The sequence below is a fragment of the Zingiber officinale genome, chromosome 2B, assembly GCF_018446385.1.
Source record: "Zingiber officinale cultivar Zhangliang chromosome 2B, Zo_v1.1, whole genome shotgun sequence".
Taxonomy (NCBI): Eukaryota; Viridiplantae; Streptophyta; class Magnoliopsida; order Zingiberales; family Zingiberaceae; genus Zingiber; species Zingiber officinale.
Genome location: NC_055989.1, coordinates 15581015 through 15653103, shown reverse-complemented (window position 1 = coordinate 15653103; position 72089 = coordinate 15581015). Strand labels below are relative to the sequence as shown.

General features: G+C 41.2%; 2 protein-coding genes and 1 non-coding gene across 4 annotated transcripts; 2 read left to right on the top strand and 1 right to left on the bottom strand.

Moving 5' to 3' along the window:
* Window positions 1-31994: 31994 nt before the first annotated feature.
* LOC122045386 lies at window positions 31995-34625 on the top strand. Of its 2 annotated transcripts, XM_042605591.1 has the most exons (5): window positions 32041-32133; window positions 32207-32359; window positions 33309-33421; window positions 33677-33891; window positions 34126-34625. In XM_042605591.1, the coding sequence occupies exons 3-5, from the start codon at window positions 33329-33331 to the stop codon at window positions 34415-34417; spliced, it is 600 nt and encodes a 199-aa protein (XP_042461525.1). In that variant the 5' UTR covers window positions 32041-32133; window positions 32207-32359; window positions 33309-33328; the 3' UTR covers window positions 34418-34625. The 2 variants fall into 2 exon arrangements, with proteins under 2 accessions (XP_042461524.1, XP_042461525.1); XM_042605590.1 differs by lacking the exon at window positions 32207-32359 and having other exon boundaries at window positions 31995-32133.
* A 5084-nt stretch (window positions 34626-39709) lies between these two features.
* Window positions 39710-40742, top strand: LOC122049005. Its single transcript, XM_042610507.1, has 2 exons — window positions 39710-40269; window positions 40514-40742. Exons 1-2 carry the CDS (start codon window positions 39818-39820, stop codon window positions 40578-40580), a joined length of 519 nt encoding a protein of 172 aa, XP_042466441.1. The 5' UTR covers window positions 39710-39817; the 3' UTR covers window positions 40581-40742.
* Window positions 40743-62971: 22229 nt separating this feature from the next.
* Window positions 62972-63045, bottom strand: TRNAR-UCG. The gene has a single exon. It is a non-coding gene; the product is annotated as a tRNA-Arg (tRNA).
* Between the last annotated feature and the right edge of the window lie 9044 nt (window positions 63046-72089).

Genomic DNA, 72089 nt, shown 5'->3' with positions numbered 1-72089 from the left:
TTATTGAAAAATTAATGTAAGTTAAAAAAAAGGAATTTATTTAAGTTAAAAATTAATTAAGTTAATTAAATAAGTTATTTAAGAATTTAAGTTAAACAATTTAGTTTAAGTTAAAAGTTAAAAATTAATTAAGTTGTTTAAAAATTAATTAAGTTGTTGAAAAATTAATTTAAGTTTAAGAAAGAATTTAATTTAAGTTAAAAATTAAAAATTAATTTCAAGTTAAGAAATTAATTTTAATTAAGAGGTTAACTTAAGTGAAAAATTAAATTAATTTTAATTGATTAAATTAAGAAATTAATTTAAGTTAAGTAAAAAATTGATTGTTGAAAAAACAATTTAAGTTAAAAATTAATTTAAGTTAAGTAAGAAATTAATTAAGTTATTTAAAATTAATTTAAGTTAAGAATTAATTTATGATAAAGATTAAGTAAGTTGTTTAACAAGTAATTTAATTTAAAATTTGTTAAGTTGTGTAATAATTAAGTTAATTTTAAAGAATATTGATTTGATTTTAAGATTTTGTTTAATAATTAATTTAAGTTAAAAAAATTGAGTTGTTTTAAGAATTAATTAAAGTTAAAAGATTAATTCAAGTTAAAAATTAACTAAGTTTTTAAAGAATTAATTAAGAAATTAATTGAGTTGTTTTAAGAATTAATTTAAGTTAAGAGATTAATTCAAGTTAAAAACTAAGTTAAAAATTGATTAAGTTGTTTTTTAAACTTGATTTAAGTTAAGCAATTAAGTTAAGTTAATCGTTAATTAAGTTAAAAAGTAATTAAGTTATTTAATAAAAAAATAATTAAATTGTTTAATAATTAAGTTAATTAAAAATTAATTTAAGTTAAGAACTTAATTTGAGTTAAAAATTAATTAGATTGAAAGTTAATTTAGTTGTTGAAAAGATTAATTTGTAATTTTAACTACGTAAAATTTAATTAAGAACCATTTTAGTTTAAAAGTACTCTAAAATTGGTCCTTAAATGTCTAACCTTTAGTAACTAACTGACTACCAGAAGATAGGAGTGTTCACCTGGTTAATCAAGTTAAGTATTAATGTCCAGTTAAAATTTTCTAAAAAAGGAGTGCTTAACTTGATTCCTGTATTGTTGTATTTTTCGTCCAAATTTATTTTGATGCATTGATATAAGTATCTGAAATCTAGGTAACAAGCCTACGTATCTTACATCATTCTATATTTTTGAATACACAATCAAGGTAAATCTAGTGTGTTTGTGAGATATTTGATTCCTAGATCTATAGGATCATGCTTTCTATGAGTACGATCTAGACTAAGGCCAAAACAATTTTTGCAACACTAGAGAAATGGAAATTTTTTCGTAACAGTAGATTGTTTTTCTAGAATTTGAAAATTAATTGTATAAATATCCTCCCCTTAATCTAAGGTCTTAGTTTTCATGCAAAAATTGTATAATAAGTTTAAAGGATTGAATTTCAAATTGATTAATTAGAATTAATCATAATTTAATTTCATCTAATTTAATTTAACCTTATTCATCTCGTTAGTCTAGATTTTTAGACAAAAAGGGATCATATGATTTTGTGAGATGAGTTAAGTTAAATTTCAGGGTTTGATTTAACTTATGTTAGATTCAAGTTTAGTTTTGGGTTCAACAAATAGGTAGTTTTTGGATAAACTTCTAAGCTGTGGCGAGTCACCTGGACATCATTAGAGTAACCATGCGTTCAAAATTTTTCAAATAGTCCTATCCACTGAACTTAATAGTAAAACTTTAGCCTAACCAGTTAGGATTGGTAAGGGGTAGCTTTAGTTAGTTCCACTAAGTCAAATGCACCAGGTCAAAGCGATATCTTCCTAGACATGCATAGACATAGTTTCCCTAACCTACTATCATCCAAAACTTCTCCAATATTATTTTTCAAGTTAAATTTTTGTCCCTTTTTAATCTAATCCTAACTACCTAGCCGGGTAAACTATTATTTTGGAGGTGTCAACTAATTTGGAGTCTCCCTTGAATTATTGAGATTTTAGGTTTAGGTTTTAAATTTATGTTGATTATTTTTGTAGCTATAATAAACTTGATGGTAATTTGAATTTAAAGTAGCTTTGTAGTTGTTTGATTTAAATTTATTTTTTTGATTTGAATTAGGTTTGTTTTTAGGTAATGAATTTTATTTTGGGTATATAACTTGCATAGTTAGACACGCTTTTGGAACTCAGGCTTTGGTTAGTTTTTTGTTTTGACTTATTAGAGAGATAAAAGTTTTATTTGTAAAGTTGGATTTATATCCAAGCTCAAACTTATTATATACGACTTTTTGTGTTTTAAGAATTATGTCTAAATTTTTTGATCTTGTGGTAAAAGTTTCTAATAGTCTCACCTTCTGATTCCGGTCTGGATGCTACTAGCGCGAGGTAGTTGTGATGCTTTTGATCTTCGACATTCGATTCTTTTGAGGATGATTCATCCCACATCGCCTTGAGTGCCTTCTTTCTTCTAGTTATTTTAGATTTGTCATCTTTAATTTTTGGACACTCATTCTTGTAATGCCCTTTCTTGTTGCGCCCGTAACATGTGACCTTCGCCCTTGTGTCATTTGATTTGATCACTTTTTGTAGGTCATTTTTTGTGAAGTTGTTCTTTCTTCTAGTGAATATTTTTCTGATCATATTCACTAGTTGTTCTTCATCAGCTTCTGAGTCAGATTCAGATTCAGATTCTAGATTTGGTTTGTTCTTGTTCTTGGCTTCATTTGGAGAACCTACAAAAAGTGCAATACCTTTCTTGACCGACTTTGAGTTAGTCTATTCCTGGAGTTCAAGTTCATAAAATAACTTATCTAGTTTTAATTTATTTAAGTTCCTCAAAACTTTATAGGCATCTACTATAGATTCCCACAGTGCATTTCGAGAAAAAGAGTTCAAGGCATACCTGATTATATCCTTGTTCTCGAGTTAGTGACTGATTAGGTGGAGCCCGTTCATAATATCTTTGATTCTAGCGTGTAGCTGAGTAGCCATTTCTCCATCTTGTATTTTCTATATTTTAATGTTAAACAAATTATTTAATAACAAATCACGCTTCATTTCCTTTGCATCATTTGTACTTTCGTATAGTTCGATTAGTTTGTCCCAGACCTACTTGGCGTTCTCGAATGGGCCGACGTGGTTCAGTTCTTCCTTAGTAAGACTGCACTGGATTGTATTTGTTGCCTTCGAGTCGATCTGGGCCTTTTTCTTATCATCCGGATTCCATCTTTCTGGGTCGACTAGTACTTTTGTTGTTTCGTCAATAGGCACCTTGTACCCTCGTCGGATGGTGAGCTATTGATCGATGTCGATCTTTAAGTATACCTCTATCCGCTTCTTACAATATGGAAAGTCGTCGCCATTGAAGAGCGGAGGACGAACTGTTCTATATCCTTCGGATTGGGCAATTTAGAGAAATGGAACCTTGCACACAAGGAGGAGGAGAGAAATCCCAAGACTGGGTGTTAGATTAGCAGTATGGGAGAAAATAATAAAAATAAAGCTCGATTGGTGTTATACCAATTTAAGAGTATTTTTCAACGAAAAAATTATTCCAAAGAGATAATTATACTAATTTGGATTGTGTCGAAAAATCTCAAAAACAAAAAAGAAATATTAAAAGCAAAAAATCACCCCTTGGTTGATTGGTGGTTGCACCGATTCAGAGTGAAACCTCGCTCTGATAGCACTTGTAGGATCGTAAATAAGCTAAAGGGGAGGGGACGAGGTGAATAGTATTTTTCAAAAATTGCGAATTAAAATGAGTTACACAACAGAATAAAGAAAACATAAAACAACGCTAACACAGATGGTTTTACTTGGTTCGGAGCCTGTGATGACTCCTACTCCAAGACTCGCAATCGTCGATCACTTTCGTTAGGTAATCACTATCAGTTCGAATAATTAGTTGCAAATGCTGAGTACAAGAACTGAAATTAGTTGTTTACCGACAAATAGAAAGGAAATTAGAATCACTCATTCTTCGAACTTCAGAGCAATCTTTCGGTGTCATCGAAGCCTTTTCGGAGCAGCACGCAAGAATAAAACTTGTAATAGTTGATGTACTGAAGCTGCTGGTCGAAGGCCCTTTTATAGACCCATTCCGAGCACCTGGACCATGCTGACGTGGCTCTACCAGTCGACGCGCTCCAACTTAGCTTCGAGATAATTTTTCTGGTCCGGGCACCTGGACCAGCTCCGAGTGCCCGGATGCCCAGGTGCCTATGGCACCCGCTAGGGTGAGCTGGTCTGAGCGCTCAGAGTCAAGGTGCCCGGATCCCTTCCGGGCACCCGGACTCTCTTTTTCAGCAACTTCTTCCCTACAAAAAGGGTTAGCTCAAGTAACAAAAAATATGTTTATCCTGCAAAACAAAGTTAGCATAACATTAATAAAATAGGAGTAGTAATTAAATCATATCTCCCCAAGACCAGGATCTAGTCAAGGTCTCAACTTAGATTTTTCAATTGACCTAAGCTGGATCGACACATATAGTTTCCTCAACCGGGAACACGTCCTCACTGGATCTCTCCTCCAGTTGCTTACCTCCATTTACTAACTACAGTCGCTTGACTTGCCTTTGGCCCACTAGGTCTTCCTGTCAGTAGTCAGCTCCATAGACTCAACTGGACTTTGGCCGGTTATCAGGTTCCGTGGACCCAACTAAATTTCCTGCAAGATATCGGGTCCCACAAATCAATCTGGACTTCACACCAACTATCGGATCCAACGGACCTAGCTGGATTTTAGCATAGTATCAGGTCCATGTTGGGACCTTGACGCCACTAGAGGAGGGGGGGGGGGTAAATAGCGTCTCACCCAAAATGTCATTTCCTACAATGGTTAGTGTGCACAGCAGAAATATAAGATAAATACTAACAAAAAAAAAGCAAACCTAACACATTGTTTAACGTTGTTCGGAGATGAAGCTCCTACTCCACGGCTGCCCGTAAGGTGGACGATCCTGATCCGTCGATGGATGACTCTCCGAAAAACCTTTGACTAGCTCGAGTAGCTCCTTGTGGGTAGAGAAATCTCGCCACAAACTCACACAAGCTCTTGATCACTCAAGAAGACCTTGGAGACTCTAATAGAGGTTAACCACCTCTATTTTCGTCAACCTTAACCAAGCTTCCAATGCTTAGTTATATAGGCCACGAGTTGGAAAACCCCGTCTGCGAGTCGACTGCAAAAATCAATAGTCAACTGCCCTCTGTGGAGATTCGACCGTTACAATCCAATGACTCGATACCAGTCGACTGATACTTCCATTAGCTGACTTCTCCATACTAACCGAACGAACAGAAGCATTCTGTTCGCTCCCAGTCGATTGCCCGGTCGACCGCACCAATCGACTGATGAAAATACAAGTCGACTGCTACAGTACTGCTACAGTGGACCCCTAATCCTAGGATTTAACCCCCGAGTACATTCACTCAGCACTCATCCTCGCCCGACCAACCTAAACCTAGCCTTCTAGCCTCCTCCATCAGCCTTGCGTCTCTCAGATGTCTTCCCATCCTTCACATCTTGCCTGCTGGAACTTCCATCGGCCTTGTCATTATTGTCAGGTCTTCCTTTACCAAGAGGTCGCGCCTCCGAGATTTCATCCATTGCCAAGTCACACTTGGACTTAAGTTGCCAAGATTACATGCTTGGACTTATACCGCCAAGACTCATCCTTGAACTTTCCTCATTTGCCAAGATCACCCTTGGACTTTCCTTGTTATACCTGTATCCTGCACACTCACAATGCATATTAAATACAACAATAAACCTAACTTAAACCTTTGTCCAAACATTAAAACCTAGGGTACCCAGATTGCTCTAACACTTCAGATCAATCAATTCCTACACACTTGGTAAAGAAATTAACCCACAAAATACTCTAACTTTAATCCACTTATCATTCATCAAAATCTGAGTTAGATCATTAGTACAAATTGCACCAATAGGGGGAACATAGGTGGAGAGCTTCAGCTTTTCCATATGTATATTGCTCAAGACCATGGTTTCTCTTTATACAAGAACATCATCCTATTGGAGCAATCTAGGTACCCTAGATTTTGATGTTTGGACAAAGGTTTAAGTTAGATTTATTATTGTATTTGATATACATTATGAGTATACATGATACAGGTACAACAACAAAAAATCCAAGTGTGATCTTGGCAAAGGAGGAAAGTCCAAGGGTGAGTCTTGACAGTGTAAGTCCAAGCATGTAGTCTTGGCAACGTAAGTCCAAGTGTGATTTGGTAATGGATTAAGTCCCAAAGGTGCGACCTCTTAGCAAAGGAAAACCCGACAATAATGACAAGGTCGATGGAAGCTCCAGAAGACAAGGCGTGAAGGATGGGGAGACATCCGAGGGATGCGAGGCTGATAGAGGAGGCTAGAAGGCTAGATCTAGGTTGTGCAGGCAAGGACGAGTGCATGAGAGATTGTACTCAGTGTAAAATCATAGGTTTAGGGTTCACTATAGCAATTTTGTAGCAATCACTGTAGCAGTAATGTAGTAGTTACTGTAACAGTCGACTAGTGTTTTCATCAGTCGACTAGTAGCGAATAGAATGTCTATGTTCACTCAACTCATGTGGATCGGTCAACTGATATTTTTATCAGTCGACTGGTATCGAGTCGTTGACCTGTAACGGCCGAATTCCACTTAGGACCAATCGACTAGTGGCAGGAAAACAACTTGGTGTTTTCCTCCCGAGCTCTATTTAATAGAACTTGGGGTGCTTGGGTATGGTTGACGAAATTAGTGGTGGTTAACCTTGATTAGAGTCTCTAAGTTCTCAAGTGATCTAGTGTGGTCTTGTACGAGTTGTGGTGAGATTTCTTCACCCACAAGAAACTATGCAAGCTAACCGAAAGTTCTCTGAAGAATCATCCACCGACAGATTGAGATAGTTCACCTTACGGACAACCATGGAGTAAGAGTTTTATCTCTGAACCATGTAAATGAGCATGCCTTTGTGGTTTACTTACCTTTATTCTTCTTATTTCAGTTTAACTTTCTATTTATTAGTTTATTTTGTGTTCCGATATGCACTAATATTATAGGAAGCAAATGATTTGGGTGAGATGCTATTCACCCCCCTCTAGCGGATGTCAAGGTCCCAACAAGTGGTATCAAAGCTTGGTCACTCTTTGTTGGACTAATCGCCAAAGGAGCAATCGCTAGAGAAGAAGATGGAATCAGAGGAACCTCTCGGATGGGACATCCGGATCTCACCTCCATATGAGCGCGAAGACTTCGGCTATTGGAAGTCACGCTTAGAGATGTAGTTCCAAATAGATTGGAACCATTAGATGACATTGGAGGAGTCATTCAAGACTCCAACCAACAAGAAGGGAAAACGCCTCCGACCTCGATATTGGATTGAGGAACAAAGAGAGCAATCGGAGGCAAACAAGGAGGTAACTAGAATTTTAATTAATTTATTACCTCCTAATGTGGTATTGAATGTAGGTGAGTACAAGAGTGCTTATGAGCTTTGGACCAAGGTGATTGCGCTTTGTGAAGATACTACACAATTTTAAGGAGTGGAGGAACCCAAGGAGAAGGGTTCATTGGTCCAAGGGAATGATCAATCAGATGTTGACACCTGCACAACATCCAAGGAGGAGGAAGATGAGGAGGAATCATCCACCTCTTTAAGGGAGGAAGAAGTGAAACCGCCCACATCTTCAAGTGAAGAGGAAGAAGAGCAATCCAAGGAAGAAGAGATCTTGGAAGCTCAACCCTCCACCTTAACTACCAAGAAGAGCACAAAGGATCACATCAAATGCTTTGAGTATGGTAAGATGGGGGACTACAAGAGTAAGTGTCCTTCACTCAAAAAGGTAAATGAGGTATTCCTAAACTCGGTAAAGTTACTTTAAGAACTAACGTGGGTTGTAGGGATGGAGTAAAGGAGAATAAACACATTAAGTGTTTCACATGTGGTGAGTGGGGACACTACCGCACGAAGTGCCCAAGGAGAGGAGAGCTCAAGAAATTGGTGCACTTAAAGAAATGGGAAAAGAAGAGGAACTCAAGTCAAGTAGGAGCTTCAAAGGTAAAAGAAAAGGTAATCCCTATTTTGAAGTTTAATCCAAGTTCAAATTTCTACATGTTTGTTAGGAAAATAAAAATCATGTACTCGTGCATAATTATGGATTTAGGTATAATGATAGGAATAGGGTTAACACGGTAGATAATTCTAGGAAATCATGTACTAAGGTTAAACCTAATAAGACCTAAACCACTTTGCGTAAGGGAAAGAAAGTGGGTGAAAACCTAGGCATTAATCCCAAAAAGGGGAAACATATGCCTAGGAAAGTGGGTAGGTCTATGAATGTCCAAGGTGGACAAGTTGACTCTAGGGTTAGAACCCTAGAATTAGAAAATCAAGCATTGAAGTCAAAGCTTGAGGAAATGAAGAAAGTCCTAGATATGTTCATTATTGGACCTAAATGACTTGACATGTGTTTGGGTGGTCAAAGATCTAAAAATATCAAATTGGGTTCCTCCAAAGCCAAGAGGGGGTCAAGTGCTAGGGTCTCACATGATAATGGCAAGGGAGGAGTGACCAAGATCCATAATAAGAAATATGTAAAGGTCACATATGATTATGGAAAGGATGAGGTATCCAAGGTTAAGAAGAAGAAGTCTACTAAGGTACACCATATGAGTGTAAGTCTACTAAGGTACACCATATGAGTGTAGCTATGGTAGATGAATCATCTAAGGAGGTGATTAAGGTTAAAATTTCTAAACTTAGGAAGAAACTCTGGAACCCATGATACATGGGTTATTAATATGCCAAGTGGTTAAGAGACGGACTTAAGTCTCTAACCTAGTGGGTTGGCACAATTGGGATGATATCATACATAAAAATATGGCATTAGGGTCATATTGCATGAAAATTAGTTTTTGATGTATAGATGTCAAATAAACTAATGCTAGGGATGTATTATGGTTTGGTATAGGCAAATACATCAAGAGGAAGCCAAATCTAGGATTTTAGGTTAAGGTTCAATTGAACCATTTAGATAATTTTGAGTTTTATCTCAATCTTGAGATCTATGATAAATATATTTTATATATATATATATTTTTTCCAAGTAGACATTGGTAAAACAACTCTTTCCTCAAAATTTGAGAATTTTTGGAGGTCTATGGAATTTCTGGTGTATTTTTAAAGTTGGGTCAGAAATACTATTTTTGGTTGAAATAGTATGCCAATCGACTGATACAGTTATCAGTCAACTGGTAACACTGTTCATAATCATAGAATGTCTCTGTAAACTCATTTTGAAGAGGTCAGTCGACTGAGATTAATGGCAGTCGACTGATATAGTCTAAAAATATGTGTTAGCACTAGAAAATGACCAAAAAGATGATGAACATATATGTAATATTATGGGGGATTCATATATAATATTTATGGTTATTAGAGATTAAAGAGTCTAATAATTGGAATATTATTGGACCTCTTTTTGATGTATGGTAAAGGGGCAGAAGTGTTGGGTTTAAGTGGAAAATCTACACACCTTTGCATGAAATCATAGCTCAAGGGGGAGTTTAGGTGAAGGGGGAGTGATTGCTCATTTATTGGCAAAGGGGGAGAAGTTTACCTTTGCGGGAAATCATAGTTCAAGGGAGAGCTTAGATAAAGGGGGAGCCTAGGAATTTAAGTTCTATTATTTATGCATGAGTTGATTTGTACATTTATTTGCATATGTATTGCTATATTATTTCCCTAACTTAAACGGGTTGTCAAACATCAAAAAGGGAGAGATTGTTGGAGCAATCTAGGTATCCTAGGTGTTGATGTTTGGGCAAATGTTTAAGTTAGATTTATTATTGTATTTAATATACATTGTGAGTATGCAGAATACAGGTACAACAAGGAAAATTCAAATGTGATCTTGGCAAAGGAGGAAAGTCCAAGGGTGAGTCTTGGCAGTGTAAGTCCAAGCATGTAGTGTTGGCAACATAAGTCCAAGTGTGACTTGACAATGAATGAAGTCCCAAAGGAACGACCTCTTGACAAAGGAAGACCCAACAAAAATAACAAGGCCGATGGAAGTTCCAGAAGGTAAGGCATGAGGGATGGGAAGACATCCGAGGGGCGCGAGGCTGATGGAGGAGGCTAAAAGGCTTTGTCTAAGTTGTGCGGGCAAGGACAAGTGCATGAGAGTCGAGAGATTGTACTCAGGGTAAAATCATAGGTTTAGGGTTTACTGTAGCAGTTACTGTAACAGTCGACTAGTATTTTTATCAGCTGACTGATAGCGAACAGAATGCCTCTATTCGCTCAACCCATGTGAATCAGTCGACTGGTGTTTTTATCAGTTGTTTGGTATCGAGTCGTTGGTCTGTAACGAACGAATTCCACTTAGGACCAGTCGACTAGTGTTTTTACCAGTCGACTAGTAGCGGAAAAATAACTTGGTGTTTTCCTCCTGAGCTCTATTTAATAGAGCTCGGGATGCTTGGGCATGGTTGACTAAATTAATGGTGGTTAACCCTAATTAGAGTCTCTAAATGCTCAAGTAATCTAGTGTGGTCTTGTGTGAGTTGTGATGAGGTTTCTCCACCCACAAGGAGCTACCGGAGCTAACCGGAAGTTCTCCGGGGAATCATTCATCTATGGATTAGGATTGTCCACCTTACAGACAACCGCGGAGTAGAAACTTTATCTCTGAACCACTTTAAACGAGCGTGTCTTTGTGATTTGCTTGTCTTCATTCTTCTTGTTTTAATTTAGCTTTCTATTTGTTAGTTTGTTTTGTATTCCACTGTGCACTAACATTATAGGAAACAAACGATTTGGGTGAGACGTTGTTCACCCCCTCTAGCGGACGTCAAGGTCCCAACACATCCCTCACCTACATTGAACGCTGAGTAATTATCATTCAATACCTAAGAATTGTTACCTTCTTGAGCAGCAAACAAAAAGAATCCATGTGACAAAATTTTGGATATTCCACTTGTGCTCGCACACGAGTCAACTTAGCACCCCCTGTTTACCCACACATGAGAGAGAGTCTCTCCCCAGATATTTGTTTACATCATCAATGCATATGGATCAATATAAATCAACCAATATGCATTGAAACTCCCAATGAAGGATTAAAGTCTTTCATAATAGAGCTTCTTTCCTCTTCCACCTCTTCTCCCTTCACATATATCCAACAATAATAATCTCTCTGGTAAATTGATTAGTTATGCATCATCAATATAAGAGAATCTTAATATATTAAGACTATTAAATTTTAACGAGGTTTTATTCGGTGTTAATTATATTATATTTTTGAATTTTTTCCCAATTAAGGGTGTAAATGAACCAAGCAGCTCATGAGATATTCGAACTTCGATTCGATAAAAGTTTGTTTGAGCTCATTTAATGAGGCTCGTTAAGATAAACAAACTAAGCTCAAGTTTCACAATATTCTGTTCGTTAGCTCGTGAACATGTTCGTTAAGATCACCAATCAACGTTTAAATAAAAATAATGATTTTGATATTAAATTTATAGATTTTACACTCTACTTATAAAACATATAGATAAATATATTAAATTTATTTATTAGAATAAAATTATGAATTTTAATAAGAATATTATAATTTTCTCTAAATATATAATTTAATTTTTAATGAATATTTAAAATTAAAATTTATATTTATTAAGTTTATTTAGGCTTGATAAAAGTTCGAATAAGCTCGTGAGGTATGAATATATTCGTTAAATAAAGCTCGAGCTCGGCTCGATTATAAATGAGTCAAACTCAAATATTTAAGAGTTCGGTTCAACTCGACTTGATTATACCCCTATTTTCAATTATCAATGGTCGAAATTCACGTATGATTCTGTCCGAATCGCTGAATCAACGGACGCTGGGCACGTGGAGCTCTCCTGGTTACTGACGTAGATCTCCGACCGGTCGTACGACGCTCCGGCGAACCTACAAAGAAGTCGGGCCGGGAGGGGGTTCCCGGCGACGACCCTCCGACGCTCAAGTCAGGCAAGCAGACAACAAAGTGGCTCCAAAAATCGTAGCACGCGTACCTCCGGTGAAGGGTGAGGCCCTTTATATAGGGCTGGAAAGGGACTCACGCACACATATCGAGGCAAATACGTGTCCTCAGCCCATACCTCAATATGGGCTTGTCAGAAAAACTTACCTGACCCCTTACTGTTATAGTCCGAGCACGTCTTTGATGGGACAGCGGACCCCTGTCATAAGATCCTGCGTATGGCCTGCTCCTCGTACATACTCGCTGTCAGAGGATGTTTCCTTGTCCTGTTCTCCTTACTATATGGCGAGTGTCCGGCCGGTCGGCAGTCCCATTGCATCCGGTAGGTCATACGTGCTGGTCCACTTGAGATATTCCAGGTGGTGTGCTCTATGGAGACTGATCGCAGTATTGCTACCTTATGCCTTCGGCCGAGTGGGCCACCCGCTCGGCCGTACAATCTTGTTCAACGAGCGTCGGAACCCTGACTCCTCGCCGGGTGCCTTGGACTCCGATGGGACCCCGTTTGGCCAACCGGTCTCCTCTTCTCCGGTCGATCGTTCGGCCCTTTGACTTCCACGTGGCGTTGACTTCCCTCAGAGGGGGGGTCCCTGTTCTTATCGCCGGATCACTTGCCTCCCCTTCAAATCTAGTCGAAGGAGGCGATTAGTCCGACTGACTGGACCATCAGTTGGGCCGAGCGGCCTGCTGCAACTGCCATCCGCTCGGAAACCAGGGGCAGCCAAAACGCCAGTCAACGCCACCGTTACTCAGCATCTCTTCGAATTTTCCGCCAATCTCCATCATTAAGGTCTAGCACGCGCTCATTAAATGTGTTCCAGTGGTTGAATGCCATGTGGCGATGCTGCCGTCATCGTACGGCGACGGCGTAGGTTCTGATGGGATCGAGACGGTTCGAAATGAACGGTGCGATGCGTGCTCCGATTCTCGCGACCTGGATCCAACGGTGGAGGCCGCTCGGGCTCCACCCTATAAAGGCTTCGTTTTCTTTCCTTCACCTCACGTCTGCTGTCGCGTGCCTCTCAATTCCTCTTGCGCTCCAGACTTCCGGCGATCTTGCGCTTCTGTTTCCGGCAGTCTCCGGTGCTCTTCCCTCGATCCTCTTCTCCGTTGTAAGGTTCTGCTTCTTTCTTCTTCTTTTTCTCTTTGTTTCTGGCATTTCCGTTGCTTTTCTTTCCCAAGTTTCCGTTCCTGGGATACTGTTTCTTTGCCATCTTCTTCCTTCTCTTTTGATTTCACCCGTCCGGATCATGGCCCAATGTTCTCAACCCGAAGACCAAGCCCTCGGCCCATGGTACACTACCATGGAGTCGCGATTCGATCGGCGTGACGCCGACCTTCTAATTAATACTTTTGAGATCCCCTCCAACCTTGAAATCATCTTACCCACAGATTCCGCTCGGCCAAACAAACCGCCGCGAGGAGCGTTTTGTGTTTTCCGTGACCAGTTCACAGCCGGTTTGCGACTCTCCATTCATCCCTTCTTTGTAGAAGTTTGCAACTTTTTTGGCATTCCGCTCGGAAGCCTAGTCCCCAATACTTGCCGTCTTTTATGCGGTGTAGTCGTCCTCTTCAAAATCCATAACATTCCCCTCCGGCCGGAGGTCTTCTATTACTTCTATTACCCCAAGCAATCCGAGCCGGGCACCTACATGTTCCAAGCTCGGCCAGACTTGGTCTTCTTCAATAAACTACCTTCCTCCAATAAGAATTGGAAGGAATTCTACTTCTACATTCGCCTTGCCGAATGGCCTACCTTCCGAACCCAGTGGCAGGTCGGCCTTCCTCCCACCCCAGAGCTCAAAAAGTTCAAGACCCGACCGGATTATCTCCACGCCGCCAACATGTTGGCCGGTCTGCGGTTTGACATCAACAAGTTCCTTCCGGAAGGGGTCATGTACATATTCGGCCTGAGTCCGATCAGAACCCCCCTCCCGAGCAGCTTCGGTAAGAAATTTACTTGGTCATTTGCCTTGATTGCTAACTGATTTTCTTCTTGTTCCTTTGCAACGAATATTATCATGGAGTCGGTAATGGCTGGCATTCTCAAGAAGAAAGCGGCGACGCTCGAGGCCGCGAATGCCCGAGAAATGGAGACGCTCGGCATCCAACCGGTCGGCTCTAATGAAGAAGAGAGCGGGACAAATGCTGGGGAGTCGGCCGCTCAGGCTTCTCTCCCAGAGCAAGCGGCTAGAGCAACTGTTAGCCAAGAGCCTTCCGCTCGGGAGGAAGGCTCCGCTCCGGAAGAAGAGCGGCCTCTCCAACAAAAGAGGCGCCAAGTGGAGACTCCCCTTCGATCAGCCACGTCAGCGGTTCAGCCGTCCGCCCGAGCCACCGCAAGCGCTCGCGGCAAGGCCCCAGAGGTCGAGGCTATTTCGTCCGACCAGACCCCGTCTCAACTGGACGCGCAGGCGGACCCTCTTGAGGTCGTTCCCGTCAGCATCCTTCCGTCTGCTCCCCAACGAGTCCAGCGTTCAACCATCTTATCCCAATTCTCAGCACCGGCCTCTGATCCTCTCCCCTCATCCGCTTAGACGACCCCCAGTCATGGCCGCACTGTCCGAGTTACACTTCATCTTCCGACTGAAGGATTGCTACCCGAGGCCGATCGCCCAACCGCGCCCGAGCACACAATCACCTTGAAGGGGCCCCTAGCCGAGATGTGGGCCGACGCTCGGGCGCGCGTCACGATGATCCCCCTCCGCAATTTGGCTAACATCCATATGCAAGAGGCCACGGGGGTAAGTTCGTTTTCCCCCCAAGGTTTTGTATGCATTCTTTCCGATCGGCCACTAACAACTTATATTCTTTTCGTCAGAGATGGGTAGAGGAGATAGCTGTCTCCAACCGCCTGGCGATGGTGGACGAGGAATTGAGACAACTGAAGGCTGCAAGCGGTCCGTCCGGCTCTCAAGGCCCCTCGTATGCCGAGTTGCAGAAGGAGCTGAAGAGGGCTCAAGCTTTGCTGGCGGCCGAGCAGAAGAAAACAGCCGACTAGGCTCACAATATGGCCGAGCTCGAGCGAGTGAAAAAATCCCTGGATCACAAGATAAGCTTGGCGACCGAGCGGAAGAACACGGCTATCTCCGACCTGGAGAAAAAGAATGTGGAGGCTCGGGGCCTAGAGCAGAGGGTGAAGGAGCTCATGGACCAAGTGTCCAAAGAAAAGGTCTCCCGAACGGACGAGGTGGCAAAGCTCGAGGCGGCTTTACAAGAGCACAAGACAGCCGCCGATGCTTCCCGAGCGGCCTTTAAAGAATACCAGGAGGCCGAACCAAGCCGAGTCGCTGCCCTGCAACAGAAATACAACCGTTCGGCCGAATTTTCGGAGAAGGTCTGCGAGCGGATGTATACGGTGTTTGACCTTGCTATGACCGCCACGATGTCATATTTGAAGTCCAAGGGGCAACTTCCCGAGTCCGCCGTCATCCCGGCCGCAGATCAAGTGGCGCTCCTCGACAACATCCTGAAGGACCTCTATGATTACCTAGAGTAGGAAGTTTTACATGTAATTCGGCCGCTCGGCTAAAGACACTCCATTTTTGTAATTTGGTCAGTCGGTCGTAGTCTTTTTAATATGCTATCCTTTCGCTTGTTTTGTCCTTTTGCTAATTAATATGTGTGTTGTCCGCTCGCCTCTTAACCCACCTCTCGTGATCGAAAGGTATTTTTACGAAGTATTTTGCGTAACATTTTCGCTCGGACGAATATATTCTGCTTCGATAGAAGAGGTTATTCACTGGATGTTGGTGAAGTACCTTTGGGTACTGGGCCGAGCGGAACACGTAGGTGGTCGAACGATATTGACGGCGAGTACGAGTCCCCTTGATCGCCTTTTTCCGCTTGGAGGGTTTATAGACGCCGGCTCGTCTCTCGATTTTTAACGTCGGAACTCGACGGTCTTCCGCTCGGAGGGTTTATAGACGCCGGCTCATCTCTCGATTTTTAACGTCGGAGCTCGACGGTCTTCCGCTCGGAGGATTTATAGACGCCGGCCCGTCTCTCGATTTTTAACGTCGGAGCTTGACGGTCTTCCGCTCGGAGGGTTTATAGACGCCAGCTCGTCTCTCGATTTTTAACGTCGGAGCTCGAAGGTCTTCCGCTCGATTTTTAACGTCGGAGCTCGACGGTCTTCCGCTCGGAGGGTTTATAGACGCCGGCTCGTCTCTCGATTTTTAACGTCGGAGCTCGACGATCTTCCGCTCGGAGGGTTTATAGACGCCGGCTCGTCTCTCGATTTTTAACGTCGGAGCTCGACGGTCTTCCGCTCGAAGGGTTTATAGACGCCGGCTCGTCTCTCGATTTTTAACGTCGGAGCTCGACGGTCTTCCGCTCGGAGGATTTATAGACGCCGGCTCGTCTCTCGATTTTTAACGTCGGAGCTCGACGGTCTTCCGCTTCGGTTTATGGTGCCTTCGTCTCTCGATTTTTAACGTCGGAGCTCGACGATCTTCCGCTCGGAGGGTTTATAGACGCCGGCTCGTCTCTCGATTTTTAACGTCAGAGCTCGACGGTCTTCCGCTCGGAGGATTTATAGACGCCGGCTTGTCTCTTGATTTTTAACGTCGGAGCTCGACGGTCTTCCGCTCGGAGGGTTTATAGACGTCGGCTCGTCTCTCGATTTTTAACGTCGGAGTTCGACGGTCTTCCGCTCGGATGATTTATAGACGCCGGCTCGTCTCTCGATTTTTAACGTCGGAGCTCGACGGTCTTCAAGGCTAATTTTGACACTACCGTTCGGCGAAGCTATTTGCCATCCTTTAATTATTTCTACTTCCTGTATTACAAGGACATAGGCGACCAAAACATATATAAAATTACATCAGCGCACCTCTCACTCAGCTCGATACGGCTGGAGATGATTCGCGCTCCATGGTCGATCTAGCCGCCGACCGTCTTCATCCTCCAAATAGTAAGCACCCGAGCGGAGCTTTTCAATGACTTTGAAGGGGCCCGCCCAAGGAGCCTCCAGCTTACCGACGTCGCCGACTGACTTTACTTTTTTCCAGAGGAGATCGCCGACTTGGAATGCTCTAGGGATCATGCGCCGGTTATAGTTCTGCTTCATTCTTTGCCTATACGCCATCAGTCGGACGGACGCCTTTGCCCGCTCCTCGTCGACCAAATCCAGCTCCATGTTCCTCCGCTCGGCGTTGTCATTATCATAGTTCTGGATCCGGGCGGACTCGACACCCACTTCAACTGGAAACACTGCTTCACCCCCCATAGACTAAGTGGAATGGCGTCACACCCGTTCCCTCCTTCGGGGTCGTTCGGATGGCCCATAGGACGCCCGACACTTCATCCACCCAGCTTCCTCCCAAATGGTCGAGCCGAGCGCGTAGAATGCGAAGAATTTCCCGGTTGGCTACTTCGGCTTGACCATTGCTTTGGGGATATGCCACGAACGTGAAGTGTTGCTCGATGTCATAGCTCTTGCACCAATCTTCGAGCAACTTTCCCACGAATTGCTGCCCGTTGTCGTATACAAGTCGACGAGGGATGCCAAATCGGTAGATGATGTGTTGCCAGATAAACTTCTTCACCATCTGCTCGGTGATCTTGGCTAGCGGCTCGGCCTCCACCCATTTGGAAAAATAATCGACCGCCACTAGTAGAAATTTCCTCTACCCGGTCGCCATAGGAAACGGACCCACAATATCCATTCCCCATTGGTGGAATGGACATTCCCCATTGGTCGAATGGACAGGACACAGTAGCTGCTTTCATTTCCTCCGCCGGTCGGTGGGAGAAGTTGTGATACTTCTGGCAAGAAAGGCAAGTCGCAAAGCTCCGTGCGGCGTCTGCTTGCAAGGTTGGCCAGAAGTATCCGGCCAGTAGGATCTTCTTAGCCAACGATCGTCCGCCCGGATGCCCCTCACACGATCCTTGATGCACTTCTTGTAGGATGTACGCCGCGTCTTCCAGGCTCACACATTTTAAAAGCGGTCGAGAGAAAGCCTTCTTATAAAGTTAGTCTCCGATGAGCGTGAACCGACCGGCTCTCTTCCTTAATTGCTGGGCTGCTTCCCGATCGGATGGTGTTGCCCCCGATCGAATAAACTCCATGATGAATGTTCTCCAGTCGCTCGGAAACTCGAGGCCCTCCATCCGATCGACGTGCGCCACCAAAGATACTTGCTCCATTGGCTGCTGGATGACGACCGGCGTTATTGAACTTGCGAGTTTGGCTAACTCATCTGCAGCCTGGTTTTCCGCTCGGGGTATCTTCTGGATAATGACTTCTCTGAAATTGGCCTTGAGCTTTTCAAAGGCCTCAGCGTAGAATTTGAGCCGAGCGTTGTTAATCTCAAAAGTACCAGAGAGCTGCTGAGCGGCCAACTGAGAGTCCGAATGCAGCGTCACCCGTCCGGCTCCCACATGCCGGGCGGCTTGTAAGCCAGCTATAAGGGCCTCATATTCTGCTTCGTTATTTGTAGCTCTATAATCCAGCCGGACGGATAAGTGCATCTTTTCTTCTTGGGGAGAGAACAATAATACACCAATCCCGCTCCCGAGCCGAGTGGACGATCCGTGCACAAATATTTTCCATACAGCTTCGGGCTCTGGCCTTTGCACTTCGGTGATAAAATCGGCCAAGGCCTGCGCCTTTATCGCCGAGCGGGGTTGATACTGAATATCGAATTCGCTTAACTCTGTGGTCCATTTGATGAGCCGTCCGGACGCTTCTGGATTCAACAGCACTCTTCACAAAGGGCTATTCGTCCGGACGATGATGGTATGGGCTAAAAAATAAGGCCGAAGTCTCCGAGCGGCGAGGACCAAAGCGAAAGCCAGTTTCTCGAGCCCAGTGTAGCGAGATTCAGCATCTTTTAAAATATGGCTTAGAAAATATACAGGTTCTTCTCCGCTCGCCCTTATTAGTGCCGAGCCGACTGCCTGCTCAGTTGAAGATAAATAGATACAAAGTGGCTCACCCATGGCTGGCTTGGCTAGCACAGACAGAGAGTTCAAATATGTTTTCAGATCTTCGAACGCCCGGTCGCATTCTTCGTCCCAGTGAAACTTAGTGGCTTTGCGCAAGATTTTGAAAAAAGGTACGCTCCGGTCGGCAGTCTTGGAGATGAATCTGGACAAAACAGTTATCCGACCGGTCAAGCGCTGCACTTCCCTCAGATTTCTTGGGGGCGGCATATCTTGTAGTGCTTTCACTTTGCTGGGATTTGCCTCGATGCCCCGCTCGGTCACTATGTATCCCAAGAAACGCCCGCCCTTTGCTCCGAACAGACATTTCTGAGGGTTGAGCTTAACTCCATACCTCCTCAGCGTTCGGAAAGTCTCCTCCATGTCTTTAAAGAGATCTGCCGATCGGACGGATTTGATGAGAATATCGTCCACGTATTCTTCCAAATTGCGTCCGATCTGCTCCTTAAACACTTTGTTCATCAAGCACTGGTAAGTTGCTCCAGCGTTCTTCAGTCCGAACGGCATCACATTGTAGCAGTAGGTACCATCGGCTGTGACGAAGCTAACTTTCTCCTGATCTTCTCGGGCGAGCGGCACTTGGTGATAGCCTTGATAAGCGTCGAGCATACATATCAACTCGCAGCCAGCTGTGGAGTCCACCAGTTGATCGATCCGAGGCAGAGGATAAAAATCCTTCGGGCAAGCTTTGTTGAGATCCCGAAAATCTATGCACACCCTCCACTTGTTGCCCGGCTTGGAGACTAATACTACGTTCGCCAGCCAGCTCGGGAACTGAACCTCGCGTATATGGCCGGCCTCCAGGAGCTTCTCAACCTCCGCTCGGATGATGACATTCTGTTCAACGCTGAAATCCCTTTTTCTCTGCTTCACCGGCCGAGCGTCCGGTCGGACATGGAGCTCGTGCTGCGCTATACTCGGTGAAATTCCGGGCAGCTCATGCGTCGACCAGACGAAGACATCACAGTTTCTCTGGAGGCATTTGATCACTTCCTCTTTTTGGCTTGCCTCCAGATCGGCCGCAATGAACATGGTGGCCTCCGATCGGGTTGGGTGAATCTGCACTTCCTCTTTTTCTTCATAAACCAAAGAGGGAGGTTTTTCAGTTATAGCGTTCATCTCGATCCATGGCGTCTTCCGAGCGGAATTGACTTCTGCTCGGACCATCTCGACGTAGCATCGTCGAGCTGCTAATTGATCTCCTCGTACTTCTCCCACTTTGTCTTCAACCGGGAACTTGATTTTCTGGTGGAAGGTGGAGACCGCCGCTCGGAATTCACTGAGAGCCGGTCGTCCCAAGATGACGTTGTATGCCGACGGAGAGTCCACCACGACGAAGTTTGCAGTCCGCGTCCTTCTGAGCGGCTCCTCTCCCAGCGAAATAGCCAGTTCTGTCCGACCGGCAGAACTTCATTACCCGTAAACCCGTAGAGGGGGTTGTCATGGGCAGCAGCTCGGCTCGATCAATTTGTAGTTGATCGAATGCCTTTTTTAATATGATATTGACCGAGCTTCCTGTGTCAATAAAAACGCGGTGAATAGTGTAGTTGGCTATTACCGCTTTGATGAGGAGAGCATCATCATGCGGCACTTCGACTCCCTCCAAGTCCTTGGGCCCGAAGCTAATTTCGGGTCCGCTTGCCTGTTCCTGGCTACAACCGACCGCATGAATCTGGAGCTGCCGCACGCTCGCTTTTCTTGCTCGGTTAGAGTCGCCTCCAGTCGGCCCGCCAGCTATAATGTTGATTTCGCCTCGGGAAGTGTTACTTCTATTTTCTTCTTCCCGAGCGGACGGTATAGGCCGCTCTCTAGACATCCGGGGATTGTCTTCACGCCTAGGAGTATGATGCCACTCGGGAGTCTGTCTTTGCCGCCTGTCAGGTATCGTCCGCTCGGCTACACGAAGTATTTGTCGCCTATCAGATGATGGCGATCGACGGCTACCACCCCGGGGAACGGGGTGGGCGATTAGAGGAAGACTCCGGCAATCTCTGGTGTTATGCGTGTCCGTCCGGTGGAATGAGCGGAACATTGGGGTCCACTTCTTCTTTGCCTTGGGCCGCTCGGCAGCTACCTCTTGCACATGTGACCTAGTATGGGGGGAGCGGATTGCTTCGGCTCTCGGTCCTCTGGACGGGTGATGAGCGGTGTGAGGCTTCCGCTCGGCAGGAGTAGCCCGCTCGGTTGGAATTTCCTTTCTTCGGTCCGCTTGGGCTTCCTCCACATTGATGTATTCGTTGGCCCGGTGTAGCATATGGTCGTAGTCTCGGGGCGGCTTCCGAATGAGCGATCGGAAGAAGTCCCCGTCCACGAGGTCTTGTGTGAAGGCGTTCATCATGGTTTCCGAGGTGGCCGTAGGAATATCCATGGCCACCCTGTTGAACCGCTGGATATAGGCTCGGAGCGATTCGCGGGCTTCTTGTTTGATGGCAAACAGACTGACACTAGTCTTCTGGTAGCGCCGACTGCTTGCAAAATGGTGGAGGAAGGCCGTTTGGAAGTCTTTGAAACTTGTGATGGATCCGTCCGGAAGCCTCCGAAACTACCGTTGAGCCGATCCCGAGAGGGTGGTAAGGAAAACTCGACACTTCACCCCATCTGTGTACTGATGAAGAGTAGCGGTGTTGTCGAACTTACCCAAATGATCATCCGGGTCGGTGGCTCCATTATATTCACCGATCGCCGGAGGCACATAGTGCTTTGGCAGAGTGTCCCGCAGGATGGCCTCTGAGAATTGACGGTTGATCCGTTCGGGTGAGGCATCCGCTCGGGGAGCCTTGCCTTTTCTGTTGTCTCATCTTGGTACTTCATCTGATGAAGATCCTCGATCACGATTAACTGTTGCGGCTTCAGGAGGAGTACGAAATAGGGCCCGATGAAATGGAACCGTGGCCTGCGGTGCTTCCGCTCGGCCTCCTGATGCTGATGTTGCTTGCTGCTCAATCCGCTCGGCCTGCAACTTCTGCCTTTGTTCCACAAGCTTAGCTGCTCGTGTTTCAATCAGAGCGTCTAGTTCTTCTGTCGAGAGCATCACCGAGTGTTGTCGTCCATCTTCGTCCATTGCTTCCGATCGGATGCAGGAGCGTTCCCACAGACGACGCCAAATTGATCCTGTTCGAATCGCTGAATCAACGGACGCTGGGCACGTGGAGCTCTCCTGGTTACTGACGTAGATCTCCGACCGGTCGTACGACGCTCCGGCGAACCTGCAAAGAAGTCGGGCCGGGAGGGGGTTCCCGACGACGACCCTCCGAAGCTCAAGTCAGGCAAGCAGACAACAAAGTGGCTCCAAAAATCGTAGCATGCGTACCTCCGGTGAAGGGTGAGGCCCTTTATATAAGGCTGGAAAGGGACTCACGCACACATATCGAGGCGAATACGTGTCCTCAGCCCATACCTCAATATGAGCTTGTCAGAAAAGCTTACCTGACCCCTTACTGTTACAGTCCGAGCGCGTCTTTGATGGGACAGCGGACCCCTGTCATAAGATCCTGCGTATGGCCTGCTCCTCGGACATACCCGCTGCCAGAGGATGTTTCCTTGTCCTGTTCTCCTTACTATATGGCGAGTGTCCGGCCGGTCGGCAGTCTCATTGCGTCCGGCCGGTCATACGTGCTGGTCCACTTGAGATATTCCAGGTGGTGTGCTCTGTGGAGACTGATCGCAGTATTGCTACCTTATGCCTTCGGCCGAGTGGGCCACCCGCTCGACCGTACAATCCTGTTCAATGAGCGTCGGAACCCTGACTCCTCGCCGGGTGCCTTGGACTCCGATGGGACCCAGTTTGGCCGACCGGTCTTCTCTTCTCCGGTCGGCCGTTCGGCCCTTTGACTTCCATGTGGCGTTGACTTCCCTCAGAGGGGGTCCCTGTTCTTATCGCCGGATCGTATTAATATGCAAATAATTTATAAACTTTAATAATAATACCAAAAAAAAATCTTATTTTAATAAACTATATTTGAAATCATTGAATAAATACATAACATTCTGTATAATATTATTAAAATAGCTTCATGAAATGTTACGCAGGTAGGAAATCTTCTAAATTCATTACTAATTTGAAAATGTATTGTGTATTCACAAACAATAATAGTTTCTAAAAAATATATTAAATTAAAAACTTCCTTATAAATACAGCAAATAATTCTTTTTTGAAAAAGACATTTTTCCAAAAAGGAACGAGAATTTTTACGCTTTACACTTTTGCCCAAGCAAGGACACAACAAAAGGAAGGTTATGGACCAATAGCCTTATCCTCTATGGACCAGTTTGACTAAAACTTCACGCTATGAATCTCCAGGTCAAACTTCTATAGTTTATTTTCTATTTTGCACCACTCATTTTAGCATTTTATTTAAATTGTCTTTTATAATACGTTTTCATTTATTAATCGACTTGATGGGCTCGGCCTTCGGGCCACCATTTTTGTTTGGGTAAAATTAAAAGGCATCTTTTATTGGAATTGTCAAAGCACATCTTTTTCATTGATTATAAAAGGACGCACATTTCACCTCTGTGTATTTTTTTTATTTTTTTATAGTATAGCAATTACAAGATCAAACACAGAGCTAAGAATTTCGTATGGGAGAAGAGGGAAAAATTTTAAAATAGGCATATAGTAAAGTTATTATAAAAATAAGTAAAAATAAATTTTTTTACAAATTTAGGTGAGATGAATTCATATTCAGGATTTAAATTCTGGTAATTATTATTTTTTATTTATTTTCTTATATTCCGGGATTTAAATCCCGGTACCTTCTAATTACCGGGATTTAAATCCCGGATATGAATTTTTTTTAAATTTTTTTACAAATTATTTCATTTTTCATTTGGTTAAGTTTTATTTTTTTTAAAAAAAAATAATTATAATTATTGATTTTGTATTGAGCTGCATGTGCTATGGTCCCATTAATTATTATTACAAAGTTAAAGTTTTCTCCACGCGGCTCCATGCAAAACGAAATCAAATTCTTAATCAATTTGCAACGAAAATTTCGCTGACATGCAGCGAGCAGAAATCACGCTGACATGCAGATATGTCACGGGAATCCTGCTGATATATAATAGACAGGAATTCCGTTGACATGTCGGATTCATTAATTGAGCAACAGTCATTAATTAACATGCGCAACGACATCAATTCTCTATATAAACGTGTAATGAATTAATTGTGAGAAGCGAGATCGTAAAGGGAAAGCTTTTTTAAAGCAATTGAGGTTGCGAACGAGCTAGGAAGAGCAAAATTGTGATAAAACAGGTATTTTTTTTTTTTTATCTCAATAGCATTTCTACAAGTAGATTAAAGATTTATTTATCTTCCTGTATCAATTGCTTAAATTTCAAATAAATGAATTAAACAATTGAAACAGATATGATCAAGCTTCTTTCAAGTTAGTTTTATTTTTTTTTAAAAAGATAAGTAATTATAATCATTGATTTTGTGACAACTTGAATCAAATTTTTTTCTCGGCATGATTACTCTGTATATATATAAAATAAAAAAAATTTCTTATTGTAATTAGAAAAATCACTCTGTATTATTCCTCTGACATGATTACAAAATAAATATTCAACTTACTTTTTCCGTTTTAAAGTAGAATTAACAGTAATTTAAAAAAAATTAATTAGTAAGTAAATTTTTAAATTTTTATTATTATGCAGCTAGTAAGTGAAATGAATTTATTAGTATTTAATATTAATTAAGAAAATTTTAGTATGTAATTTTAAACTTGAGATTTTCCATGAGAAATTTTTTAATTTAGTAATATTAAATATTATATTTGAGGTATGTGAAAATATATAGTGTTTGTATCCTGTGTAGTTTTTATATTAGATTTGTATTATAACTCGTTAGTAATTTAGTTGTATAGGTTTTTGCTTTTTTTCTTAGTATTATTAAGCATAATGTAATTAGTACATTTAGTTTATTATTAAATAAAATTTTGATGGGTTTAAAATAACCTTATCTAGACAATAAATTTGAATTTTAAACTAATGAAAACTATTAATTTAAGAGATGTGAAAATAAAAAATAATTTATTTCATTAGTTTAATTAAAAAAACGTGTTATGAGATTTTGTTTGTTGAGAATTTCTTTATGTTTACAAATTATAGTTTATTTAAAATTTGGTGTACCATTACTTATTTATTGTAGAATGACTTCAAGAATAAAAGTCCTTGTTAGCTATGGAGGTAGGATCATTGAGGGTGAGCACAGTGCAGATTATGAAGGAGGGTCGCATCGTGTAATGTTTTTGTAAGAGAGCTTTGAGTATAGTGACCTTGTTGAGTCCATAAGCTAGAAATTGGAGCTCCGATAAGATGATGTTATATCTGATATAATATATAGATTGTCTTGTATGTCAAATGGAGTCATCCATTATTATTGTATGGAGGTCAAAGATGATGATGATATACGTGCCCTTGTTGATAGTATTGTTGTTGTTGAAAGTACAAGTAATCCTCAGCTATATGTGAAAACTAGAAAATATCGAGTTAAGGGTAGGAGAAGTGTATGTACTCAGGAGGCAGAGCTGGGTGGTAGACGAAGTTTTTGTGATCGTAGTTTGGGTCTTTTGCATGGACCTGTTATGCAAAGTGGTAGGCATAGTGTATATGCTCCTACTTCAGAGCTAATTGGTGATCCTTTTATACTGCCTAGTCGTCACAGTGTATGTGCTCCAAGTTCTCAACCATTTGGTGATTCAACTCTACAATGTGACCAACAAAGTGTGTATGTTCCAAATCAGACATTGTCTGAAGCTCCATTCGAACCAAGTCTCGGCGCAAGTATTTATGATGAGGTTGGTCCATCACATGAAGTTATGGAGTCTTTTCGTGTATTGAGACATTCAGATGTCCCACTACCTGAGAGCATTGACATACCGATAGCAACAAATGACTGTCAGTCCAACCCTTCAGAAGAGGAAGATAGTGATGGGCTACTCGGTCAAGACGATTGTGAGGAAGAGGCAATGATCGAAGTGCCTGAAGCATTTCAGTTTACTGTAGGAGCCAACTACCCTGTTTCAGCGGATTAGATCAGATCAGTGGGTAACACAGTTGGAATGATAGTTGGTACAGAATTTGATACAACATTGGAGTTTCAAGAGAAGGAAGATGTAATTAATGCAGTTAAACAGTATTCCTTGAATTGCAGTCGAGAATATGAAGTTGTTGAGTCAAGTTCGCGTGTTTCGTCAGTCATATGTAGGAACACTAAATATGAGTGTAGTTGGCAGTTACGTGCAGCAAGGCTAAAGAAACTTGGTGGAGGATAGGGCATAACACGATATAAAGGTCCACACACATGTGTTGCGAGGGCTATATCACTTGATCACATACAATTGGACTCAAACTTTTTATGCAACTGCATATTGGAAGGGGTGAAGAAAGATTCATCCAAGTCAGTTGGTAGTAATATCGTTGAAATTCACAATTGGTTGCATTTCAAACCCTCCTATAGAAAAACATGGGAGGCTAAACAGAAGGCTATTGCCAGAATTTGAGGTGATTGGGATGAATCATACCAACGTCTATCACATTTCTTTGCAGCTCTGCAACAGACAAATCCTGGAAGTGTTGTATGGTGGGCATTCGATGATCACACTCATGTCAGGCATCGTGCAGTTGAATTCAACAAAAAAATTTTACGTCGACTATTTTGGTTATTCAAACAAGCTATCGATAGTATCAAGTTCACAAAGCCAGTGATCCAAATTGATGGAACTTTCCTTTATGGTAAGTATAAACATTCACTCCTAATTGCAACAACCATTGATGGAGATAACTCTGTGATTCCACTGGCTTATGCACTGGTAGAGTCCGAGAATGTGAACAGTTGGGGATGGTTCATGGCGCTCCTTCGAATGCATGTCGTAAGGTGTGATGGTATATGTGTCATTTTCGATAGACATATTGGAATTATGCAGACAATGAATAACCAATATCTCGGTTGGGATGAAACTCATGCAAAACATCGCTATTGCCTCCGTCATGTGACCAACAATTTTAACACACGCTTCAAAAATATTGGACTCAAGAATTTACTCATAGAGGCTGGTACGGTTGCAAAACCTCGCAATGCTATTAATACATATGCATACATGTTTTATATATAACATCTAACCGATGTCACATTATAGGGAGGACATGTCAAGTAAGAAAGTGTGAGCGAGTTTTAGAGCGGGTAAAAGAGAGGAATGATGAGGCATGGAACTGGATTACATCCATCCCAATAGAAAAATGGTCAATGTCCCATGATGGGGGTCACAGATATGGGCATGTGAATACAAATGTAGCTGAGTGTGTCAATTTAGTTTTGAAAGATGCACGTCATTTACCTGTTGTTGCCCTTATCGAGCATACATTTTATAACATGGTCAAGTACTTTGATAACAGAAGAAATGTGTACTCTGATCAGATGGCCAATGACAAAGTGTACACTTCGTAGTGCCTCAAATTGCTTGATAGACATTTGAAAGTTGCGCACACCCATCAGGTAACCTCTTTCAATCGTGAAGATGGAGTTTTTGAAGTGAAGACTGGATACTCCCGTGAAATGTGAAAAGGAGGTAATAAGACAATGGTACATCTTCGCCTTCAACATTGCAGTTGTGGAAAATTTTAGGGGACGAAGATACCTTGTTCGCATGCAATAGCAGCATGTATGACAACTGGAAGAGATTATTTTATCTATATAGATGCTGTGTATTTATTGTCAACTGCGATTAAATGCTATAGAAGTATTTTTCATCCCTTGAGTAATGAGACCTATTGGCCAATTATGGAAGGTGATGATGGTCGATGCCTAATACCTGACTTAGACATGAAGAGAAAAAAGGGTAAGCCAACGAGAAGAAGGAGAAATGAGATGGACGTTGGACCATCCACAAGCAGAGTGCAACATTGTCGACAGTGTGGGCAACTTGGACATAATAGAAAAACTTATCCACATGTTTAATTCTTTTTGTTCGTGTGTAACTTCAAATATTTTGTAACTTTGTAAGACATGTGCTTTTTAATTAACTTTGTAAGACATTATTGATATTATGTATGACGTACTTATATTGACAAAGATTATGTACGTAAGTATGATATAATATTTGATATACATATATTCATTTATATCTGTGTATAGATATGAACCGCAGGCCTGGACGTGCCGATTACCTTAGTCATCCAGGTTCAGTTGATGGCGAGTTATTACATCTGCAGACGTCGCATAGATCCGAAACAGTATGAGATAATGTGGTAATAAAATAAATTGGGTCGTTAATTTCTTTGCCATTGTATTTGTGCACATATGTTATGGTCATGATAAAATTAATTTGTTGTACAATGTTTCTTCAGGTTAGAGCAAGTCGCAGTGAGTCATATGATGCCAGTTACCTTGAACCTTTGCTTGTGAAGCGAACCAGTCTACATCAAAATGAGTATAATATTCAAAATGATCATTTTATTTATTGGATGAGCGTAGCGGGATTCTTAGGGGTTTTCCATGTTGGATATCGTCGTATTGATGGAGCACTATTACTGCTCTTCTTGAGAGATGGAGGCCGGAAACACATTCATTTCACATGTCCGAAGGAGAGATGACAGTAACTTTGCAAGATGTTGCAGTTCTGTTGGGTCTACCTATTCATGGGTTAGCGATATCTGGTAGAGCGAATGTTGACATATATGACTATTGTTTAAGGTTTTTGATCAAGTTCTACACCCCTCTAGTATGAAGCCGAGACGTCTTTCAATTAGGTGGTTGGCTAAAACCTTCGATCTAACGAAACTTCCCACCAATGCAACCGACGAAACTATACAGTGTTATGTTCGTGCCACTATATTGCGAATGATAGGTGGTGATCTGATGGGCTCTAAAATAAAGGGTTATGTGCACGGCATGTTCTTTCAATTTATTGAGGATTTACATCGCATGCAAGAGTATAGTTGGGGTAGCGCATGCCTTGCATACTTATACCGCAATTTGTGTAATGCTGTTGACCCATATATTAGTCAGATATCGGGTCCTTTATTACTTCTGCAGCTATGGGCATGGGAGCGATTCACTCAATGTCGTCCTATTATTAGGGGTGGGATAGAACACACACTCATGCTTCCGCTCGGGACTAGGTGCAATAGTTATTTGTTCATATTATTTCAGATTAAAGTATTATATGCTCATTCACTTGATAAAATTATGATTTCAGGTGGGCAGGTAAGAAAGAAGCGCGACAATCACCACGATTCACTTTGCAGGGATGGAGATATGAATTCGACGTTCAAACACACCACCAAGTAAGATCTTTGTTATTTTAACTTTTGTCGTTTACAATATTAGCTATATTAATGTAAAGACTAATTGTTATGACCTTATGCAGATCTCTTGGGAGTTATATGCTCAGTTTATTCACCAGTTAGATCCGATTTGTCTATTCGGGCAGGACATTTGGATGGCTCGAGTACCTTTGATATGCTTCAATGTCGTTGAATGGTATTATCCAGATAGGGTACGACGACAATTCGGCTGGCTCCAGTTTATCCCTGTTCCTCCTTTTCGTCATTGCGGTTATCATTCAACCAGTCAAAAGGGAAAGTACGAGGTTGATTGGAGAGTTGAATGGGCAAAAGAGATTAACATCTGGAATAACTGCCAACAATTTGTGGTTCACAGTAATATCAGTTTATTGACCCAACACTATCATAGTCAATATGGAGACTAGTACAGGCGAGTAACGCGAAGATTTATGACAATCGAGGGGGCCACTCATGTAGGAAGTGTAAGATATCACCAAATTCTCTAATTGTTTCACAAATTAATATTCAATTGCACTTTAACAACCATTATATTTATTTTTTTCTTCTTCTGCTAATTGATACTCACGAGAGAGCATGGATCTCATCATGCTCAGATAATGCTCCGATCGGACGACAACATAACCGGATGGCTGGGGCTATTCTTGGAGCTTTTGGAGAGCAGCGAAGATACATGGACTACCCAAGTGAATATATCATTCAGGACGATATGCATATCCTGATTATGGGTTCACTCCTACCGCTAATGCACCATCAGGTAGAGGTCCGAGAACTCGTCAACCAAGGCAAAGGTATGTCGATCCTCCTCGTATGAGCTGTGATACTATTTCTGAACCGCCAGTCTGGAGAGATCTATCAATGCAAGCTGGCTCATTTTCATTTACACAAGCCCGAACAAGTTTTGGTGGTTATCCCACATCAGGTGGGTTTGGCCACTACTCTAATCCCCAATCATCTTCAGAGCCATTTCCGGGTCCATCATCGTTGTCAACCGATAGAAATTTTGGCCATCCGACCACTTTAGAATTTTCAATGTTTGAATCAGGCTCTCATTTTCAAGGTAGTTTGGGACCTAATTATTTTCCTCCTACAAATATTTTTGCTCTATTTCAAATGGAACGCATGTCCACAATGTCTAACCTCCCATCAGTAGATATATCTAGTATGTGTTCCCATTTATCTGAAGCTAATGATGATGATCCACAAGAGGGCAATCATCGGGATGTCAAAGAGGTTGGAATGATGCACATAACGACGCTATAGTCCAACAATCACATGAGCGGAATACGGGTGGTATAATTCCTTTTCTCAGACGATTCCTTCCACACCGAAATCGTCGACGTCCGAGATATGGTACCGATTGAATATAATTTGTAGCATATTTGATAAATATTTTTATATTTAGACGTGACAATCTTTCTACCAATAATATAAATGTCGATTTTCCTTATATTAAATGTTATAATCTTAAACATATTTGCTAAATCTCAGAATGTCTTTTATTTTTAGTTTATTGAAATTATTTGCTAATATAATTTATATTATATTTAATAAATATAAATATAAATATAATTTATTATTATTATTTAAACGTATGTTAATAAAACAATTTAGCTTTGTAAAAGAAATTATAAAAAATTATTACGAATTTAATTTTTTTTTTTTTTAAAAAAATAAAACTTAAGCAAATGAAAAATGAAACAATTTGTAAAAAATTTTTTTAAAAAATTCATATTCGGGATTTAAATCCCGGTAATTAGAAGTACCCGAATTTAAATTCCGGAATATAAGAAAATAAATAAAAAATAATGATTATCGAAATTTAAATCTCGGATATGAATTCATTTCACCTAATTTTATAAAAGGTTTTATTTTTACCTATTTTTGTAATAACTTTAATATTTATGCTTATTTTAAAAATTTTCTCCGGAGAAGAGAAGCTAAAGACATGTTTTTTTCTCAGGATAATGGTACGATAGTTAGTTATCTGACAGATAATTAAGGAATTTAAGTTTGTATTTTAGCTATAATATATTATAATTTTTGTAAAAAAAATTGGACCTAAGAATTTGATCATCTGCATGAATCTCTATTAATATTTTTAAAATATAATCATCTTTTATAAATTATATAAAATCATAATTATAATTTTATAGCTATTAAAATATAACATTAACCAACAATTATCTAAATAAATTATCTATACCGTAATAGTTATAATCCGTAATTGTTATAACGTGATGTTAGCATGCGCCATGCGTTAATAAATATTAATCAATATTCATTAGAAATAAAATGTACGTATTATAAGAGTTATTACACCACAATGTTATTAACGTTAGCATTGTTAAAGTATTGTTATAATATATTATCCACCCATATTAATTATAAATGAAATGTTCATATTATATTATAAGTGCTTATACCTACGGCAACCGTACTAAAAATAAAAATATATTAATGCTAGATGAGATATTTTTTTATAATAACTCAACAGATTGTCCTTTGACCAAATATTATAATACAAAAAGACACTCTTGATTTTTCGGTTTTATTCCTCACGACACACATTTTTCTTTTTTATATAATTTTATTTTGTACTTTCTCACTCCATAAAAACGCCAATAATTAGACAGATATAGAAATGTGAAAATTGGAAGGGTGGTTTGGTCATTTTGCTCGATTGTATTTTCCTCGGCGTTGTCGTTACCGTTCTCATTGGTTTACGCTTTCAGATTTATTATACTCTCGTTTCTCCAATCAACACTCCAAGTCATCTTCCTCGAGGCTCTCCTGCCTGCGTCGTTTTCGCCGCTGGGATTCGAGGATCGGAGAGGTTTGAGATTCCCAGCTTGGTCTTGTTTTATTTGTTTCCTTGCTTCTTCACCCGAAGCTTTTAGTATCTTCAGATTCCTCTCAGCTGTGTGCGTTGATTTTGGTGGGTCGATGCCGACTAGATCTACTTTGAGTTTTCTTTGATGAAAAATTAGATTTTTGCGAGGTCAAAGAATTCCTGAAGCTTTCCATTGGGTTAAAGTCGAATCGATAGGGTTGGGTATCCGGTTCGTACATCTTTGCTGTAATTAGTAGCTTTTTACAGTTAATTGCCTACAGATTGATATTTTTCGTTTTTGTAATCTTTATTTCGATCTTTCGTCCCTTTTTCCTTAATTTGACTATTTGGTTTGCTATCTTTCAATTCTGGGTTCTATAGGGTAGTGTTTGTATTTGCCTCATAGTGAATTTGCTTTTCTTTGTTTTTCTCCCAAAAATATCGATGCTGGTTTTTAGTATTTTTGCAACATTTGATAGTTAGTTCATTAGAATATTCACTCTGTTAAATCTGAATCAAGTGTTCTTGTTTGAGATACAAGCCATTGTATTAGTTCAACGAAGTTGTATGGTCTTAGATTGTTGCTTTAGTTCCTTGTCTCTTAAGAAATTGTATGGAAACAACAGCAAGGCTTACAAAAGTCAATTTTATTTTGCTATTTCAGCAGTTTTCTACATCACACAAGACTAAGAACTAACTGTTGAATAACCTTGTTAATACTAGATATTTGTAGCATTACTTCTTCATTTGTAGACAAATATTAATTAAAAGAATATCACGAAACAAAGTAACGACGATGTTTTGTTTCTTAATCTGGAACCCATTGATAGACAGGATGTTATGGTTGACAAACGTAATCTGTACACAACTATGAACATCCAAAAATGAAATGATGATCACCAATAGATATGAATAGAAACACATGATTTTTAAGCAAAACTCCATTTCCTCCAATGTTGCCTTTGCCTGCTAAGAAATTTCCTTATTTTCTACATAATTTTATTACTCCGTCAGTTGGAAGTCACGAAGAAGTCTACCTTTACTGGTGTCATAGACTGTTTCATCATTAAGAATGTTAAAAAAATAAAATTGATCCACTTGTACTTATTAATCTGTTTTTCTTTCATACATCTTCTGTAGATCCCTTTATTCAACGTATCATTGCTATTTAATGGCAGGGAGTTGAAGTATCAAGGAGATGGCTGCAAGCCAAACCACAAAGATTGCTCTGACTGTTGCATTTTTTGGAATATTGTCTTTCCTTTTTGGTGTTATTGCAGAAAATAAAAAGGTTTCCTAATCTCTTTACAATGTTTGGGATTATGAACATTATTCATCTAAAAAATCCTCTGGTCTTATTATGATTCAGCTTTTTTTATTGAAAGAGAATTGCTTCTATTCATCGAGATGCTTATTTTTAAAGGGAAATATATGCTGTAATTGCATCATTTTGGTGCTGCTAATTGCACAGTTTTGTGCTATGCTCATAACTTTGTTTTCATGTCCCATTGTGGTTATTCATGTGGCTCAAGTTTTGTTATTATAGCCGGCTTCTGGAACTCCAATTCAAGGAAAGGGTGTGGTCATCTGCAAGTTTCCTAGTGATCCAACAATTGCTTTGGGAAGTTTATCTGTCGTGACTCTCCTTCTTACTGCTATAGCAGGACATGTTGCTGTCTATTTTCCATACAAAGGAAAGACAGTTCCAGTTCAAGCTTTATTTCAAAGTGCTTCATTAGTTATATTCTTCCTTATCGCAGAGTAAGCTCTCTTTAGTTCTTTTTTAAGATGAATTTTCTCATGACAAAATCTTTAAAGTTGAACAGAATGAGAACTATGTATGTTTGCATTTGGAACTATTATTGCAGTTACTTTTAGTTGGAGCTTTGTAAATAGCTGTTCGAAACTCTGTTTTTGATTTTCTACTATTGATCAACTCCTCAAGTATTACTCTCCATATACATGAGGTTATCATATCTAGTGTTCTTGATTCAGGGCTGTCTCAGCATTGGCACTGGCGATGATGTTGTGGGCTACTATTGTGGAAGGTCTGCACCATTCACGCAACACCCATTATAATCTCGATACAACATGTCCTACTGCCAAAACTGGTCTATTTGGAGGTGCAGCATTCCTCTCCCTCGATGCCTCTCTCATTTGGCTTGTATGCCAGATCTTGACACTAAATGCAAGAGCAGATTATTTGGAGGATGACTCGAAGGGAGACTATGGGCAGGTTTATGCAACAGAATTGGAGGCCAGCGGCACTGCTAATCCAGCACCTTAAGGATTAAGGGGAACCAAAAATTGCACTTCTTTATCTCGGAAGTCAAAACACTTGCGTTTGGGTTTGTGTTCACTACTTCGTTCAGTATTGCACTTTCCTACATTTTCTGGCTGTGAATGGTTCTTTGATAACAGAAGTATGAACTCTTCGAATGTGAACATGGAATATTTGAAACTGTTAAAGTTGTTGGACTCTTGCTTGGATTTTAGTTTGTCGATGCCGTTGCTGCAGTGGAAATCATTTAACTCAAATAGTAGGGTTTGATCATACCGTTTCATCGGAGGTAGTGGATATCATACATTAAGGTACTTCCATGTTTATCATGTGTTGTCTTTATTATTTGTTTGCTCATTTGACCTGTAAATTATTTGTGCAATACATCTTGAAAGGTCGTGGTTCTACATCTTTGAAATACTTGTCTAGTATGCCAGTTCCACATTTTCCATATCCTGGTGCTGAAAATGGTATGTCATTCAAGGTTCATGTAGTTCTTTCCCTTACCTGTCACATTGAATTCAAGCCACCATTTCACATCTGCGATCTGAATGAAGGTCGCAAGTTCTGCTGGCTAGAACAAATGTCAAATTTCATTCACCATTTTATAATCTCCTAGTACAGGCAGTGTCATCTCTATGGCCGATCCTTGTGCACCGGCTGCCCACCCTTTATATTGCATAATGTGTCTCCTTCCTCTTTCTGAGTTTGCAAGTAGACTTTTGGTGTGGCACTTTCTATCAAAAAAAGAACCTTTATTTGGTGCTGGCCAGACCCCTTCCAATCAGATTCCTTGCGTTTCTATCCAACTCGACCTCTTCACTTTTTCCATTAGTTTCTTGTATGTGTTAGCTTTTAGTATTGTAAGAGCGTCATATTAATTTTTCTATATTATCTTTAAAATTTAGTTAAATTTAGATAAATCATTTATTTTATTAAATTTAAATAATCATTTTTCAATATACACTATATCAGCTACCTTAAAATTTTAATTATCTTTATCTTCTTCCCTCTCTTTCATTTTTCTATTATTTTTTCTCTCCTCCTATGTAATATCTACCTTTCATTATCCAATCTATTTTCTTTATTTTTTTCTCTCCCAAATTAAATGATATTTTAATATTTAGGATCCTTAAATTTAGAGAAGTATTGATCCTGGTTGAAAGCTAGAGGGATGACACGTTGGACAAGTGATTCAAATATTGATTGGAGGAAGACTTTTAATCAGAGAAAATGCTACAAATGGAAGTGAAAATCCTCTCTGCACATACTCAAACGAGCAGATAGAACGTCAGTATCCAAAAATCAAGAAAAGGATCCATAGCAAAAGCTCTCTGATGCTCAAGTCGGTGTAGTGGCCGAGCAAAAAAACGGAGAGATGAATCGTAAAGGCTTGCGGTTAAATGAGATGTTGGAAAAGCGTAGCTAGCCAACGAAGAGGACTTTCTTATATATCACCTCTCATGACCTCCGTAATCATGAGGTGGCAAAGAATATCGGGCGTCAGAAGCTGTCAAGTAAGGGAATATGTAACGCCTAAGAGGCATATAGTCGTTGTCCGAGGAATCTTCTATTACCCATGTGTATCCTTTTTGTAACTTACGTCATTAATGCAGCGGTTGAAGGAATATGTTGTCACAGTGCGTCGATTGATAGAAAGTGTAGAGTCACCTTCGAGGAAGGTTCCATTGAATGCTCATGTAATAACAAAAGAATATTCTCTGATAAACCGTTGGTATTCTTTGACAGGTTGTTGTGATTCTCTGCCATGTGGTATCCCAAAGATGTCCCAGTCGGATATTTAGCTGATCGGGTGTATATATAAAAGCATAATATTGAGTATGGTAGTGCATTCGACCCTTAGTGCTGCTCCGATATATATCGTGTGATGCTGGAGATTTGATTATGAAGTAATAGGGAACCAAGTCCCCTAGGTCCAGACAGCTTTATGACCGACCGACCATATGTAGGGATAGTTGCTTCTGAATGGGGAGTTGAGCCCCGAGAGGCTAGATCGGTACTTTCAGCCGATCGTCCTTGTACTTGGAGGTTTGTCCCTGAAGTGATAGCTTGAGCTTTAGAAATACGGACAAATTTTTTCTGAGGTTTGCATTGTATATTGATTCTTCAGAGATAGATACTGAGCCCTATAAATCTGGTTAACTTTATACCCGGTCACCGATGTGCAAGAGGTCAGGGGAATGAACGATGAAGGTCTATATGTTTAACCAGTTGTCGAATCGACCCACTGTATACTAGGCACTCAGAGTGGAAAGCTAGATCCCTGGGAGCTAGTCAAATATTACTCTCGGTCGGCCTTGTGGCCGGTTGGGCCTCTCTTAAATCCGAATGGATGATGACTTGTTTAATATATACTAGGTGTCTTAATACAGGCGAGGAGCACTAGGCTCCTTTGGTCCGATTGGTTTCTTGGTTAGTCATCCTTGTATTGAGGGTCTTAGCGCTGGATGAGGAACCAAGCCTTATTGAGAATGACCCTCTAACTGCCACCACCCTTGACTTGGATGCCATCTCATCTTGACTTAACTGTCACGTCATACTTGGGGTTCGTTCGTAACATCCTGTATCAAGTACTATTCATGGAATTTAAATTTAGGAAATGAATAGGGTAACTGATGCAAAGTTTTGTTTACGTAAAATATAAAATTTAAGATAAATTCTATGTTTAGAAAAATTGATATGGATACTCTAAGTAGGACATTTTGAACTGATAAATTCATCCAAAAAGTATGATATTTGTTACTTATATCATAAAACCATTCATGTAGATTGGGTCCGTCAGATTAATCTGTTCTGTCAAACAATTTAAATGAGTTGAGTTGAAATTTTATCAACTCATTTAAAAACGGATCTAAACAGACCAATTTAGGCGGGTTACAGATCTAGGCAGATCGCCTTGTGGGGGGCTCAGGTTGGCTTTCAAATTGAGGAGAAGAAAAAATTTCTAAAACTTAATGGGCTCATGGGCTGGCGGTCTAATCCACGGTCTAAATTTTAAAAATTCTATATTTTTTATTATTTTTAATGGGCTCATTGGCATATCCGCTTAATCCACGATCACTTTGGATTTCCCAATCCTTAGGGTGCGTTTGGTTCAAGTTATCGTATATAATCTTGGTTATGTGATTACTTGGTAATCACATAACCAAGGTTATGAGGGGATAAAATATAATCTTAATCTTGTTTCGTTCATCTAGGTAATGATATAATCTAACTTGACATTTACTATATTACCCCTTGTTTAATTATATGATTAATTTTGTAGAATAAATTAAATTAAATTAATAATAATAATAATAATAATAATTATATTAATGAATAAGTTGATAATATATATAATAAATAAATAAAATTGATTTATAATTTATAATTTTAAAATAAATTTATATATTTTAAAAATATAATTAGATATGTAATTAACTTATTATGTATATTTTAAATTTATATATATTTAGATATGTGATTAAAATTTTTAATTATTTTAATAGATTTTATTTTCCCTAGGGTACCTCCCCTGACAGCCACCCCCGCGCCCTCCGCCGCACGTCACCCGGTTCACCACCGACACCAGCACTGAGCTCAGGTAGTATCCCAGCGCCAGCGACGCCCACGACAGTGACGTTGCCAGCGACCGCATCGTCGCCGGCGCCTCGCTGAAGAAGAACTCCAGCTGCCCAGCCAGCGTGATCAAATCCGCCGAGCCCAGGAATAGGTATTGGAATGCCACCTAAAAGAATGTGATCGGCAGCGGGCCCTCAGACCCCTCTCCCACCTGCCTTGCCACCCGCTTCCGCTTCGCCTCCACCACCGCCGCCATCGCTATCACTACTACCGAAAGCACCAGCCCGAACCCGATCCTCTGCAGGTGCGTGATGCCGTCTCGTTCCCCGTCGCGTGGCGCGCGAGGGGCACAATCGCGTGGTCGTATAGCGGCGCGATGGCCATGATGAAGACGACGGGGAAGACCGGCAGCGACGTCGGCGGGACCATGAGCCTGCCTACGCGCGTGCCCATCGTCTCTGCCTGCTGCACCGAGAAGGTCGAGAGCTGCGTGAGGCAGCAGCTGAGCATGATGGTCGATGTGAAGATAGGAAGAAGCTTCATCACCACCTTGACGTCCTCCACTTCCTGCCATGAGCAGGAGAGCGAGCGGTGGAGCGGCCGCCCTTCTACCGCCCGGTCCAGCCACTTGAGCTCCTCGCTCCGACTTTCTTCTTCTTCTTCTTCTGAGGGGAGAATGATATTTTTGGAAAAAAATATTGATAACCCTGGAATTGCAGAAAACTTAAGATTTTCAAAGTTTTTTGATTCCTAGTTCTATTCCCTAATTGCTGATATGACGGGAATGTTACATTATCAGGTATCATCAATTAATTAAACCAAACAAGATTATCATTGATAATTAATTAAGATTATCAGTAATAACCCCGAATTAAACACGCCCTTAGGATTTTCTCAGGATGACTGACCGACTTGCCCCACTCTACTATGTTGTGCCAAAGGATGAATCTTTGACTAGATAATCTATTCCGTCATCCGTCAATCCGTCTGACAACTTCCATTATAACTAATGGAAATCAATTCCTCTACAAAGCGCACTCCATTGTATGCAATACCGGCGGGCCAACCGGCCCCGCTCCACTCCCGCTCGTCAGATGATAAATTTTTGACTAACTAATCTATCCCGTGAGCTGATCCGTCTGATAGCTCACATTATGACTAATGGAAATCAATTCCTTCATAAAGCCCACTCCATTGTAAGCAATACTTGTGGCACAGATGGCACTTGACTACTATGGCCATTGCTTTGTGTTCCAACTGCAATGATAGCCAACCAACTTAGCTTGCTGCATGCCTCAAGTAGTGATCGATCTTTTCTTCAACCCAAAGCTTTTGTAATTGCCTCAGGCTCAGCAAAGTGAGTAGACTTGACCCGCTGCTGTCAACAAAATCTCGTTCATTACCACAAAAGTCATAATTCTCATCTCAGGGCCGGGTCTCTCCAATACTATCCTATACGATCGGGAAGTGAATTAAATTATAAGGCTTTGTTTAGCACAATAACTTTTTGTACGAGTAAAATGATCCGCGATATTATATTTCACACACATAATTATCTCTATGATCTCCTACTTGGTTATTGTAAAATCGTTTTCAGAAAATGTTTCCCCTTATAAGCTATGATCCACAACTATTTGTTCACGATTATCATGCTTAAAGATAGCAAGTGGAGGAGAAAAGAAAAAGTGAAAAAGAAAAGTAGAAGCTAATAAACAATGCATATACATACATACATATACCCCTAGCTCCTCCCACTTCATCTCCTCCTTACCTCACTTAATCCTCTTGAAGCTTAACACATCCAAAGAAAATTAAGCCGGAGCCATGAGCTCTGTTTGCAATTCTTCCATGCCGGCGAGGCCAACCTTCATCAACCTCTACAAGTGGCCGGAGTCCGACGCCGAGTTCGTGAAGTCGATGACAGAAGGAAGAAGAGGCAAGAGTACTGCCGTAACTGATCAGAGTCAGAGCCACAGTAAGTGGAGCCCAAGTCCTCCGGTGGTGGACAGCTTCTCCTGCCGGCAGGTGTACCTGAGGAGCTACCCCTTCTCCAAGGAGGAGAAGGCAGCCACCGGAAAAACAAAGCAGTGCTTTGAGAAAGCCAAGGAAAAAGCGACCTCACTTTTCTCAACGAAGAAGAAGAAGATTAAGAAGAATGAACTGCGGTTTGTGAGCGACAGGAAGCTAATCAAAGATTTCCCTTACTCTTCCCTCTTCTCTATCTTCTACCGCTTCCTGTTCTGCACCACCAGCGTCGAAGTTGTCGATCGTAGAAGGTATTAATTATGATCAGATTTGATAATTGTAATGTATACTACAGCAGTTGGCACCTTTAATTTGGTTTAATTATTTCCTGCTGTACGTGCGTACTCTTTCTATACCAAAGATCAAAACTAAACAAGAGTCATATATATATATATATAAATATATGAATTCCTCATGAACAAGGCGATGAGTTCTGAATTCTTAGATTGTTTAATTACATAAAAGTAAAATAAAGCAGAATTGGGTTGCGTACAGAGAACAAAGGAAAGGTGGGCATCCTTTGCGAAATTGCGAGTGGTGGCCATGCAAGCATGAGAGATAAGCATTCGATTGGGCTTGGCGCAGTGCTCAAAAGGCGTGCCGTAGCTGTCACTGATGAGCCACGCCTTTCTTCTCCAATGGCGGCTCGCCATTGGTGGTCAACCCTCAGTGAGCAGCTCGCTGAGCCTGCGAGGAACTGGAGGGGTAAAAGTTAAAAGGACAATTTATTTTAACCCTCAATCTACTTTATATTTTTTAAAATATTTTATTTTTCGTGATATTATAATAATTAAGAAATTGTAACCATTGCACTGCAGCTACTTCTACAACTCGAAATAACTAATTAGCATAAAAACCTTCTCGTCGTTGAAATGTCGAACAGGAAAAGAATTTTTTCCGGGTCAATAAGTGAGCAACGACCATGTGTGGCAAATTAAAGATTTAATTTCTATAGCCAAAGAATGCACCATCGAAAAATGAATCCTTTGAGGTTGTGTTACTGCTTGAGGGAGTCCGATAAGATGCAAGACATTTTGAATATCCAAGTGAGCACATAAATCCATTCCATAGAAAATTGCTATTAATTTCTCACCTTTCACTGACCTTGGCTCTCGAATAGCTTTCGCTTTAACACCCAAAACTTGTCCATATGAATCAAGAACAATTACTCCAATACTAAAAAGATTCCTGATCTCATCATAATCGGCATCCGCATTTAGCCAAACTTGGTTAGGATCAAGAGATTTCCAAACCCGTTCTGAGTTTACCTTCATCAAAGAATATAATATCTTTCCTGTAAAGTTAGACTCCTGAAGTACTTCCAACATCATAAGCACTCAATTTACCTTGATTTTCATCAATATGCTATTTGGATTATGATTCCATTTACATAACTCTCCCCACACTGCTCAACACATCATTGCAAACTATTTGAACTTATCCTTTGAAACCATCATATAGCTAGGAAGATGCTACAATCCACAAAAGAAGTCATACTAGCCTTGTTAAGATAACTCCAAAATTGGGTGTGTTTCCATACACTTTGAACTATTAGACAAAACAAAATGTAATGACTAATGGACCCATGTGGGACTTACATAAAGGGCAAAAACTCTCAATCGGAACATGTTTAGTTTTAAGATTTTCTACCGTAGGAATAATATCTTTGGATGTCCATCACAAAAAAGTTGGAACCTTAGGGGGAATTTAAAATCGTCAAATATATTTCCATCATGATTGATTAACATGAGAAGATTGAAAAGGAGGGGGATTCACAGTGTTCATCTCCAAGAGATACCCAGATTGGATTGTATATCGGCCATCAGCCTTGCCAAAATCAAATGTCATCACCTCTCTTACGGTTCAACGGTATATTAAGAATTGTTTCAACTTCATGTGTGGCAAAATTTGTGCACACCACTTCCTCATCCCATATCCCTGTGTCTATAATAAAGCTGGCTACTCTAATCAATGGGTCTGATAGAGAGTTGAAATATCTTTTAAAAGTTTGAAGGTCTGGAATTCACATATATGAATTTGTTAAGATGTTCTGTCCATTCCCTACCCTCCATAACAAACCTTTTTGAATAAGATATTTACCCCACATCAAGGATCTCCAGATATAAGATGGATTTGAACCAAGATTTGCCACCATAATATCAGTGTGCTTAAAGTACCTCCCCTTCAGCACACATGCCACCAACGAATAAGGATGTTGAATGTGTTAGGACCAAAAGTAGCTAGAGGGGGGGGGTGAATAGCTCGTCGCGTTCGCTCGGTGCGCTTCGTTGCTTGGCGTTGCTTGTTTCTTCTTGGATGTGCAGCGGAAAATACAGAAACAAACACAAAACGCTAACACTAGGATTTTACTTGGTATCCACCTCACAAGAGGTGACTAATCCAAGGATCCACACCAACGCACACACCCTCCACTATGAATAACACTCCTTTATGGTAACTACCAAAGGCGGAGAAGCCCTACAACACTCTCAATACAAGAAGAAGAAAGGGAAATACAAGTTAAGCAAAAGCTTACAAGATGTGCAGTAAAAACCCTAACCCTAACTTCTTCCTCTTGCAATAGATCCGCCTCTTGACTTGGAAAGCCTCCAAGAACCTTCAAGAACTGGCGATCACGTGCTTGTAGAGAGCTGTGGAGGAGCTGGAATGAATCTGAGAAGAGCTCGTGAAGAGATACCGAAGACCACGCTCGCCTGCGGCTTTAAACACGACGCAACGGTCGGATCCCGATCGATTCGAATGTTCCCAATCGATCGGGGAGGCTTTGGATCGATCCACGGATCGATCCAGAGCGCCTCTATGCTAAGCGCCTGTATCGATCCACGGATCGATCCAGCGCTTATCGCGCGAAGCAGCCTCGTCCCGATCGATCGGCTGATCGATCAGGACCTCTGGATCGATCCACGGATCGATCCAGAAGCTCTCTGTTCGCTGGGAAGAATCTGGATCGATCCACTGATCGATCCAGAGCCTGGATCGATCCACGGATCGATCCAGCACTTGGTTTTTGCCCAAAACCAAGTCTCAAACCTCCCTAACCAACATCCGGTCAACCTTGACCTGTTGGTACATCATGCCTAGCATCTGGTCACTCCCTTGACCTGCCAGGACTCCCCACCAAGTGTCCGGTCAATCCCTTTGACCCACTTAGACTTTTACTCGTCGTGCCAAGTATCCGGTCACTCCCTTGACCTACTTGGACTTCCCAACACCAGATGTCTGATCATCCTTGATCCATCTGGATTTCCTTCCTTGCCAAGTATCCAGCCAATCCTTTGACCTACTTGGACTTCCACCAGATGTCCGATCATCCTTGATCCATCTGGATTTCCTTTGTCTGGCTTCACTCACCAGGACTTTCACCTAGCTTCACTCACTAGGGTTTTCCATCTGCCTAGCTTCACTCACTAGGACTTTCACCTAGCTTCACTCACTAGGACTTTCACCTAGCTTCACTCACTAGGGTTTTCCATCTGCCTAGCTTCACTCACTAGGACTTTCACCTGGCTTCACTCACCAGGATTTCCTTCTGCCTAGCTTCAGTTAGGACTTCCCAGTCAAGTATCCGGTCAACCTTGACCTACTTGACTCTTCTTCGATCAATATCTTATTGTCAAACATCTAAACCCAAACCAAGACTCAGCTTGGTTAACCAGGTCACCCTTGACCTGAGGGATATTGCACCAACAATCTCCCCCTTTTTGATGTTTGACAATACAACAATAACACTTACAATGCCACATGTAAGTTAGGCTAATCCTATAGCCTCCTTCTTCATGCCACTAGGTAATGAACCCATAAATTAAGCTTTTCATTCTCCCCCTAAGAGGGCAAACTCCCTCTAGGTAATGAAAACCTAACTTACTTCCTTTCATTCTCCCCCTATTGGCACACATCAACCCCCTACTAATAAAACACATCAACCCGTCTACTAATAAAATACATCAACCCGTCTTTGGACACACATCAACCTATGCTCCAATTTTGGGCACACTTCAACAACTCCATTTGTTGAAGACTCTCCCCCTGAAGAGTTGCTCATCGTGATCACAATTTCACTCATTGTGATCAACTCAATATTGAAGGTCACATACCCTTCATTATCCTTAACTTTTCCCTCAATGTTGACAAATACCCAACCTTGAGCATTTTCAACCACTTGAGTTGCCACTTGAAATGATGAGGATATCCACTCCCCATTTATCCCCATTTCAAGTTTAAATGCTCAACCTTGAGCAAGTTCACAACGGAAGGTTAACCACATTCCAAGGTTCATGAAAAATAATTTTCATGTCTTTAAAGAGTCTCTCCCCCTAAAGACATGGTGATAACTTCTGTCATTGCACCAACAATGACTTGGAATCCCTAAACCTTTAGGAAACCCAGATTTAGAAGTTTTGAGGTTCAAATGTTCAAAATTTGAAACAAACCTCAACCTAAACTTCAACTTAGCCTTCCTTTACCATTTCATCCTTGTTTTCAACACGAAAACACCCTTTTTATGTATACAAATATATTTTAAGGGTTTGGAATGGTTACCTAGACTAAAATAGGTTCAAAGTGCTGAAATCAGGCTTTCCCAGCCAAAATCAGCAACTTGGATCGATTGGAGTTGGGTTCCAATCGATTGAACCTTTCTGAATCGATCCACTGATCGATTCAGACTACCTGGATCGATCGGCTGATCGATCCAGCGAGCTACTGCTCGCGAGATTTGCCTTCTGAATCGATCCATGGATCGATTCAGGCACTCCAATCGATCCATGGATCGATCGGAGCTCTGATAGTTGCTGAAATTCCATTTCAGTCAACTTCAGAAACCCCTAGAAAATTCTACAAAAATTCAAAAATTATGAAATTTCGTGTAGACATTGTTTAGGGCATATATTATCAAGGAAAAATAGTTTTCTATGAAAATACATCATATTTTCAAAGATTGACACAAACTTGAAAACTTGCAAAAACTTTAGTGTTTTCTTCAAGTTTGTGTCTAACTATTCAATGGTGATTACTATCAAAAGATAGCCTTCACCAAGGTTTTCCAAAATCATTTTGAAAACTTTTTCAAAACCAATATCCCACCATATTCCTTGGGCTTAATGCACATGACTTGTACATTAGCTTTCCCAATGATGGGAAAACACATATCTATGTGTTTTGATGAAACTAAAACTCAAAAGAATGCACTAAATCAACATCTTGAGTTTTGTTCATCATCCTAACATCTCACTTGTATCTAATGTGCACTAAAACACATACAAATCATCTTATAGGTCTTTGTGAGATGTAGAGATTTTGGTTTTTGCCCTAATCTAGGGATCATGCATATCTATCTAGGCATTTTGGAGATATTAGACACCCACCTAGGATGTCACTTGTTAATAAGTGTTGTTAAATGCCTTTTGTCCTTAATTACAAGGAATTAAACTAATGCATGATAATGTTATGGCATACATCAAAAGGAAATAATTTTCAAAAGAAAATATCCTATAACTACATGATGTATGAATGTCATGACATGGTATTTTTGTATTTTTCATAATAAGTCATGAATGCAAAAGTAGACATGATGTCATGGCATATGATGGGCAAACAATCATGGTAAGATTTAGCATAAATAAAATATACCTAGATTAACTATCTAAGTATCCTTAAAACCTTAGCTAAACTTACAACTTAAACCTAGATTGCCCTAAAGTGCTTCAAGAAACTGTCAAAGCCTAAATTGGCATTTCTAATTCCCTTGATTAATTTATGCCAGTCGAAATTAAGCATATCCTCAAATGTTGACATATTTCATTTTTCCACAAGAGTAGCACTTCAACATAAGGCTTCAATTTCCTTTAATTTTCTAAGAACATACCAAAATCCCAACTTGGTAGCTCTTATGAATTTCCCAATATGTGCCTTTTAAGATTAAAATCAAATTTTCACCACTAGGCACATTTTACTCTTTCAAGGAGTAAATAATAGTTCCATTTCAATTTCAAAGGTTAACAAAAACCTTGAAAATGCTTCTTGAGTGTCAATTTCCTCAAAGTTGGGTTAACTACCCTTCTAATTGGAGTTGACACTCTCTAACCCATTTATGGGGTAGAGAAGATGCTCCTAGGAACCCAACACCTATTGGTGCTCCTTGGATGCTCTAGGTATTCACTAGGGATAACTTCCCTAGATACCTTCCTAGTGACCTTGTTTGGCTTCTTATAAGCCTTGGTCACTTTTTCTAGGTCAACTCTAGGGCTAGCCTCCCTTGTGACCTTGTTGGTGACTTTCTTAGACTTCTTAGACGCCTTAGTCACTTTTATTGCAAAAACACTTTTAGGGATGACCTCCCTAGTATTTTTGACTTGACCACTAGACCTAGGGTTTGTTCCATAACTGTATGGAACTCTATGATAAGAGGGAGCATCCTTCTTAACTTTTGGTTTGTATCCCAAACCTCTATGGCCATTGGATGACCTTTGTGCTCCTAGCCCTAGGTATTGCTCATTTTGCCCTTTTAGGATATTTTCCATCCTTTTTAGGGTCTTTTCCATTTTATCAAGTCTTGACCTCAAGACTTGATTTTCTATCATTAAATCCTTAGAATTTGGTTTTTCATTAAGTCCATGAGCATGTTGGTTTTTAGGCTTGTATCTAAAATCCTTAGAGTTATTGCCTAGACTTTTACCTACATTCCTAACCCTAGGAGTGATAGTCTTAGCATGTAGGGCCACATGCTTTTCCTTAAAGCCCTCATGCTTTCTATTCTTATGGTAAATTGCATTAAAATGATAAAAATTTGAACTATCATGCTTTTTACCATTTTGCAAAGGAATAGGCTCAATGAAAGTTACCTTCCTTTTTACCTTGGAGGCTCCCCCTTGACTAGTGCCTCCTTGAGCCTTGACCTTCTTCTTCCCCTTGGGGCATTGACTACGATAATGCCCCTTTTGATTGCAAGAGAAGCATATAATATGCTCCTTGCTCTTCTTTGTGTTGGAGATGGTCTCCTTGGGCTTCACCTTGCCCTTTTGTGCCACTTGGCCCTTCTTCTTGGCTAATTTAGGGCACTTGCTCTTGTAGTGCCCATGTTCCCTACATTCAAAGCATATAATATGATTTTATTATTAATTGAAATATTTATACCTTTGCTTGTAGGGGTGGCATCTTTTTCTTTGGATCCGGAGGTAGAAGCTTCCTCTTGATCGGACCTTGATTCTCCTCCATTTGATTTTTCTTGACTTGTGGAGGTAGAAGCTTCTTCCTCCTCTTCTTCTCTTGACCCGGATGTAGAGGCTTCTCCTTCTTCTTGATCCGGTGTCACCAAGGATTGCTCCCCCTCAATCCTAGAGGTGGAGGCTTCATCATCTTGAATATGAAACAAGGAATATGCTCCCTCCTTGTTCCCTTCGTTGCATTCCCTTGAGGATGAAGCTTCTTGGATTTCCTCTTCTTCGGAGGTTGAGCATCTCTCAACCTCGGAATCCTCCTCTTGGTCTTGCTCCAAAGAGTCTCCCTCTTTGGATTCTTCTTGATCTCGTACAGTGGAGGGGATCTCTTCATGAAGCTTGGCCAATTTGCTCCAAAGCTCCTTGGCATCTTCGAATTCTCCAACTTGAGCCAAGATGTGGCTAGGCAATAAGTTGACCAAAAGCTTGGTCACTTTGTCATTTGCCTCGCCCCTTTGAATTTTCTCCGAGCTCCATCTGCTTTTCTTTAGAAGCTTGCCCTTGGAGTTCGTTGGAGCTTTGAAGCCTTCCATTAGAGCAAACCATTGCTCTATCTCCATCATAAGAAAGTTTTCGATTCTTGATCTCCAAGAATCAAAACTTGTAGAAGTGTATGGTGGAGCCACCCTTGTGTCAAATCCAAGTCCATCTTGGAATTGCATCTTGAAGTTGAGCTTGATGAAGTCTTGAACTTGAAGAATTTGCTCCAACTTCTTCACCCTCTAGCTTTTCTTGATATGCTTGACCCTTCCGGCGATGATTCCGGTGAAGAGCGGCCTTGCTCTGATACCACTTGTTAGGACCAAAAGTAGCTAGAGGGGGGGTGAATAGCTCGTCGCGTTCGCTCGGTGCGCTTCGTTGCTTGGCGTTGCTTGTTTCTTCTTGGATGTGCAGCGGAAAATACAGAAACAAACACAAAACGCTAACACTAGGATTTTACTTGGTATCCACCTCACAAGAGGTGACTAATCCAAGGATCCACACCAACGCACACACCCTCCACTATGAATAACACTCCTTTATGGTAACTACCAAAGGCGGAGAAGCCCTACAACACTCTCAATACAAGAAGAAGAAAGGGAAATACAAGTTAAGCAAAAGCTTACAAGATGTGCAGTAAAAACCCTAACCCTAACTTCTTCCTCTTGCAATAGATCCGCCTCTTGACTTGGAAAGCCTCCAAGAACCTTCAAGAACTGGCGATCACGTGCTTGTAGAGAGCTGTGGAGGAGCTGGAATGAATCTGAGAAGAGCTCGTAAAGAGATACCGAAGACCACGCTCGCCTGCGGCTTTAAACACGACGCAACGATCGGATCCCGATCGATTCGAATGTTCCCAATCGATCGGGGAGGCTTTGGATCGATCCACGGATCGATCCAGAGCGCCTCTGTGCTCTGGAAAAGCGCCTGGATCGATCCACGGATCGATCCAGCGCTTATCGCGCGAAGCAGCCTCGTCCCGATCGATCGGCTGATCGATCAGGACCTCTGGATCGATCCACGGATCGATCCAGAAGCTCTCTGTTCGCTGGGAAGAATCTGGATCGATCCACTGATCGATCCAGAGCCTGGATCGATCCACGGATCGATCCAGCACTTGGTTTTTGCCCAAAACCAAGTCCCAAACCTCCCTAACCAACATCCGGTCAACCTTGACCTGTTGGTACATCATGCCTAGCATCTGGTCACTCCCTTGACCTGCCAGGACTCCCCACCAAGTGTCCGGTCAATCCCTTTGACCCACTTAGACTTTTACTCGTCGTGCCAAGTATCCGGTCACTCCCTTGACCTACTTGGACTTCCCAACACCAGATGTCCGATCATCCTTGATCCATCTGGATTTCCTTCCTTGCCAAGTATCCAGCCAATCCTTTGACCTACTTGGACTTCCACCAGATGTCCGATCATCCTTGATCCATCTGGATTTCCTTTGTCTGGCTTCACTCACCAGGACTTTCACCTAGCTTCACTCACTAGGGTTTTCCATCTGCCTAGCTTCACTCACTAGGACTTTCACCTAGCTTCACTCACTAGGACTTTCACCTAGCTTCACTCACTAGGGTTTTCCATCTGCCTAGCTTCACTCACTAGGACTTTCACCTGGCTTCACTCACCAGGATTTCCTTCTGCCTAGCTTCACTCACTAGGACTTTCACCTGGCTTCACTCACCAGGATTTCCTTCTGCCTAGCTTCAGTTAGGACTTCCCAGTCAAGTATCCGGTCAACCTTGACCTACTTGACTCTTCTTCGATCAATATCTTATTGTCAAACATCTAAACCCAAACCAAGACTCAGCTTGGTTAACCAGGTCACCCTTGACCTGAGGGATATTGCACCAACAGAATGATCTGCCAAACATATTTAGTCAAAAGAGCTTTATTGAAGGATAAAAGATTGTGAAAACTTATACCTCCAACATCATAAGTGTTGGTGCGGGAAGCATTAGACGATCGAACCTGAGTTTTGATTATGTCAAAGGGTCCAAAGTTATGTTGTCTTGTAATCTAACAAGGTTGATTGAGCTTGCAAGAAAGTCCTAAGTTGTCTTAGGAAAAAGTCCTAGTGGATTCTAGGCAGGTGGAAAACCCTAGGGGGTGATAACCCTATGTCCTAGGAGGTGATAACCCTATGTCCTAGGAGGTAATAACCCTAGATCCTGGGGGTGATAACCCTAAGTCCTAAGTGTTGGTGCAATATCCCTTAGGTCAAGGTTGACTGGTTTGACCAAGCTTGAGTCTTGGTCATAGTTTCGATGTGTGACAATACATGTAGACACATGGACAATGCAGGTGCAGTTGTTCATATGGGGAGATTCTGATCAGGGACTGATCAGCGTGAATGAAGAAGAGTCAAGTAGGTATACTTGACTGGAAGGAAACCCTGGTGAGTGAAGCCAGGTGAAAGTCCTAGTGAGTGAAGCTAGGCAGATGGAAATCCTGGTGAGTGAAGCCAGGTGAAAGTCCTAGTGAGTGAAGCTAGGCAGATTGAAAACCCTAGTGAGTGAAGCTAGGTGAAAGTCCAAGTAGGTCAAGAGAGTGACCGGATATTTGGCATGAAAGAAAAGTCCAAGTGGGTCAAAGGGATTGACCGGACACTTGGTGAGAGAGTCTTAGCAGGTCAAGGGAGTGACTAGATGCTAGGCATGACGAACCAACAGGTTAAGGTTGACCAGATGTTGGTTTGGGAGGTTTGAGACTTGACTTTGGGCAAAAACCAAGTGCTGGATCGATCCAGACCTTTCCCAGTGAACGGAAAGCCTGTGGATCGATCCAGAGGTCCCAATCGATCAGTGGATCGATTGGGACGCTGCTGTTTCACGCGATAAGCCCTGGATCGATCCGTGGATCGATCCAGGCGTTTCTCCAGAGCACAGAGGCGCTCTGGATCGATCCGTGGATCGATCCAAAGTCTCCCCGATCGATTGGGAATAATCGAATCGATCGGGATCCGACCGTTGAGTCGTATTTGAGCCGCAGGCGAGCGTTGTCTTCGGCACTTCTTCACCGATTCATTTCAGACCTTCACCAGCTTCTCCACAGCTCTTCTCAAGCTCGAGATCGCCAGTTCTTGAAGGTTCTTGGAGGCTCTTCCAAGTCAAGAGGTGGATCAAAGCAAGAAGAAGAAACTAGGGTTAGGATTTGTACACTCATTGTAAGCTTGTAAGCTTGTATTTCTTTACTACCATTTCTTCTTCTTGTATTGGGTCTTGTAGGGCTTCTCCGCCCTTGGTAGTTACCATAAAGGAGAGTTTTATTTAGTGGAGGGTGTGTGTGTAGGTGTGGATCCTTGGACTAGTCACCTCTTGTGAGGTGGATACCAAGTAAACCAACCGTGTTAGCGTTGTGTGATTTGTTTCTGTATTTTCCGCTGCACATCTTCGAAGAAACAAGCAACGCCGAACACCGGGCACGCGACGAACTATTCACCCCCCCCCCCTCTAGCTACTTTTGGTCCTAACACTAAGGGATTGTAACCCTAGGTGATGGAAAGTCTTAGTTGCGATTAGGTAGGTGGAAAACCCTAGAGGGTGGTAACTCTAGGTCCTAAGGGGTGGTAACCCTAGTTATGGAAAACCCTAGGAGGAGATAACCCTAGGTCCTGGGGATGATAACCCTAGGTGGAAAGTTTTGACAGGTCGAACACTTCAGGCAAAATCCTAGAGTCGGGGACTCTAGGTTGAAATCTTGGTGGTCGCGGACCGGGTGGAAGTCTGGGCGGGTCGTGGATTAGGCGTCCAACATGAAGACCGGAAGTCTCGAACGCTAAACAAAAGTCCAGTCGTTCTGGAGGACTAGTCTGGCAATAGGTAACTTCTCCTGAGAGGAGTATGTGAGGATGCGTTCCCCTGTGAGGGAACAATAGGTGTCGGTTCGACCTAGGATTTTCGGATGAAATCCGAAGTCAAAACTGGACAGTCCGAAGGCTGTCAAAAGTTGTTTTACTTAATTAATTGTTATTTGTCTAACTCTGTTTTGCAGGAGACTAACACTTTGTTGCAGGGTTAGATTCAACCTTTATCGATTGACCGAACGTTTGGATCGGCCGACCGAACCCCAATACAGCAAGGATCATATTTTCAGAGATCAAACCGAGTTCGACCGATGGATCGATCAACCGAACCTCAGGATCAATCGACCAAACCTAAGATAAGCGATGACGTGGTCAAGCCAAGTTGATTGGACTAGATGAGCTGGGGATCGGTCGACTGAACGGCGGGATCGATTGACCAAACGAAGAAACTCTATTCGAGCAACAGAACTGGGATTGGAAGGTTGACCGATTCAGGTGGGATTGGTCGACCGAACCTGGGGATCGGTCGATCGATTCAGATTGAGTCAAGATTTGATCCTGAGATCAGGGGATCTGGATTAAGTTTGAGGAGGCTATAAAAAGGGGTCTCGCCCAACACTTAAAGGCAACCGAAATTCAGACTACTTGCGCTCCTATGTGCTGCGACGAAACGCTTCAACAACACTCAATTGCTACGCCGACAATTGACGTTCCTTTCCAACATCTTTGTATTGTCGATAACTTAGTTGTAATATTACAATTGTAATTGATCTTGTAAAGATTTCTCGAGCTTATAGTGATTGCCCATCGAAAGCACTCTCACATGCGGGCCTTGGAGTAGGAGTCGTCACAGGTTCCAAACCAAGTAACTCTTGGTGTTTGCGATTGTGCTCTTTGTCTCTTTACTTTCCGCTACATTTCTTACTCTGTGTTTTCCAAAATGAACGAGAAAGCCACACGTGTTATTCACCCCCCTCTAGCACGTCTACGATCCTACAATTGGTATCAGAGCTAAGCCGGTCTGATTTGGTGAAACTACTAATCGAACAGGGGATTCTTTTTTGAAAAACAAAATTATATACCATTTTTACTTTAAAATTTTTTTTATGCCTTTCATTTTTTCCCTCCAAAATTATTTTTGAAAAATTTATTTTCATCTTTTCACTATTAGTCAGTATTAGCAAAATATCTCATTTACTAAAATTCGTAATAATATTTTTTTTATTTTTTATTAATATTTTATTATTATTTTAAACAGTGAATTGCTAGTTTTATTTTTCTTCCGCGCTACTAATCCAAGATCAAGTCCTGGGACATTTGTTTCTTTTTACCTTTTGTGTGCGAGATTTTCTTCTATAATGGCCCCACCAAGAAGGCTACAGCACTACACGTTCGCCTCTATTCTCCGGAGAAGATTTTGACTACTAGAAAAGCCGAATGGAGTACTATCTGAAGACCGAGGTAGAGATGTGGATAATCATCCAAACCGACCTTGCGCTTCCACTCGATGGTGCTGGCAAACTAGTATCATGCGAAAACTGGGACACGAGTCTAATGAAGAAAAATGAGGCTGACACCAAGGCGACTCGAGCCCTTCAATGCGGTCTGACAAAAGAAGAGTTGAGCTGGATCGACCCCTTCTGTTGGTGCAATCGACCTCCAAGCTTTTAATGTTCTACAAATATGTTTAAGTATGTTTAATGAAGCTTAGTCTTGGAAAATCCTAGTTGTAGGAAAACCTCGGTAGATCGTGGAAGCTAGGTGGATTCGATAGGTCTGGAGGACCTGATCCCTGGGTAGCCGAATACTGAGTCCTAGTTGTAGACTAGGGAAGGGAAATCTCGGTAGATCGTGGAAGCCAGGTGGATAGGTCTGAAGAACCTGATCTCTGGGGTAGCCAAATACTGAGTCTTGGTGAGTGAAGCTAGGTGGAGAAAACCTTAGGGGGTGGTAATCTTAGGTTCTAGTGAGTGAAGTCAGATGGAGAAAATCCTAGGGAGAGATAATCTTAGGTAACAAGAAGTCTAGGAGGAGTGAACTCCAAGCAAGGTTGATCGGATCGACCGGACCAACGGATCTTGGTGATTCTAAGTTTAGTTTTACCATAACATTCTGTATTACTATTATTACTGCTGGCTAATGTAGTATTACAGGAAAGGCCTTAGTGGATCAGGTGATCAGACACTGAGCAAAGAAAGTCCAAACAAGTCTAGAAGACCAATGTTTGGTAGGTAAGTTGAGGTAAGTAACTGGAGGAGCGATAGTGAGGTCATGTTCCTGAAAGGAACAACCTAAGGTCGCTGATCCAATTGAAAAAATCGGGAAGGTTTTCAAGTTGAGATCAAGACAGTTGAACTGTTTATTATTATTACTCATGCATTAGATATATTATTACTGTGCTAATATCTGTTTTACAAGATTATTGTCTAATACTGTTTTGCAGGTTCAGCCTGATCGGTCGACCGAACCCGATGATCGGTCGATCGAACAAGGCCAACTCGGAGCAAATATCGGCTCAGACCAAAATAGACTAGGGTTCGATCAAAGCTTAATCGATCTACCGAACCAGAGGATCGGTCGACCGAACCCTGATGACTCAGCACAGTTCAGATCGAGCAGAAGCAAAGAAGGAAAGCTTGCTGATCGGTTAATCGAATACATGGATCAGTCGACCGAGCGATCATCACATTAAAGGCGCAGTAAGTGCGAATCTCGACAAATAGGGAAGGATCCTGTTCGGTCGACTGAAAAGAAGGATCGATCGACCGAACCCTTAATGGTCATTAAATGTCGAAGATCGAATCAGCATCAGATCTCAGCAAAGATGGAAGGGAGCTGGTTCGATCGACCGAATGCAAGGATCGGTCGATCGAACGTCGATGACTCTTATAAAAGTGAGCTCGAGATCTGAGGTTGGGTAACGAAGCAATGAAGTAAGAAATCTGTTCGAAGTTCATCTTTGTGCAAGCTGCGATTCATGCTACGACTACTCATCTACTGCTACAAGAAGTGCCAACTGAGCCTCAACTTTTATATACTATCGGTATAATTTTCTTTTTCTTGCATTGTACTTAATTCAAGTAAGAGAGTAGGTTGTAACTATCTTACTCATTTTCTTGTACACACTGCTTCTTTTCGAGGTTTTCGAAAAAAAGAGTTTTAGTGAATTGTCCAACGATGCAATCAAGGATCGTGGGTCTTGGAGTAGGAGTCGACCTAGGCTCCGAACAAAGTAACCAAACGAGTCATTTACTTTCCGCTGCATATTCTGATTGTCTTTAAAACACAAAAAGAAAAGTTTTTAGAGTGCAATATTCACCCCCTCTATCGCACTTGTTCTATCCTACAATTGGTATCAGAGTCTTCTAGCTCTGAAATTACTTAATCGTTTTTTGAGCAATTTTTTTTAAAAAAAATTCTTTAAAAGTGTTTTCTCTTAATTCTTAAGTAATATTTAAATTCTTTATCCCGCACTACTAATCCCAAGATGAAAGTCTTGGAAATATTTTTCTTTTAATTCTTTGATTGTAAGAATATCGATGTCATATCAAGAAGGGAGAAACATCCATGAACCTCCACCGTACAATCAAGTCTACTTCAATTCCTGGAGGCAAATGATGGAATGCTTCATTGGAAGCAACAATTTGACAACTGGATCGCACTGAGACAATCTTCTCAAAACTCAGAAGCAAACATAAAGGTAATAGACATATTAATTAGTGTTTTGCCTAATAAAATTTTGTGTCAATTAGAAGATTACAAGAACGCCTTTGAGTTATGGACAAAATTGATCGAGGCTAGAAGATCAAGGCAAAAGTGAGCTCGAATCAGAGTTTGAATCTGGAGAGCTATCCTTAGAGCCAGGCCTAGAAGAACAAGACCAAATCAACTTCATCGCACTAGTGGCTGAGGAGGAGGCTGATGGATTTGAACTGGAGTCAGAACAAGTGTCCAAGCTCGAATCCGAGACGAAAATGGCCAAGGGGGAGAATCCTAATGAGGATTCAGAAGGTAAAATTATCAATTCTAAATTTAAAGATCACATAACATGTTTTGAGTACAGTAAAAAATGACACTACAAAAGCCAATGTCCAAAGAATCGATCCGCACAACCGGAGGTAAAGGAGGAACCGATGCCTGAAGTCCGTAAAATCATCTTGGTTTATAACCAAACCAATTTTGGTTTATAACTAAACCAAACCAATTTGATTTATTATTAAACCATAATAAATCTAACCTTGCCTTCAAGAGGCATGACCTACCATCGCTTCTATCCAACAAATATCTTCCATATTTGCTTCTCCTCTGGTCCTACCGGACTTAGTCTCTCTCAATCTGAGAATCCAATTCTCAAACTTATTTTAAGTCTTTTAGATATACTCATAGTGCGTGTGACCCAATAGGTTTCCGATTTATATTGATTATTCACAATTAGCCATTAATTATTAATTAATCATGAGAGACACATAGTAGTACATCATGATACCCAATTAAACGAAAAATCATAGTTGATCTTAGAACTAAATCTAAAACCTTTCAACAGATATGGTTATCAGTGCGTCTATTCTTTTCACTCATCTTATACTTACTTGGTTCAAAACATGATTTATCTATCAATCTTCATTAGGCTAACTACATCACACTTAGCTCAGGTAGTAGTTCTTTGTCCTATGGATTCAAATTACTCAAACACGTGTCAAAGAAAATCATCCTCTTGTTGTGTAATACTTTGGTTAAAGACTTATGAGTAATAATTCTGACAAGATATCATAAGGTATACGTCTTCTTATAAAAGAAGTGGTGAATCTTCCAGGAGCTATTCAATCACATTCGAGTACTTTGACTTATACCTAATCATCCCAGGGTCATACCTCCAAAGAGATGCTTGTCAAAGATGTCAAAGTATAAGTCTTCATAACCAAGATAACTTCAATACCTCAAGTCAAAGAAAACTTACACTTGAACTGCAATGAGATCTTCATAGACATGTATAAAATCACATGAAGTCTCATGATAGGTCACATATGATAAACTAGTTACCCTTAATAAACATCCATATATTAACTCTCAACATCCCAATGTTTTTGTTGGGATATGCCTATTGGATTGTGTGCTAAACAAGTTTCACAAAATATACAACGGAAGCAAAAATATGATAATAAAATTATTTTATTACAACATACACCACACGCATTCAAGATGCAACTCACGCATGCATAATTGTAAAATAAAAATAACAATTATTCTAGGCGGGCCTTATGGATGATGCGTAGGGAAAAAGACATCAACTTTAGCGATGTCCACGAACTTCACCTCTATTTGTATCCACACCAAGTTCTTCAAGACAACTCCAGTGAGCAACAAGGTTCACCTCCGTTTGGTACTAGACAAGCGTGGAGGCGATGCGATCTAAGAGAAGGAAGAAGAAGCGAAGAGCTTATGAAGAAAAAAAACTTCCTTTGGCTTTTGTGGTTGGCGGTAGAAAAGAGAGGGAGAGGAGAGAGAGAATATGTTTTCCAAAAACCTAAACTCTTGAATAATGAATTGGTTATTAATTTTCTCTCTTCTATGTCAATATAGGTTCACTTGATGAGTTGAATTAAAAAGTCTAAACCTGACCCAACTTTTTTAATTAAAATTTGGCCCATTAACCTCTTGGTTTGGTTGACAAACAAATCAACTTGGTTTAAACTAAACCAATTTGGTTCATTATTAAACCAAATAGGTCTAACTCTTCTATAAGAGATGTGGTCTATCTGCGCTTCCGTTCTGACAAAATATCTTCTATATTTGCCCTTTATCTGATCCAACCAAATATCTTATCTCTTATTTTGAAAATCAAATTCTCAAATTTATTTTATGCCTTTTAGATATTCGTAGTGTGTGTGACACAATAGGTTCCTAGTTTATCTTAACTGTCCATAATTAACTATTCAATTATGGATCGATCATGAGTGACATCTAGTACTACATCATGATCTCCAATTAATCAAAAAATTATAGTTGATTCCAGAACTAGTTCTGAACCCTTCAGCAACTATAGTGAATCATGTCTTGTTCGTTTTACTCGTCTTATACCCACTTGGTTCAGGACATGGTATATATGTCTATCCCCACTAGACTGACTACATCACACCACTACATCACACCTAGCCTAAATAATACTTCCTCGTCCTATGAATTCAAATTACTCCTACCTATGTCTAAGAGTTTCGTACTCCTCTTAACATGTGATGTTTTACAAAGACTTTGAGTAATAATCATGAGAAATGGTCATAGGGTATATGTCTTCTTATAAGAAGCGGTGAATCCTGTGTGGACTATCCAAATATCTTAGGGCACTTTGACTTATACTCAATCATCCCGGGTTCACATATCCAAGGAGATACTTTGCTTAAGATGTCAAAGTATAAGCCTCCATGACTATGGTGACTTGAATATCTCAAGTCAAAGGAAACTTATAATCGAGCTGTAGTAAGCACTTCACAGACATATCCATATATGACGGCGACGGTGGGTGGCAGCGGCGGCGACGACGACGACGACGACGGGGGCGACCACGGTGACGGCCGACGGTGGGTGGCGGCGGGCTAACCCGTGCTAATTTCACAAAATTGATGATGTCCAAATACATCACTTCATTGACTAAGGAATATTTCAATACTTTCATAATTACATATGTAGAAACTCTCATTAGTTGTGATCCAATCACAAATTCTCTCATGCTATAAGTCATATTATGAACATTCAGTAAATGAGTTTAAGATCATTCAAACACTTAAGTAAAATGCACTCAAATAGTGAATCTATATTTATCAAAATAAATAGTACAAACCATAAGACGATTGATTGCCTTAGGACATCTTTCAAACATAACATACTCCCACTTGGCCTAATGTCAATCGCTACAGTGTCCTAAACAGTAAGCCTAGACGTAACTCTCGAACTTGCTTTGTGGTTGAACCTTTGTCAAAGGATTTGCTAGGTTCCTTTCAGTAGGAATTTTTAATGTGATCAAATGGGAGAGATAAAATTAAGTAAAGGGGGAGGTAGGAAAATTACAAATTTATCCTTGTGCTTACTTGTAAATTTTATATTATAATTGCAATTTTCATTTAATTAGTCAAATAATTTTATGTTGGTTTAACCCTAATTTAACTTGGGTTGATGCACATCAAAAAGAAAAATATTGAAAGTACCCCGGGTTAATTTTAATATGGTCAACTGAGTTAAGTTTGATCATGTTAAGTTTAATCCTTGTGTGTAAGTTTGCAGGAGCTTAGGAATACAAGAAGTTAAGTGGAAGACGCAGCTACCGTGAAGAATGGCACGGAAAGAGAGTCAACGAACTCCTGCAACAAAAGGTGAGCCCGATTTTGGTTGACGGAAATCACCTAAACAAAAGGAGCTTAGGAATACAAGAAGTTAAGTGGAAGATGCAGCTTAGGAATACAAGAAGTTAAGTGGAAGACGCAGCTACCGAGAAAGATGACACGGAAAGGGAGTCAATGAACTTGGTGCGTCCAAGGGACGAGGTGCTATGGAAGAGTGCACTGGCAAACAAAAAGGAAGAGTATGGTGTTTCTGAGAGACGAGAAGCCGGAATGAATGACTGCTATGGAAGTTTGCATGAGCTTAGGAATACAAGAAGTTAAGTGGAAGACGCAGCTACCGAGAAGGATAGCACGGAAAGGGAGTCAACGAACTCGGTGCGTCCAAGGGACGAGGTGCTATGGAAGAATGCACTGGCAAACGAAAAGGAAGAGCATGGTGTTTCTGAGAGACGAGAAGTCGAAACGGATGACTGCTTGATAAGAAGGCTGAAAGATGGATTTAGGTGAGCCCAATTTTGGATGACGGAAATCACCTAAACAAAAGGAAAGGAGCAGTGGAAGAGCTACTTGTTCAAGCACTCCACCCAAGTTGGGTAGCAGAGGCGCCCTCGCGCCTTTTTGGGAGGTGCCCTCAAGCCATTGAGGCGCCTCCAGTAGGCTACCGTTACGAAGAGGATAACACTCTATCCTCTTGAGGCGCCTTGGACCTCTTTGGAGGAGCTTCCAACAAACCTTAACATTTTTCCAAGGGTTATAAAAAGCTCACTGGAGCTAGGAATTAGATACAACTTGAACAACAACTTCTATAATAACTTCATAATCTTTTTTGAGCTTTCAAAGAGTGTAAGAGGTTTTTTCGCCTTCAAAAAAGGAGATCTTTTAGAGCTTTTCATGTGCCTTGGAGCGGAAGCCAGAGCGAAAAACTGCTCGAGAAGGTCGGAAGATGGATTTAGGTGAGCCTGATTCTGAATGACGGAAATCACCCAAGCGAAAGGAAAAGAACAACGGAAGAATTGCTTGTCCAGGCGCCCGGCCCAGGTTGGGTAGCAGAGACGCCCGACCCAGGTTGGGCAGCAGAGGCGCCCTCAAGCCTTTAAAGGCGCCCTTGCGCCCTTTTGGGAAGCTCCCTCAAGCCATTGAGGCGTCTTTAGTAGCCAGTAAGCTACCATTGCGAAGAGGATAAAACTTTATCCCTTTGGAGACGCCATGAGCCTTTTTAGAGGCGCCTCCAACCAACGGTAACATTTTTCTAGAAGCTATAAAAGTCCTCCGGAGTTAGGAATAAGATATAACTTGAACAATAACTTTTCTAATTATTTCCTAGTCTTTTTTTTTTGAGATTTAAAAGAGTATAAAAAACTTCTCTGCCTTTAAAGAAGGAGATCTTTTAGAACTTTTCATCTGTTTTGAATTAACAATCAAGTAGATTGTAACCAAGTAAATTCTGTAGTCTTTTTTCCTTTTATGTTGTTATTTATTTTAATTAATTGTGCATCATTGCTAAAGTAAAAATAAAAGTAAAATATATTTTTATTAACTTTCATTACAAGCTATTTACTTCCCTTTAATTAGCCTAATGCAGACCAACAATAAACACAAAATACACAAAATGTTATCTTTTATTAAAATATAATACAATATTTTATGTCAATCATCACATAATTAATTCTTAAGATTGATACTAACAAAAACGAACTAGTACAGCCACCTACTCCTGCACAAACGTGACTTCACTAATGTTTTACTTTCTCCTCCTTTTCCCTTTTCCTCCTTTCGGATTCTTTTCTCTCATCTTCTTGGTTTTTTTTTTCCTTTTCTATTCTACAAGGATTTTTATTCCTTTCTCTCCTCAATTCTGTACTCGAAGGGAAGAAAGGTTTAATTTTTATATTTTTTTTATAATCTAAATATTTATTTTTTATAATTTAACTAATCTTAGATGAGACTGATACAGAGCTATAAAAAAAATTTATTCAAAGTGCACATAGTTTTCCATTCAGGATGGCTAATATTTTTTACCATACGAAAATGTTCTACGTTACATTATAGTTGAGATTTAAATTTTAGACGATAAACCGTTAAAATATCTGAGTTCCGACACTATTAATTAGCCCGAGAGGATAAATTTTGCCCTTTCCTTGGAAGATGACGTGGTGGGTGGCGGCTAAAGATGGAAAGGCACACTAGATTATGTGCAACTAATGTCAGTGCGCTTCCTAGATTGCGTCTACGCGGCACTGCTTTAAATTGGTAGTATCGATAATGGAAGAGAGAATCTATCGACTTTCTATGTATATTTATCAATACAATAGTAGAATATCTTTCTATCCCTCGAAAGGCGAGAGCGGCTAATGCGGTCCATGTCATTCATCGTCGCCTGGTCAACTACGAAACTTTCACTGGACCACTTGCATATAAATTCAACCTTAGACACAATTAAGTGAAAAAGATAAAGGAGATTAGGCATCAGCTAATTTTTATTATTATTATTATTATTATTTAAATATGAAATGAAATTCTTTCCAAATAGTACAGTAATATTACCATATTAGATATAGAATTTTGAAATTGAAATTCAATATATCCTAACATACTTTATCTCATATGTTGATCATTTATACTATAGTCATCCGTCAAATTTTGTACCACATGCCCTCGAAACAAATCTCTCGAACTGCTTGAAATGAGTGTAAGTATCTTTTACTATTAACATATATGGAAGACTTTGATCTCATGAGGTGTAATTAGGGGTGAGCAAAAATTTGGAAAAATCGAATTAACCGAATCGAACCAATCGAATTTAGAAATTCAGTTCGATTAATTCGATTTTCGTTTTTTTTTAAAATTCGGTTGAGTTTTCGATTAATTCGGTTCGATTCGATTTTGAATTTTGTAATTCGGTTAAACCGAATAAACCGAATAAGAATATTATTTTAGTTAATTTTTATTTTAAAATATAATTAATTAAATAAAATCTTTTTTTAAAGGTAAAATTGAATAGGGTTTTAAAATTCGATTAATTCGGCTAATTCGATTGAAAATCGAATTAACTGATATCTTATCGGTTCGGTCAGTTCGATTTCATAGGGAAATTCGATCAGTTCGGTTGGTTGAAAAGAAATTTGATTTATTCGGTTTTCGATCTATTTGATTTGGTCGGTTTAGTTTTGACCGAATGTTCATCCTTAGGCACAACTAAATTAATATGTAGATTATCGTATGAGAATAGAGATTGAATCTCTAAATAATAATTCTTTGAAAAATAAATCTTTCTGACAGATTTATTTCCTTTATCTAAGGTCGACAGTGAAGAACGCTTAGAATAAGCTAGTCACCTTATGTGGCGTGTAACGAAGACTTCAATGAACACATATGACTTTAATTATTTTTTTCCATTGCTAATATATATATTCAATTCTTTGTACTACCTATTAATCTTAAAGATGATGGTTCTGATCTTACAAAAATTTATAAGTACCGACTATCAAGATAAATATAAAGGTGCAAACTATGTGCCACTTCATAGTAAACATCTTAAGATTATCTTCCACATGAAGAAATTAATCCACAGTGTACCATAATTAAGAAGGGACTCGTGAGTATATAATTAACGAAGAAAGTGTTTTGCTATTGTATGCCCGGGACAGCACCTATTATTTTTTTAAAAAAATAATTAATCAAATCAGATAACATACGTCAAATTTAGAGCAATTGATTCGGCTCTACGGAAGTTTTCTATCAACCGTCAGAGTCAATCGAAAAGTGCTCGTAGCGAGCAACCTAGAAGTTCAACATCCTTGATTACGAGTCTCATTTGAAAAAAAAAAAAAAAAAATACACCATAACTCAGGATAAAATCATGAATATTTAGATAATAACTAAATATCTTTTCCACTTATTAGTGTCTTAATACTTAGATTGGGTTGTAAAAATAAAATAAATTTCAAAGTAGATTTTTAAGAGAGCTATGTAATTTAAACAATCATTTTTATTTATTTATTTGTTGACAGACTCGCTCTTCCATCTGTATGTTGGGCTTGCAACAATTGTCTATTTGGAGAATTAATCAATAGAACGATGAAAAAAACACAGTCGACCACAGTGGGAGTCGAACCCACGACCTTCTGATCCGAAGTCAGACGCGCTAATCCACTGCGCTATACGGTCGTGATGTCAATTGGACTTTCAATTTATTTATATTTGTAAATTCTCAGGCGCATTTTTTATATTTCTCAAATGGCAAATTTTCTTTATTTTCAATTTAGGCTAAAGCTTGAATGGGCTAGGTTTCCGATGGTAATCGGCCAACCAATTAGGGTTGGTTGAGCCCACTTAATTGGGTTGAAGGATCAATTGAGACGGGCCGAATTGCAAGGCAAGAAGCATGCCTGAATTAAATACACATCTAATTCATATTATTAGACTAATAATCCTACCGTAGGTATTTAGTCATCCAAAGGGATCGGATTTAATATTCTCCATTTCATCCTTATTTATTATATCTATGGAATTTTCAACTTTCATTCTCATCCTCACTGAGAATCAAATATTCATCTTCATATTAATATTCATTGAAGATAAAATATTCATCTTAATATTTATACCTATTAGAGGATCGAAAATCCTCTATACTAATAATTTTAAAATAAACATTTGCTTAAAAGAATAATAAAGAAATTAAAAGAAAAGATGCACTGAGAATTTACTTGGCTACAATTAGGGAGGTTGTTAATCCAAGGAAGTAAAAGCGCACTAAAAATCTCTTTCAGACGGAGAAGCCTCTTTACAGCAATGAACGGACAGAAAGACAAAGCTAAATAGAAAAGTAAAAACGCACAAGTGTTGTTTAGATATTTCTTGTTGTTCTTAGCTTCTGGGAGCAGGGTTGCTTATATAATCTTGCTCTGGACGCTTGGAAGGATTCCAGGCGCTTAGAATGGAATAATATTTTATCCCCAACGCAACGATACGTGTCACGTCGAATTTGGCTAAGTTTTGGATTCCAAGCGTCCGGAAGGGTTCCGGGCGCCTCGGACTGTTCCAGGTGCTCGAAATGGTTCTGGGCGCCCCGAAGGTGAAAGTCAACCTTTTGTTGACTTTCTCTCTGGACCTCCAGCTTCGGCTCCGCTTGCTTCGGTCAGGATCTTCCGCTCCGACTCCGCTCGTTTGGGTGATTTCGGCCATCCGGAATAAGGTTCACCCGAGCCCAACTTCCGGCCTTCTCCTCGGGCAAGCTTCCGCTCCGGCTTCTCGTCCCTCGGAATCGTCACATGCTTCCTTCTCATCCGCCAGCAGACTCTTCCACAGCTTTTTGTCCCTCGGACAGTTGCGTCTTTTGCTCCTCGAGCAATCTTCCGCTCTGGCTTCCCGTCCCTCGAAAACACTGCATACTCTGTTCTCGTCCACCAGTGTACTCTTTCGCAACACCTTGTCCCTCAGACGCACCGAGCCCATCGACTCTCTCCCATGTCGTCCTTCTCGCTAGTTGCATCTTTTGCTCAACGCCCTGTGCTCCTAAGTTCCTGCACACTTAGACACAGGCTTAAACACAACAGGACCTAACTTAACTTGTTTGATCACATCAAAACTACCTTGGGGTACCAACAATGCCTCCGGCCACCACTTCTCCCCTCACGCGTCACTCCTTTTTCCTTCTGTGTTAGGGCCACCGCCACCACGAACGAAGGAGCTCGCGCGCCTCCCACTACCTTCCCTGCATCGACGCCACCTAGGAGCATCGCCGCCGTCTAACCCATACCGACACATATCTTTGCCGCCTCGTTGCCTCCCATCTCATCGCCTCCTCCATAGCCAAGGAGTTCGCCGCCAAGCCGCTCCTCATCTCCCTCTCCACGCGTCGCAGCCCAGGTGTTGCGCGTCGTTGCCGCCTCAGCGACCACAACAACCTCGTCAGCCAACAACCCTTTCCCATCACACGCACTGCCTACCCCTCTACCGGATAGTGTCGGCGTCAGCCAAGGAGGAACCACCTCCTCCCCTTGCGCTGACAGCTTGAACCTACACCCTCGTTGTGGACTCCGTCGAAATCCCTCTCTCGCCACCCCCTCGCCGACAATCACTACATGCTGATAACCCATGGGTCAACATTCCACGTGTCGACTCCGCCCCCGTTTCAGCATCCACAGTCGACTAACCGTTGCACTGATGCCCTCCAACAATCGCTGCCTTTGGACAATCGCCCTCGCTGATCATGCTACCAGCCTCACGGCCACTGTCGTCGTCCTCTAAGCCACTTCCGGCCATTGCTATCACCTTCTAGTTCTATGTTGTCTATTCTATTTCGGCTTGCATGTCGTTATCATATCTCGCCCTGCGTGTCGACGTCATATCTCGACTTTCGTGCCATTCTTGTACCTCATCCTGCGTGCCACTAGTATCTCTCGGCCTACGCATCGCTAATAATCTCCCGGCCTGTGTGCCGCTACTATTGCTCGACCTGCATGTTGTCTTTCGGATCCAGGTCTCATTCAGCTCCACGTTGCCAGACCCAGCTCCACATCCGGCTCCCGGTCATTTGCTCTTCCTGGTCACGACAACTCGAGCAGCACCCTGATCAACTCACTGATCCACTCGAGGGTGCCCCTTGAGCTAGGGTACGTTCTTCATTCATATTCTATACGCATTTCATTACTTTATGTTTTAGTCTGTTACTTATATACTCGTTGGATCTACTTCGAGCATTGGGGTACTAGGGACCGGGGCGACCCGATCGCTAGCCGCAAATAACGTTGACCAGAGGACTTTTGACAACTTGGTCAATATAGAAGTCATCTCAGCATACCCCCCTCCGGGACGTCGTGATTCGGTCAACATTCCATCCACCTGACCCGGCGGTCCGTCTAACTCAGATTCTGGATAGGATCAATTTGACACCGTCTGTGGGAATCTGTAAGGGAATAGGTTGCTAAGCACGCAAACGCGCAGCGGAAAAACCTATTTCCTCCAGAAGATCCATGCGAAGGGAAACAAAACTTATACTAAGTTAGATCTAAAGAGCATGAGATTATACCTTTGTAGCGTGCACTCTATCTCCCGACTGCTCGGATCTCAGCACGATTAAAGCGTCCGTGTCTCTTTCGGTATCCACACGAACAAGTACTCCTCCGTTTGTCTTACAAACTCTCAAATATGGAGAAGAAAAATCACATATGGTTATGCTAGCAACCAAGAGTGATTTCAGCCAAGGGAGGAAGAAGAAGAGAAAAGAGAATGAAGAAGTGAGGAAAAATAAGAGAAAAATGGTTTAAGTATTTTTCATCTAATGAAAAACACTTAATGCTCATTAATCTCACTAATGAGCCTTAATTAGTATTCACTCTTCATTAAGGACCATTTTGAAAACTCCTCCTTTCATATTCAATTTTGAAAATTGAATATTGTGATTCATTGAATTTCGAAAATTCAATGAATACTCTCTCATTTCATATTCACTTGAGTCTAACTCTGTAGCTCACTTGAGTCTAACTCAAGTATAATTCACTCGAGTCTAACTCAAGTCTAATTCAATCGAGTCTTACTCAATTAATTCTCATACAATTCAAATTCAATGAATCACTATTTCATTAATTTGAATTGACTTCCTCAAGTCTAGTTTGAATTGGACTTGATCCAATAATTAGATCCAATTGAGTCTAACTCAATAAGTCCAATTCAGATTAGACTTAATCCAATTATTTATCATATGAATACATCTCCAAGTTTACTTGTTCTTTTTGTGTGACCCAATAGATTCTCGTAACATTAGCAATGCACCCAAATCAATATTTAGATACATAAGCAATGAGTGACATCTAGCAAGACATCATTGCTACCCAAGTGACGAGAAAGTCGAGATCCGACCTAACCTTTCCGTGGCTATTATCTTGTATGACTTGGTCCCTCTATCCTTGATATCTAGATTGATCAATGAGGCATAGACCGTGTCATCCTCTTATCAATCTTTGTGTTTCTTGATCTCTAACTTGACACACTTAATCAAATGAGCTCAATATCTCATATTGACCCATTTGAGCATGAACATGCTTTCTTTGTGTCCTACTAATCAAGGGACCCACAGATATTGCTTCCGTCATATGGAAGGGATAGATCCCATCTACATCACTCACATCCCTCTGCATAATTCATTGCATACCCAGTGATCGACTTTATTGTCCACCTTATTACATGTGACGTTTGTCGATATCAAAGTACACAACCCCTTATGTAGGGAACCGTAGTGACTTCAGGTCTAAGGACTATTCATACCAATAGTCACATGAGAATATTTATGACACTCATATAACGATCCATGAAACATTCTCATGGTGGATCATTCAGTATATATTCTCTAATATATACCCATGTATCAACATGATATCTCATATCCATGACTTGTGAGATCAAGTCATCCGTTGACCTACATGCTAGTTTCAATGCATTAATATTGTCCTTGTATATTAATGCTCGACTAGTAATAGTTAAGAGTAGTGTTCTCTACAATATCTCACTATCAATTCAACCAATTGATATACTGTAGATAAGAACTTACTACCCAAGGACATTATTATACTTATTCAATTGACACTGAACTAAAATAAATATAATAATCAACTTTACCTTTTATTAATAATGATATATGATACAAATGAGCCCTTTACAATCATCTCATAATTGATACTAGAGATAATACTAACAGAATCTTCTCCACCTGTTCTAGAACATGGATATGGACGACGTCGAGAGGCTCTCTGCGATTATCATAGTCCCGGAGGATCCTGACGAACATATTATCTTCTACACTCACTCTACGGGTATTCAGGAGTCGAGGGATTGACTTGGAGCTTCAGTTGATCGACAGGTTAGTTTTTCTATTATATTTTTTCCCCGACTCCACGGGTATTCGGGAGTCGAGGGATCGAGACAGATCCTCAGTCGATTGGCATGGCTCCTCGATCAAGTACGTTACGGGCACTGCTCCCTTTTTATGGTCACAAGATATGTTATAACTCCTTGATAAGAGAGTAAGATCCTAGTTCCTTGATCAAACACTAGGGATTTAGATCTTTGATCGAGCACTAGAGGCCCAACTCCCCGATCAGACATTAGAGGCACAACTTTCCGATCAGACACTAGGGACACAACTTCCCGATCAGTGACTCGCAGTACAGTTTCCTGATCAGGACCTAGGGGCCTCACTATTTGATTACATGCTAGGGGCCTTACTCTCCGATCAGGGACTAGGGGCCCAGCTCCCCGATTAGGTGTGTTATAGGCTCTGCATCCTTCACCATAGGGCTCTGCATCCTCTTACTGCTATAGGCTCTGCACCCTTCACCATGGGGCTCTGCATCCTCCTACTGCTATAGACTCTACACCCTTCACCATGTCGCTCCGCATCCTCTTACTGCTATAAGATCTGCACCCTTCACCATGGACTCTGCATCCTCCTACTGCTATAGGCTCTGCACCCTTCACCGTGGGGCTCTGCATCCTCCAATTCCTATAGGCTCTGCACCCTTCACCGTGGGGCTCTGCATCCTCTTACTACTATAAACTTTGCACCTTTCACCATGGGGCTCTGTATCCTCCTACTGCTATAGGCTCTGCATCTATTACCATGAGGCTCTGCATCCTCTTATGTCTACAGGCTCTGCTCCCTTCACCCTAGGTGCTCTGCTTCCTTCTATTGTTACGAACTTTGTTCTCTTATATTGCTATGGGTTTCACTCCCTTTGACGGTCAGGGCTCAGATTATTCTCTCCCTGACTTCGCGGACATTTGGGAGTCAAGGGATCGACACTATTTCTCTCCCTGACTTCACGGGCATTTGGGAGTCGGGGATCAAGTTAGATCCCTAACCGGTTGACACCACTTCACGATCAGGCATGATAAAGGCTCTGCCCCTTCATATTGCTACGGACTCTACTTCTATGGACTTCAGGGTTTATTCTCCCTCGTTCGGGGTCAAGATATCACCACCGATCTCGGACCTGACTATCGCCACTGGTCTCAGACTAAAGTATCACCACTGGTCTCAGATCGGAGTATCACTGACGACCTTTCGGTCGGGTTCTAGACTCTCGCCCCAGCGCAAGTTATAAACGAACATGCTCTCACGACCAATGACCTCTCGATCGGGCTCCAGACTCTCGCCCCAGCGCGAGTTATAAGCGAGCCCAACGACCTCTTGATCGGGCTCCAGACTCTCGTCCCAACGCGAGTTATAAGTGAGCATACTCTCACGCCCAATGACCTCTCAGTTGGGACTCCAGACTCTCGCCCTAGCGCGAGTTATAAGTGAGCATGCTCTCACGACCAACGATCTCTCAGTCGAGATTCTAGACTCTCGCCCCAGCACGAATTATAAGTGAGCATGCTCTCACGCCCAACGACCTCTCGGTCGGCATTCTAGACTCTCGCCCCAACACGAGTTATAAGCGAGCATGCACTCACGACCAATGACCTCTCAGTCGGCTCTCCAAACTCTCGCCCCAATGCGAATTATAAGCATGCGCCGCACACGCGCACATCGACGAACAAGTCAAGTTGACAATATCATAGCCCCATGTTGGGGTTGCAAGGTTGCAAACATAGCCCCATATTGGAAACACATGGGAAAGATCATGGGTTTATAAGAGAAAAAATATCTCCATTGGCATGAGGCCTTTTGGGGAGAGCCCAAGAGCAAAGCCATGAGGGCCCAGGCCCAAAGTGGACAATATCATACCATTGTGGAGATATCTAAATTCTTTTCGATCCTACAATTGGTATCAGAGCCCGGACTGCCAGAAGGTTTAACCGCCGACTGTGCACAAGAGCTATGATCTAATTGAGCCATGTGGGTACAATATTATCCTCGAACAAAGAAAATGGGGGCTCCTATGTTCGGATCAAGAGGACCAGACACCAGGCAGGAAGTCCTAGTAGGTCGGGTGGACCGAGGGGCAGGAAGACCTGGTGGGTCGAGGATCGGACGTGGGAAGCCTATGGTCCTTTGTTTGAGGGAGGATTATTGGGGTTGCAAGGTTGCAAACATAGCCCCATATTGGAAACACATGGGAAAGATCATGGGTTTATAAGAGAAAAAATATCTCCATTGGCATGAGGCCTTTTGGGGAGAGCCCAAGAGCAAAGCCATGAGGGCCCAGGCCCAAAGTGGACAATATCATACCATTGTGGAGATATCTAAATTCTTTTCGATCCTACAACTCTCACGCCCAATGACCTCTCAGTTGGGACTCCAGACTCTCACCCTAGCGCGAGTTATAAGTGAGCATGCTCTCACGACCAACGATCTCTCAGTCGAGATTCCAGACTCTCGCCCCAGCACGAGTTATAAGTGAGCATGCTCTCACGCCCAACGACCTCTCGGTCGGCATTCTAGACTCTCGCCCCAACACGAGTTATAAGCGAGCATGCACTCACGACCAATAACCTCTCAGTCGGCTCTCCAAACTCTCGCCCCAATGCGAATTATAAGCATGCGCCGCACACGCGCACATCGACGAACAAGTCAAGTTTCCTCCCTGGTTGAGTACTCTTCTCACTTACCGATCGGTCAATGATTACACGAATCTGTCACATCCGCTAATCAAATTATATAAATGTATATTCACTGAACCCCTTAATTAAACAATAATGTCGTAGTAACGAGCCCAGGATCGATCCGAGGAACCAACGGTAGAATGTAATTTAGGATTGTCTTTTATTCCTATTTTTGGGGTTTTCGATATAAAAATGGAATTGGGGGTTTTAGAGCTTTAAATCCAAATTAAGCAAATGAAATGCAAGCAAATAAGAAACTACACTACTGCTGAAATTAAAGCTAATTAAACTACAGAAAACTAAATTACTCACTAATACTTAACCCTAAGCTAAAGCAAAATTAACAACAACTTTAAAATCAATTGAAACTAAATTACTCAAAACACATGAATTAAAACAACTAAGCATAAAATGAACTATGATTACTGAATTCAACAACGAAAACTGAAATCTAAATCAATCAACAATAAAAAGAATGCAAAAAGTAAACCCTAAACCATCTCAACTCCAAATCTCTTCTCACGGCAACTTCTCCTTGCCGTCACACAAGGAAACAGCAGAGAACACTCCAACTGTAATCGGGGAAGACAACCTCAGCAACTGAACTCATCTCAGCCTTCACCAGCATCATCGGAGACCACTCCAAACGAAACGGATGAAGATCGGAGCTGCCAACCTCAAGAAATCTGACAATCTGTGAGCTGCAACCTTAGATCTGATGTGGAGAAGATGATGGATGAAATGTCGTCGGAAATGGTCCAGAAGCAGTGGAGGAACACCTTCAAAGCTCACGGATGGAAGCGGAACCACCGATTGGAGGAACACCTCACAATCGGCAGCGGCAGAAGCAGAGGTTTGCGGACACAATTCTCGCCGCAGGACCACCTTTGAACGAGGTCAGATGGCCGGAAGATGGTCGCAAGCAACTAAGGGCATCGTCGCCGATGAATTCGCCGGAAAATAGATCGGGAAGAGGGGATGGTGGTCGGAATCCGAAGAAGATGCGCCGCGGGACGCGAACAGTGTGTGGAGGACTCGACGAAGAGGAATGCTACTGTAGCTTCTCAGATTTAAATCAGATCTGGATCTGAACGGACGGCTAGGAGCAATTTGGAGCTAAATCAACGGTAAAAGCTTGCCCAAAATCCGATCCGAAGGTACTGATCTTGATCTAGAGTCTGGATCTACCCTCCCTTAGGTCGGATCGATCAGATCATCACTGGATGGCCCAGATCTACCGATCTTCAATGAACGGCCCAGATTAATACGGTTGGATCAATGGCTGGATGAACTCAGATCTGGATCAAAACTTCTGGATCTTTATCAATGGCTTAGATCTGCTCCCCATTAGGTTGGATCGGCCAGATCTTCAACAGATGGTCCAGATCTGTCCTATTCTTGATGAACGGCCCATAATGCTCCAAAGCTTGATCTTCTTGTTTGAACTCCGATTCGAGCCCAATTTCGGTCCAAATAGATCCAAATTCAAGATCCTTTGATGCTTACAAAATAAGAATCAAATATTAGCATCAAATAATATAAAAATAAAGTAATTTGCAATTAAGTCCAAAAAATACACACAATGCGCAAAATGTGATGTAACCATGCTTTTTGTTAGGATCCTTCGTACGGCTAGAGAGGGGGGGGTGTGAATAGCCGACCCAAAT

Coding starts and splice junctions, on each gene's coding strand:
- LOC122045386 (XM_042605590.1), top strand. CDS start 33,329: ATGGCTGCAAGCCAAACCACAAAGATTGCTCTGACTGTTGCATTTTTT. Junction 33,422..33,676: donor TTATTGCAGAAAATAAAAAG/GTTTCCTAATCT, acceptor TTGTTATTATAG/CCGGCTTCTGGAACTCCAAT. Junction 33,892..34,125: donor ATATTCTTCCTTATCGCAGA/GTAAGCTCTCTT, acceptor TTCTTGATTCAG/GGCTGTCTCAGCATTGGCAC.
- LOC122049005 (XM_042610507.1), top strand. CDS start 39,818: ATGAGCTCTGTTTGCAATTCTTCCATGCCGGCGAGGCCAACCTTCATC. Junction 40,270..40,513: donor GAAGTTGTCGATCGTAGAAG/GTATTAATTATG, acceptor GGTTGCGTACAG/AGAACAAAGGAAAGGTGGGC.